At 37.3% G+C, this 72,089-nt stretch overlaps 4 protein-coding genes and 1 non-coding gene across 5 annotated transcripts; 2 read left to right on the top strand and 3 right to left on the bottom strand.

The window, feature by feature from the left end:
- The first annotated feature begins 33,493 nt into the window (after positions 1-33,493).
- On the top strand, positions 33,494-43,523 carry LOC113288730. Its single transcript, XM_026537853.1, has 18 exons — positions 33,494-33,544; positions 33,969-34,081; positions 34,188-34,299; positions 34,384-34,483; positions 35,403-35,556; positions 35,663-36,088; positions 36,200-36,867; positions 37,304-37,370; positions 37,450-37,570; positions 37,670-37,844; positions 38,899-38,966; positions 39,058-39,145; positions 39,225-39,281; positions 39,377-39,436; positions 39,803-40,632; positions 41,281-41,417; positions 41,935-42,055; positions 43,247-43,523. Exons 2-7 carry the CDS (start codon positions 33,974-33,976, stop codon positions 36,242-36,244), a joined length of 945 nt encoding a protein of 314 aa, XP_026393638.1. The 5' UTR covers positions 33,494-33,544; positions 33,969-33,973; the 3' UTR covers positions 36,245-36,867; positions 37,304-37,370; positions 37,450-37,570; positions 37,670-37,844; positions 38,899-38,966; positions 39,058-39,145; positions 39,225-39,281; positions 39,377-39,436; positions 39,803-40,632; positions 41,281-41,417; positions 41,935-42,055; positions 43,247-43,523.
- Positions 37,307-42,184, top strand: LOC113291251. Its single transcript, XM_026540806.1, has 14 exons — positions 37,307-37,370; positions 37,450-37,570; positions 37,670-37,831; positions 38,899-38,966; positions 39,058-39,145; positions 39,225-39,281; positions 39,402-39,471; positions 39,803-40,186; positions 40,418-40,632; positions 41,281-41,417; positions 41,548-41,645; positions 41,737-41,821; positions 41,935-41,977; positions 42,094-42,184. The coding sequence occupies exons 1-14, from the start codon at positions 37,307-37,309 to the stop codon at positions 42,182-42,184; spliced, it is 1,683 nt and encodes a 560-aa protein (XP_026396591.1).
- Positions 43,524-43,990: 467 nt separating the features above from the next.
- On the bottom strand, positions 43,991-47,760 carry LOC113288729 (probable GTP-binding protein OBGC2). The gene is made up of 10 exons (XM_026537852.1): positions 47,589-47,760; positions 46,639-47,111; positions 46,330-46,421; positions 46,040-46,123; positions 45,848-45,925; positions 45,222-45,422; positions 45,026-45,133; positions 44,840-44,914; positions 44,512-44,732; positions 43,991-44,417 (listed from the first exon to the last, which is right to left on the bottom strand). Exons 1-10 carry the CDS (start codon positions 47,693-47,695, stop codon positions 44,318-44,320), a joined length of 1,539 nt encoding a protein of 512 aa, XP_026393637.1. The 5' UTR covers positions 47,696-47,760; the 3' UTR covers positions 43,991-44,317.
- A 65-nt stretch (positions 47,761-47,825) lies between these two features.
- Positions 47,826-47,898, bottom strand: TRNAE-CUC. The gene has a single exon. It is a non-coding gene; the product is annotated as a tRNA-Glu (tRNA).
- A 271-nt stretch (positions 47,899-48,169) lies between these two features.
- On the bottom strand, positions 48,170-51,423 carry LOC113286003 (glucose-induced degradation protein 8-A homolog). The gene is made up of 7 exons (XM_026534729.1): positions 51,256-51,423; positions 50,604-50,745; positions 50,109-50,256; positions 49,947-50,022; positions 49,698-49,809; positions 49,498-49,589; positions 48,170-48,524 (listed from the first exon to the last, which is right to left on the bottom strand). The coding sequence occupies exons 1-7, from the start codon at positions 51,289-51,291 to the stop codon at positions 48,480-48,482; spliced, it is 651 nt and encodes a 216-aa protein (XP_026390514.1). The 5' UTR covers positions 51,292-51,423; the 3' UTR covers positions 48,170-48,479.
- Positions 51,424-72,089: the final 20,666 nt, after the last annotated feature.

Here is a 72,089-nt window from a genome sequence, read left to right as displayed (position 1 = left end):
GACAAGGGTGTCCAAAGACCTGCATTTGATCATAACCACAAGCGGATGTTCTTGTCAACTAAAAATCAGTATTGATACTAAAGTTGATTTTGGAGAAGGGGAAAGACAAGAGTTACCAGTTGTGCATGGAAAATAAAAATGAGTTCCCAGTTTGAAGAAGAATGCGGCATTCTTGCTTCATCGAATGTAGGCAGTGGCGCCTCATTTGCAAGGATTATGGCCTTGTTTGCAATTGTCCAAAGTGTTTATCCGCGAAAGTCATTGAGTGATATGAATTTGCTGAGCTCTACGGTGATGCTCAGAATCACCAAGTTAAGTCTGTTCCAGATGTGCAAAGGTGCACAAGTTTGTGTCAAGATTTGGGTGCTAATTGGCATAGCATGTATGCAACAGTAGTATGAGCCAAATAGGATTTGGGCATGACCAGGATGCATGATGCGGTTGAAGATGTAAGTTAGGACAAATTTTGGATGCGGGAAAGAAGTACAAAGTAGTGGTGATGCATAAGAATGGCATGAGGTCATTTTTGAATAAATCTTCATGAAAGCTAAAGAAAAATGATAGCATCAGTCTAAAAGGAGTATTCAACTAAGTGTCACTTATATTGTGCTTCTTTATGGGAGTTGCATTAGAACGTTGATAGTTGGAAGAGTGCATGTGGAAAAGTGAATTGCTACATTGGGGACAATATGTGTTGTCTCGCTTCCTTTGTTGCTTAGAAGCAAAGTTGAAGTCAGTATTGCAAGACTTGTTAGGTCTTACAAGTTGCAATCAGGTGGTGTGAGTATTTGCTCAAGTTTGAGTATACTTCATTTTGGGTCGAGTAGACCTTGGTGTTGGAATGAAGTTTCTCTATGTAAGGTAGTAGTGAATGAGTGTATTTGAAGTAAAAGATCTTGCCTCTTTTGTTCAAAGTAAAGCTAGTTCGCGTGGAAGATGCTACATAACATATTAAGCCAAAATATGCAATAGAATACGCTGAAAGTAAAAGAAGCAAATAAAAGTTGGTGGCATAGTCGAGTTTGTTGTTGGGAGTTATGTGGAAGTATGAAGGCATTTGGCAGTGAATGCATGGAGTAACGCATCAAGAATGAAGATGTAAGTCCATCAAGTATATGAGTTAAGAGTAACTCATTGTTTGGAAGAACGTGATGTTGTTTTTCTACCACATTAAAGCGTAGCAGTTTGAAAGAGCAGGTGATGCTTAAATTGTTTGTTTCAAAGGCGCGTGAAGAGGATGCTGGTCTAAAGAGACGGTGCGATGTCACGTGTATCCTAAGTCATGACTAGTACAAAAGCCATGCATTTCAATTATGATGTTGCGACAATGCATGCAAAGAACAGCAAGGTGCGGGTTCTTTGGCATACAAATGATGCAAGTCCAAAAAGATGAAGTTTGCAATATGATTTGGAGGCCAAATCTAGTGAAAGTCCTGAAGTTTGCAAAGTGCAGCAAAGGATATAGGTTGTGGCGCATACCAAGAGTGGTATGAAATCATATGGTGCATACCTTAAGACATGGTATGATTTGGTGTAGGCACATATGATTGAAGAATGAAGCCAAGTCTTCTATAAGTCCTATTATGTTTCTTGGTGCAACTAAAGTCGGAATATGAAGGCATAAGATAATGGCAATGATCGGTGTGATCAGTTGGGGAGAATTGTTACTTGCGTACACTTAGGCGCAAATGATTCATTCGAAGTTCAAGCACAATTCAGGGAATTGGCAAGAAGAATTTCCAAGTTGCATTTGGGTGTTGATGTGCGATTGTAGTGGGAGTTGGAACGTATGCGCAATGTGAAAACAACAGTACAAGTCAGTAGGATCAATGGCAAGGCAGTAAGCTAAGTGATGGCGTTTGGTAATAGGTAGAAAGAGTTGGCAAGAATGAAGGCCAAACAAGTTTGCTGAATTCTGAGAATGTGGCTCAGAAGTGTACAAGGCCGGTGAACAAGTATGTTGAGTCTACTTGGTTGCATTCAACGAGTACGTTGAAAATATTGGGTGTGGGAGGTCTATAACAGGGATGCAAGTGGCGCATAATGATTACGCGTTACAGAGTTGCAGGCCAAGTCAGTGTGCAACAGGGATGGTGCGACACTGCGTAGACTGTCAAGTGCTAAGAATGACATAACCCCGCAGGTCCAATGAAGTGCAAGAGTGGCACTACATTGTAAATGCATTTGGCTAAGTAATGAAGCTATTGGCCGACACAATGAAGCTTCCTTAAGTAGAAGGCAAGACTAGGCCAAAGTTGCAAGATGCAGTTGGAATGTTGGCATATCCGTGGAATTGAGTTGGCCCAAACTCAAGGATAATGCAAGAAGGTAGAGTAGGCCAAGAGTTTGTCTATGCATTATTTCAAGACTGGAAAAATCTTGAATAGCAAACAAGCTAGTAATGCGAGAGCGCGCATTATTATTGTCAAGCAGATTGGCTAAGTGAAGCATATGGCTCCACATAACAAGATTGAGCTAAGGAGTTTTCCTCAATGATTGAAGCATAAGGATTATACGTGCATTATCTTAGAGTGATATGCATTCAGGGCCAAGATGGCTGAGCTTTGGAGCGAGGCACAATTCAGTAAGGCGCAGGAAATGTGCAACTTGGCTAAAGTGACGGTTAGGAGTTGGTTACGAGCTTCACAAGCGTGCCAATGATGCAAGACAAGTGAGAAAGGTTATAAAGTGTGGTTATAACTATATTAGAGTATTCATAACCAACAAGAACAAGTGTGGCACCAGTTTGCGTGACAACACAAAAGGTGGCAGTTAAAGTTGGCGATTATGGAAACTACTTGGACACTTGGCTGTCTAAGGCTTGTGCAAGCGGTTGCACAGAAGTTTTGTCTAGTGATTTTGTTGTATAAATTGTCCTAAGGAGTGGGAAAATCATTAGGCTTACATAGGAGAGTTTTGTATACATGTAGTCTCATACTTGAGAGAATAAAGGCATCACCAAGAGGGTGATGGCCTGTTTGGTCCATGTGATGGACTATTTTGTATAATCTTCCTTAAAGCAATGAAATGGGTTTATTGTGTTAGTTCTTTGTGTTCATTATGTTGTTGATCTTGTGTGAGAAGTGTTGAAGTGCATGTCAAAACCTCTTATGGTTATGGGGGCATGAAGAGTTAGAGAGAAAGAAAAGTAAAGACTTCCGTTGTGCAAAGACTTTGGAGTGAAGTCAGATGCATACCTTGATGCAAGTATGTCAAGCTGGGTACTTGTGGGTGATGGTGAATCACTGAACCACAGAGTATTGCCGGTCATGTCCCATGAAAATTTTAGGCGATTAAATGGGCGTGTGACACTCAGTGAGAGCCATCTGAGTATACTGATAATACAGGTCCAATTCATATAAAATGTCGAGGATACATGCTCAATGTGATCAAACAAACTTCATTTAATCTAAAAGAAAAAGAAATCCTTCATGAGCTGTTGTGGGATCTTAACTCAGATAAGTCAAACACAGCAACAACAGAAGAAAAAAAAATATACATTATTTATCTTTGATTTGCTTAACTAGACAATGAAAAATAACTTGGGGTCCCTTTTAACAGATGACCAAAAAATTATAACAAAATCCTTTGCCAAACAGATGAATGAAGAGATAAGAAAGAAACATAATTTCATTGTACCAAAAAATGGCAATATCTAGCAACAATGTATTTAAGGTTGTGTGTTCACTGTAGTGTTCATGTATATATTAATCAAAGCACCATATATGGCTAAAGCTATAACTTGCAGTGAAGTTAATGTGGTTTTTCTTACTTGGAGGCCAAAGGAGTTACGGTTTCTGAAGTATGTTGTAATGGATTAAGAGATATAAGAAGTATAAATATAACTGCGATAGAATGACTGCTCATCATTGTTTCAAAACACAGTTTAATTAAGGAATCTAACCTTAATATAATACTTCTTGATGATCTCCCCGATAAATGCGGTATTAGCCTTCCTTATAATACCATATAATTCTTACACTTTGTTTACACCCTTCATTAGCTGTCACTATGAGCTGTAATTCTTGTGTGATGTCAGTTTCTCATTGGTCACTTGTTTCTCTTCTTCTTATTGGTCTTGTATAAATATCTGGTCTGTAAGTTCCTTTAATGTGTAACAATAGTTTCTCTTTTCAAGATTGTCTTTAATAACATTTTCACCATTAATGGATTTCTTCTGATTCTACTATGGTATCAGACTGAGAATCTGGTACATTCTCAGGGTTTGATCCTTATTTCCGCTGCTTCTTTTCAATCTTCCTTCTTCAATCTTTTTAAACTGCATCTTTAATTCATTTTATTTCATTTTTTCTTTCTCAGATCTACTTTCTTGATCTTCTTTCTCTGTTCATGATTCAAGAATTTCCAGAACTTTCATCAAATATGGAAAATCCAACCTCCAATTCTATTACCAAAATTCCTCTCAATCAATTACTAGGTTTTGTTCATCTGAAGTTGAAGGATGACAACTTCATCACATGGAAAAATCTGATGCTTCCTGTTATTCGCAAGTTCAAGATCATGACATTTCTAGATGGTTTTCATCCTTTTCCACCTCAATTCACCAATCCACGGAATCAGGTCAATGGAATTGAAAACTCACTCTACACAAATTGGATCGATGAAGATGCTACAATCATTATATAGATTCACTCAACAATCTCTGATTCTGTCATCGCTTACTTCTCCAATTCAACTACTTCTCATCACCTTTTGGACTAGCATCGATGAACGCTTCTCTAGAGCATCTTCTACTCACTCGATTCAACTCAGAACAAAGCTTCTATCGCTCAGACAAGGTACAAAATCAATTCCAACTCTAATTGGTGAAATCAAAACTTTAACTGATCAGCTTGTTGCTGCTGGAGAGTACATCTCAGATAATGAATTAGTTGTTGTGACTTTATCTGCACTTAACTCCGATTACATTCCTTTCGCAACTTCTATGCGTCATCGTTTTCCACCTATGACCTGCATTGAACTGCATAACAATCTTCTCAGTGAAGAGGTTGTTTTTAGTGAAAGGGATCAATCCTTACTTGTTGAGTTTAATAACAAAGCTTTTGCTGCTCAAATGAATGCCTTTAGAGCTTTTGGAAGAGGTAATTATCCTGGTTATACTGGAGGTTATCATGGTGGTAGATCTGGTTACTTTAATCTTTCAATTGGTAGAGCTGGTGGAAGATTTGGTTCTTTTGGTAGAGGAAGATCTCAATTTCCTGGTCGTGGTTCCACCTCTACAGCATCATCTTCTTATTCTCAACCTTCTGCTACTCCACCACCACCAAATTTGTTGACCCCTGAAGAAGAAGTAATATGTCAAATTTGTGGTTAAACTGGTCATACTGCTTTGGAATGCAGAAATAGATTGAATTTCATTTATCATAACATCCACACACCACATCATCTTAGTGTTATGCTTGCTTCAGCTAATATCATGGGTGAAAATCCTTGGTTTGCTGATACTGGTGCCAACAACCACATCACTCCTGATCTTCATGAGATGCAAGATTCATATGCTTACACTGGTTCTGAGTCAATTCAAGCTGCTAATGGTGAAGGTATGCAAATTTCTTATACTGGTTTCTCTTTGAAATCTACTCCCAATCATCAGTTCAATCTAAATAATGTTCTCTTAGTACCTCAAGCATCTCAGAACTTACTATCTGTCCATAAGTTTACCTCAGACAATCATGGCTCTATAACCTTTGATGCTTCTGGTTTTTCTGTGAAGGACTTATCCACTGGGAAGATACTTTTACAAGGCCCTCACAATAATGGTCTCTATCCACTTCACTTCATTCACAACTATTCAAATAAAGATTTCTTTGATGTAACAACCAATATTTCAGCTGAAGTATGGCATAAGAGACTGGCTCATCCATCATATCAAACTATGAAGCATGTTTGTAGTTCTCTTCATCTACCAACTGTACTCAAAGGTCCTTTGTTCTGTACTGAATGTCAATTAGGTAGAAGTCACAAACTAACTTTTACTTTGTCTTCTCATTGTAGTACTAAACCTTTAGAACTCCTCCATCTTGATCTTTGGGGTCCTAGTCCTGTCATTTCTATTTCAGAATTTAGATACTATGTCAACATTGTGGATGACTATTCTAAATTCTGCAGGATATTTCCTTTGTATGACAAGATAGATTTTAAAAAGATATTTTTTCAATTTAAGCTTCAAGTTGAAAATGAATTACAATCTGAAATTGTTGTTGTTAGAACTGATGGTGGAGGTGAATTTGTCAACAAAGAGCTATCTTCTTTTCTCATTGATTCACGTATTCTTCATGAAATTTCTTGTCCAGACACACCTGAACCGAATGGTGTGGTAGAATCAAAGCATATACATCTTGTTGATGTAGGTAGAACTTTCTTACTTCAGTATGGTATTTCTTCTTCCTTTTGGGTTGAGGCATTTACTACTGCTAACTACACTATAAATAGACTTCCTACAAGATCAATTCAGTTTCAGTCTCCATTTGAGTTGCTTTATCACAAAAAACCTGATTATACATATCTTAGATCATTTGGATACTTATGTTTTCCTTGTCTAAGACCTTACACCAAAAACAAACTTGAACCAAGAAGCTCTTCCTGCATCTTTATTGGTTACAATAATCATCATCAGGGTTACAGATGCATGGACATCTCCACTGGAAAAGTGTACATTTCAAGACATGTCATTTTTCAGGAACATGTTTTTACTTTGAAGAATTCTTTGTCTCCACACCCTGTTTTGGATATGAGTAATGCAGTATCATCTGTTGTTCCACCAACACCACAAGAAGTTTCTTCTGATTCTCTTATTTATTCTCCAACTGATACTACTGCAGTTATTACTACATCATATACTACTGTTGCTGACACAGTTTCTGAGAATGTTGCTCCATCATCTGAAGGTGTTATTGTTACTGGTACCTCTGACTCTCCTGAAACTTCCAACAGTCATCAAATGATTACTAGAGGTAAAGCTGGTATTTTTAGACCAAAGGTTTATTCAACTCACCATGCACTATCTGCAAATCTGCAAGCTCAACAACTACCTCATGTACCTACTTGTGTCACTCAAGCTCTAATATGTCCTAAGTGGAGCAAATATCTAGTGGAAGAACATACTGCCCTTCAAGTTGCAGGTGTTTATTCTCTGGTTCCTCCTCATCCTTCACAAAATGTTGTAGGTTGTAAATGGGTGTTTAGGATTAAACAAAATCCAGATGGTTTTATTGATAAATTTAAAGCTAGGCTAGTAGCCAAGGTTTTCATCAGCAAGAGGGCTTGGATTATATTGAAAAATTTATCCCTGTAGCTAAACCAACTACTATTAGAATCATTCTATCTCTAGCTGTCAACTTTAACTGGTCTTTATCTCAGCTTGATGTTAGTAATGTGTTTTTACATGGAGATCCCACAGAGGAAGTTTATATGGTTCGACCACCTGGATTTGTGGACAAAGAGTATCCTAATTATGTTTGCAAGCTTCACAAATCTTTGTATGGGTTAAAGCAAGCCCCCAGGTCCTGGTATGATAAGCTACTTCAAGTTCTGCTTTCTTATGGCTTTAAACCTTCAGCTGGAGATTCCAGTTTATTTGTTCAAAAACATCAACACATAATAATTATCATTCTTATTTATGTTGATGACATTATCATTACTGGAGCTCTAGTGTTTATTGTGTTGAACTCATCACTCAACCACAACAACATTTTTCTTTAAAGGATATGGGTCCAATTCACTATTTTCTAGGCCTTGAAGTCAAGAGAAATGAAAATAGTTTATTTCTCTCTCAGACCAAATATGCACTAGATTTATTAGATAAATTTGATATGGATGGTGCCAAACCTTGCTCTTCTCCAGTCCCTGTAAACTACAAGCTTTTGGCAACCTCAGGCATTGTTCTACAGGATCCTACTCCTTATAGATCACTTGTTGGAGCATTGCAATATCTCACTTGGACAAGACCTGAGATCAGCTTTGCAGTCAATCAGGTTTGTCAACACATGCAATCTCCAACCTCAGATCACTTGAAAGCTTCCAAGAGAAATTTAAGGTAAATAAAACATACGATTGATTATGGTATCCTGTTTACTAGAGGTCTCTCTGTTGTTCATGGGTTTAGTGATGCAGATTGGGCTATTGACCCTGATACAAGAAGAAGTACTGGAGGTTACTGCATATTTTTTGGCTCTAATCCTATATCTCGGTCCAGTAAGAAACAACCTATTGTGGCTAGATCTTCTACTGAAGCTGAATTTCGAAGTTTAGTTAATTCTGCTGCAGAAGTAATCTGGGTGTGTAAGTTTCTTACTGATCTTCATGTCTTTCTCCCTGTGGATCCATCTCTACTATGTGATAACAAGAGTACTATCTCCTTCTCCTCTAATCCTGTGTTTCACACTAGAATAAAATATCTAGCTATAAACTATAACTTTGTTCGTGAATTAGTTCAGTTACAGGATTTGAAGATTTCTTACATCTCCACTATTGATCAAGCTGCAGATATTTTCACCAAGGATTTAGCAGGACCTCGATTTGAACTTCTCAGAAACAAGCTGAAAGTGCTTCCTCAGTCTGCCCACTTCAGCTTGCGGGGGGCTAATAGCACATAATTCTGACACTTTGTTTACACCCTTCATTAGTTGTCACTATGAGCTGTAATTCTTGTGTGCTGTCAGTTTCTCATTGGTCACTTGTTTCTCTTCTTCTTATTGGTCCTGTATAAATATCTGGTCTGTAAGTTCCTTTAATGTGTAACAATAATTTCTCTTTTCAAGATTGTCTGTAATAATATTTTTCACCAGTAATGGATTTCTTCTGATTCTACTACCTTACACAATCATCCCTTCTAGTAACGACAGTTCTTAGTAAGTTCAGTGTTTTCTACTCAAATAATCCATAAGCACACTAAAGAGTCATCATAGTATAATTCATATAAAATGTCCAAGATACATGCTCAATGTGATCAAATCATCAAACAAAATTTATTTAATCTAAAAAAAAAAAAAAAAATCCTGATCATCCCTTCTAGTAACGACTGTTCTAAGTAAGTTCAGTTTTTCCTTTTCTCCTCAAATTTTGATCTTATATGTTTAGTCTTTGTTTATCGTAAATACAAAATTCAAGTTATGGAATTCAAAGGCGATATCACGAGAATAATACCTATTACGAGCAGAAACCCTTGATAGCATCGTTGCGCAAAATTAAGAATAGATTCGAAAGAAGTTGCAGGTATTTCACCTCTACCAATCTCCTCCTGCACCCACAAATTATAAGGAAAGAAAAACAATTTCGTCAATAAAATCAATTCCACGAAAAATAATTCTAAGATAAAACCAAATAAAAAATATAGAGAGAGATACTTACAATTTTAGAACAATCCCGATCCCTGATGCTTGATCCAGCTTCCGCGTCTGCCTTTCAAATTAATACTGTAATACTGATCTCAATAGACAAAACGGGTTGTACTTAAAAAGAAAATGAGGTCTATAAGGTGGGAAAAAGTAGTAAAAGGATAATATTTGACTTTTTATATATGGAAACCAGCCTACTTTTCCGATATACTACTCGAATAAGAAAACTCTCCTTATATATATGATACAAAGAGAGAAGGAAGTAAATATTTAGGTATGAATGTTTCACTTTTAGTTTGGACCCTTTGGTATAAGGGTGCTCTAACTAGAGATACGTTATTCAGAGATGGTGCAGTCATAAGTTCTCTACTTTGCTTTTTCACTGACACTAATCAAGAAACCTTCACATCTTTTTTTGCGTTTTTAAGAATACTTCCAAAATTTGGAACTATTTTCGTTGACCGTTTTGGTATAGAAGAAGGAGTTTTTCCTGAGTCATTGAAAGCTTCCATTTGGAGTCGGAAGTCTGCAAAATCTATATCTAGGAAGCACGAGATTTGGTCTATGTTGCCTTTTGTGATTTGGTGGATTATATGGCAAGAGTGCAACAACATATGCTTTTCTAACAAGTCTAGAGATAGCAAGCAACTAACTTTAGCAGTCAAATGCACCCTCTTCTATAGGTCTCTGCATACAAAGATTTTTTATGGTTTCTCTTTATCAACTTTGTTATGAAAAGGTTTTTAATTGTTTGAGATGTGAATTGAAACTTGTTGCGCATACTATTTCTGTTGGGGACACTTCTTTCGCAACTGAAATACGTCTTGGACTTTTAAACTTAAAATTGATCTGAGTTGTCGGTGGAAAAGGCCTGGGGAGGGTGCTTCTATGATTAACTCTGATGGTTCTTTGTGTGATGGTATGAGTGGTTTTATAGCTATCATTAGGAATGTTAGTGGTGTTTTTTTGGCTACTGTGGAAGGTTATAGTACAATTATTTTTGTATTAAGGCATGAGTTACAAGGGGTTGAGATTGGGCTTATGGTTGTTATCTCTAATGGTTTATAAGAGATCAATTGTGTTTAGATTTCATGCATGTACTGGTGTTACTTAATGGAGAGAATCCAGTCCCTCCTCGGAATTTTACTTATATTTGGAGACATATTGTTCATCTGAGGAAGCAGTCTAATTGGATTACGGTGGAACACATCTATCGTGAGACTGATAGGGCAGCTGATTGGCTAGAATGGATTGATATTCCTTCTTCCTATGAGGTGTTGGATTGGTATTGTTTTAAGGAAGAGTTTGAAGGCATCATAGAGGATGATAGAAGCCAGAAGGTTTATTATTGGTTATGAGCTGTCTTCCTAGCTAGTTATTTTTAGGCTTGTTTAGTTTTCTTTTTGTGGGTTTGAGCCTTAATCCTAGTTGAATATGTCAAAAAATTTAAAAAATAAATAAAATAATACTCCCTCTGTACCACATATATAGGCAGAGAGGGTCAATTCTCTTAGATTAAGAAAAGTACACTGGATTCACAATATTTTATGTTTTTTCATGTTTTACCCTTTGTCATATTGATAACACAATTATCTATGTACCATAAATAAGGGAGAAAAGAGGAGGGTACCCAAATACACCACAATCTTTTAAATATCCACCTACAAGTCCTCTCACCGAAAGTGATCGTTTATGGATAAAGTCGAGACAATGCAACAAATCGGTATTCACACTTTGTGTGATTGTCTATGGATACGAGATCGAGACAATATGACTACCAAAGTGTGATACTTGATAATAGGTTCGGACTTAACCAAACTCTATAGGATCACTATCAAGTATTTACGGAGTTAACGTTTGTGTATTTTACTTTTAATTATAATAAATAATTATAATTGCGGAAATAGAAAAGTAAAGGACACAGCAATATTTTGTTAACGAGGAAACTGCAAGTGCAGAAAAACCTCGGGACCAAGTCCAGAATTAAATACTCGCAGATTAAGCCGTTATACAAAATCTAAACCAACTTTGTATAGTTGAGACCAAGCAACTACCCCTAGTTCACTTAGTTTCCTCAGTATCCTTGCGCTTCCGACTTCGATGAGTGCACGCACTGGAACAATTCCTTTGGATCATATTGTAAACTGTAAAGGAACAACATATCTGTTTGGTAACAACTCTTTAGATTCTTTCAAGATAAATGTTAGACCACTGCTCGGTTGAACTCGCAAGAGTTGCTATCTCAAGCTTGTTTGTCAATATTATTGATCAAAACTATAAGTCTTGATTTCTAGTCTACTTATAGTGATGTTTCAGACTAGGATAGATTGTGTAGTTGAGCATTAGACTTCGCGGCGTTCATCAATTGAAGACAAAGAACTACTAAGGAGAGCTTGTGGAACTTCATCAACAAAAGGTATGTGGAGACTAAAACTCATCTATTACTTGGAAAGTATATTTCTACTCTGTATTCTATATTGAGACAAAATTCGTGTTACTATATAATATTCGATTATGCACATTTGAGATTTCGAGTTGATTTTAACTCGCTTACATAATTCTAGAAATATGTCTGTAAGCTTTCGCTTCAACCAAGTTCATCTTATATTCTTGACGAAAGTCAAAAGATGATCATGTGAAAATCTCCGAGTAACATCTTACATGGTTTATATGATACAATCATTTGATGTAGACTTGGAATGTTTCGTTATGATTATTTCAATAACTTGAAAATTGCTTTGATGCTAATTGTGTGTGAAAACGGCTATTGTCATCCTCTAAGAAAGTTTCAATGATTGAAATAGAGTTTAGAATACTTAACATCATTGGATTATGAACATGGTATGCATTCATGCATGTATGTGATCCATGACCGGAACTATAGTATGCATACTCGTATGCGTACTTGTAGTTGTGGAATTCTGGGTACCTAAGTACACATACCCGTACGCGTACTGGCGAAGGGTTTGGGTCCGAAAATTTCTGTTGTGTTTGGAAGTATGCGTACCCGTTTGCATACTAGCGAAACCCAAACTCAGACCGGGTACTTAAATATGCGTACCCGTTTGCATACTTGAGTGGTTAAAGTTCTAAGATCGGTTTGTTCATGAACTAATCCATTTATATAATAAGTAATTTATTCTTTGCAAATCGTGGCTATAATGTTCATGAATTGATTCGAGTGAATCAGACTGATTTTGCTTCAATTGTGTTCTTGTATACTTCTATGAGAATATAGCAATTGAACAAATCTATAACTAGTTTCATTTGAGTCATTTGAACTAGTTTTGGTTAAGATGAATAAGGTTGATATGAGAGTGTTCATATAGCTAACCTCGTTTAACTACTATTGAGACAACATAGTGTACATGTTTAGGTATGGTTACCCAAACCTAAATGAAGGTACATTCATTTGTGTATAACAAGCTAAGTTCGATCTAACGGTTGAAAGATATTAATGTAGCACGATGGTGAGAAGAACGCAATACGGAGATTGCTAGGGATGCAAAGGAAGAAATAGATGAGAAATAGACGAAATTGATAAAGAGATTAAGAAAAGATAAAAAGATAATTCGTATAAACGAATAATAAGATTGATAATAATATTGTTTGATAATAGATTGATAACCCTAAGACAAACGTATGCCTGTTTATATAGGCTACTCGTTAACTAAAATAATTAGAGTTCTAAATAAAGAGAAATACTAAAAAAGTAAATAATATATCTTGTAGGATAATGCATAGATGTCCTACATCGGTCCACCCTTCTTGAGAGAAACTCGGCCTCGAGTTTTCATCATAGAACATGAGATATTTTTCTCCGTCCAACAACTTACCACGATCAAACACAAAAGTCATTGCTCTAGGGATGAAAAACTGAAGTAGCCAAGAAATATTGTTCAAAGCATCATGAAATGCATATTTATACTTCCCACGATCGAACATAAAACTCACATCATTAGTATTTGAATCAACCCTGCGAGCAGCAGCTACGAGTACAGATAATGCTTCTCTGAAACTTTGAACTACACTTTTGAGTGCGCATTCAAATGATTCGTTCCTCCGTTGATCCAAGAAATAGAATAGTCCCTTGACTTTAATATCTACATTTATGTTTTGAAATAAACTCCACCATACAAGTCTTCTAATTTCCACGTAGCGTCTTGCTTCAACTGTGCAATCTAGAAGAGTTCCAACCAACAACGATGCAGCAGTAGGCGGTGAAAAGAATATTATATTTGTGTCAACCTCGTTCGTAATGACTAATAATTTCTCATCTCCTCTTTCCACTTGGTTTACCCAAAACACGTCTTTGTCAAAACAATCTATCCATCATACAATTCGTGTTGATTTTCCATGGACAAATCCAATTCTTTACAATAGGGAAATTTTGCATGAGTAAGGGCATCTTCAATCGGACTAGTCTCATTTGATGGTTTACCATATATGGATGGACAAATCCAATTCTTTACGGTAGGGAAATGGTTTTATTTACAGTAGGAAAATTGTTTCCCGAGACAAACAGATACGATTGTAGACAAACAGAAACGACCGTTGTATATTGGTGCGGTTGTATCAAATTGAGCCGACTGTATCAGGTTGATGTGGCATCAGTCATTTGGCAACAATAATATTACGACCATATTTTCCCAACCCTTATAAATTTAACATAAAACCAATCTTCACTTTTCACAACAACTTCATTCTTCTCTACATATTTTCAACACAAATTCAATCTTCTCTACATGTTTTCAACCCAATTTAACACTCATTTAACTACAATTTCTCAATCTCAAGATTTTTATCGTAAAAGAAACAAAAAACTACCTAGAAATAAACATAGTCAAGTTTTACCAAGGATCGACAAGAAGATTCGGATGAAGAGAACGATTCCACTCTACTTTTTGGTCGAGAATTAGCATCAAGTCAAGGTCATCTGTCTATAAAACTCATCAAAAATCAAGAGGTGGAGGTACATGCCCATGGATTGAAGATCAAAATGGAGGGACATCCTACTGGTGAAGGGTCTCAAGCTGCATTTCAAGTATACAGGGGGGCAAGTATGACAGAAGCTGGAGAGGGACTGAGTAGTTATAATTATGTCTTATTTAATATTTGTAACTGAAACTGAGGTTATAATTAGAACTAACTATTGCAAGGAAAGGAAACTATTATTAAATTTTTTTTGATATTCAATTAAAATCTATAGAAACATCTTTATCTAGTAGTGTGTCTACTTTCTAACATCCCATACGTGTTATCAAAAAAATCCTTTTGGACTGCGTAATGAACTTAATAAGGAAAAATTCTTCTTTTTCATCTTCGTCATTCCTCTCGAGCTTACAATACAACATCATCATTTGTTTCAATTGTAAGTCGATAATGATTAACAAGCTGAACCGAAACTATAAAATCTTCAATTTCTTTTTTTATATCTTGAAATTGACAAAATCACTCAGCCGCATTTCGGTTATTGGGGTTATTTGTATCATTACATAAGTTTTCATATATTTTATGGATATAAATGATACTCGTTAATCCATTTTGACATCGTTACACTCCCATAGTCGGATAACAAGCTACGTAGTTTCGAAAAAGCGACAAATATTCATCTATCATAAACTCTGCGGGATCAATATACGGTTGAGACATTGCTTAGAAAATTTGTGGATGTAGAAGGTGTAATTTGTGAGAAGGTGTGGTTTTACAGTTGAAATCAGTTCAATATATAAGGAGTGGGTTGAGAGTCGTTGGATGAAACTAGTCGTTGTCAGCTCAACCGAAGGCATCTCGTCTCAGTGTAAGAGGAGACTCGTCTCTGTTTGAGATGTGAATCGGCCCAGGTGAGGCCGGTAGGCCATGTTGATGTGCTCATCTGAGGCTTAGATGGGCGGCTCCATCTGAGACTCGATGAAAAAATACCTCATTTTTGAGGGTTTTTCCATCCATTTTACTTGTTTGGCAGTCCCACTGTGAGTACTAAAAATGCAAATATGCTTGTTTGTCAGTCCCATTGGACTTTCCCTAAAACCAATATTTGAAGAAGAGAGATATATCCTCAAATATGTAAAAGAGAGATGTGGTCCATAATGTGGGCAAAATAGTGAAGTTATAATATTTGACTTTTCATTTATGGAAACTGTTATAGCACTGCCCGGTCGAACTCGCAGGCGTTTCTATCTCAAGCTTGTTTGCCAAGTTTAGTTGATCAAAACTATATACTTGATTTCTAGTTTACTTTCAGGTGAATTTCACATGACCATATTTTCACTTTCGTCAAGAATAATGATGAACGTAGTTAAAGCGAAAAGCTTTCCAACACATATTTCAAGAAAGATATAAGCGAGTTAAACTCAACTCGAAATATCAAATGTGTATAATGTATTATAAAGTCTATATAGCTATACGACTTTGTCTCAATAGGAGATATAATAGGATAGACTTCTGAGTGACAGATGAGTTCACGTCTCCACATACCTTTTGTTGATGAAGTTCCACAAGCTCCCCTTAGTAGTTTTTCGTCTTCAACAGATGAATGCCTTGAAGTCTAAAGCTCAACTACACATTTTATCCTAATCCGAGACATAACTAAAAGTAGACTAGAAATCAAGACTTATAGTTTTTACAACTAAACTTGACAAACAATCTTGAGATAGCAACGCTTGCGAGTTTGACCGAGCAGTGCTCTAACACTCTCCCCCTTTGTCAATTTTTTTGACAAAACTATCAATACATATGGATTACAAAAGAAATAAACTTTGTAGCATCTCATCCAAATGCTTGGTTCTTCAACATTCTTTGAATTCTTCGTCACTCCAAGTACGCTGGTGATTCTGAACGTGTTCAACTCAGCATCATAGTTATTGAAGATTCGTAGCCATAACATTAAAAAAATAGATGTTCTCGATTATTGTTATACAGTGTCATAGTATTATTGCAAAGCATCAAAGTTCAATTGTATCACAACTTTGACAATAATATTACGGTGATATATATCATTCCCCCTTAATCAATACTTCATCTCACAATGAAAACCACTTCCCCTTACATGATGATCCGTAAACCATATGCATGTAGTGAGAACTACCAAATAATTCTCCCCCTTTTTGTCAATATAAATTGGCAAAGGTACGAAAACTAGCGGGATCATAATGAAATTCTCAAAGAGATTATTCATGACTAAAAGAGAATATATCAACTTTGTTTCGATGATTTCACATAGGCGAAACTTAGTGTATTCATCAAGGAGTTTATAAAGATACAAGATAACTCCTACAATATTACACAGTCGCACTCCCCACAAAGATTTGGCAATTAAGCACAAGTTCAATTAATAATGAACCCCCATGTATCTTACTCCATAGTCTATTTGAAACTTACCTCTTTTTAAGTTTCACGATATTAGCTTGAATCTAATCAGGTTTTCATCTAACGGTGAATATTGAATGCTTTGTTACTAAGCTAAAATTGATTGCAAACCCTGATTTGAAAGACTATATAAGGGAGAACTCTAGCAACTGGCAAACCTAATCCTCACACCTTATGTGACGGACCGTAAAATTACGCCTTTGGCGCGTTTCCCCGCAGGCCTTAACTCCCCCGGTGCGCCATGATGAAGCTAGGTCCGGGCCTTAGAGCTAGGCAAATACACGTCCATTCTCCCTAGCAAGCATGCTCGTGGAGCATGATAAAACTAACTTAGCTTCCACACCGTTCCAACTCACCCTTGATCCGTAAACGGTTTATTTAAGAAAACAAGAACTTTCCTAAAACGACAAAAACAGCCTTTTGAAGCTCTAAATGATGGAATTTGGCTATATTCTGGGGACCATGTGGATCTATAGATTGACATGTCTTGATCTTTGGGCCGTTTCCCATCAAAATGGACTCCTCTTGATCTAAATTACGACACTCGGGTTTTTAGCCTCCAAATAGTCTATAGTTTGCTCTTTGTAGCTTGATAGGAAGTATGAGCATCCACTTGCTGGCATGCAACTAAGCCTCATAAATATTGACCACAATCATCTCTTGCATCGAGTTATCGATCCTAGATGATATGAGGGGCCACTCTGCCGCAATCATCTCGCAATTAGATGATATGAGCGACAACATGCTGGACCGGCAATGTTGCAACTCATTACGGATGCCTACGTACCCTTCCCTACTCTAAAGGGATCAAGCACAAACCGTAGTTCATCCTCGAAGGGACAGAATCTTAACCAACTCGTTTGCAAGGCCGTAGCCTAGCAAAAATGGTAATAACCTGGTCTGTAGGTCATTCCGTCAAGATGCACAATGATTATGTATCATCGGGTCCGCGACATGGCATAGTGATGCCTAAGCATCAAATGCCCTCTTCGCAAGGCTACACAGCTATAAATGAGCCTTAAGCATCATTTATACTCTTCCGGCTAAGCTATGAAGCTTACTTGATACATAGTCCGCATATGCACCTTCAACCAAGTACCCCTCCCTATATATGTCTTAATGTAATTTCTACAAGTATGCTTAGGGGAGCAAATTAAGATGCTTGATTCACTGTTCATCGCAATAATTGCGTTACTTCGCAATGGTTGCGTTACTTCACAATGATTGTGTTCATTCGCAATGATTGCTTACAATGATTGCGCAACACTCATTAGGCCAGCCCTCTCTGGCCTGATGCACAATGATTGTGCGATATTGACTCTAAGACAATAACTTTCGTAATGCGCAATTATTACGTTGCAAACTTAATGCCACCTACCCAACTGGCCTGATGCATCATGATGATGCAACATTGACCGTTGGCCAAATGCCAAACATAAATGGCGCGACATTGGCGTTAAGACAATCTACCGCGTACCACGCGATAAAAGATTTAGATGAGGCTTCATCTCAGGATGCGCCATGCTAAAAACACAGGGTGTTACACTCTTCATCCCTTTAAAGAATTTCGTCCTCGAAATTCAAAACCAAAAACTATTGTGGAAAATATCTTCGGTTTGGATTTCCTGAGCAAAAGTCCCATACCAGATGCTCAGAAATCACGGGTTTCTTCAAGTTATCGTGAACAACAATTTAGACCTTCTGAGCAACCGTACCATACCGCCTGCCTAGGAATCCAAAAGTACCCACAACAATATCAAGAATCGCAATTGGTCAGTGCCAAGAGGATATCTCGACCAGGTATCCTAGATGGCATCCCATACTACCACCCAGAAATCCCTAAGGTTCACAAGTTTAAAGATGTCATCGAAATGACAATATTTTAGCACAGTACTGTGTGGAACAGTTTCCAGTTGCCCACCGTCCCTAATGGTCATCCAGGTTGCCACTCGTAAGTGGAATGCTAGCCCGGCCTGACAACGCACACCCTTGGCTAGTTCCCAACAAGTGGGGATGATCAGTCCCATTGTCTACACACCGTCCCAGGAGGTCTTCCGGATATCCACTCGTAAGTGGGTTTCCACTTAGGCCAGGCAAATTCACAGTACTTGAACAAGATCAACTCGATTCATATAGTAACTGGTTAAGCAATTACAAACTCTTTCTGCGCAAAAGTTGGACTACTCTCCAACTTTAAGTTTCCATTAAGGAAAATACTCTCCAATGAGTGCACTCCGCACAAGTCCCTAGAGTTTTCTCGGAACTTGCTCCTATACCAACTGTGACGGACCGGAAAATTACGCCTTTGGCGCGTTGCCTGATAGACACATTTTTGTGTCTAATTTGTCCTCAATGTCCGTATTATTGGAACTCTATTTTTGTACTAATATTGTGTTTTTATGTGTTTTTAGGAAATAAACATTTTTGGAAAATTCGGCTAGAAAAGTTGATTTTGGCACCCGCAGAGGACAAGTGTTATTCAGACTCTCGCTTTTGGATAAGGGCTAACCTAATCACTAAGGGGAACCCCCAGGTCACCCCCAAGGAAGCTGCTATTCGCACCCCAGTTCTGGTTAGGGGGAGGACATCTTCTTCCCAAATTCAAAAACCAAAAATTGGCGGGAAAAATTGTTCTTGAACTGTCGTGACTAGGGTTGAGGATTTGAAGGTGTTCCAGTGAGATTAAATGGCCCAAATTAAATGGGTTTGTTCCTAGGGCCTAGATAGAGCTGGTATGGGTGTTGGATTCGGTCAAAATTGGTTAGATAACCGGTGGTAATCAAATCAGGGAAGATATTCTAAAATAGGAAAAATATTCTATTCTTGGATGGAAGAGACGTGCATGGGTTGATTCTATTGGATGGAAACAATCCCTACAACTCAAGGATGACGCGTGAGAAGAGATAAATCAGGGAACAATCCGTAACAAATCAGAGAATTAAAGAAAAAAGATATCGGCAATATTTTCATTCACTGACGAGTAATGGGAAGAATTTTTGGATTAATGAGAAGTTATTCTTGGTCCAAAGGTGTATAAATATAACTCTTGGGTTAGCATAGAAGGTTGTCGAAAGTTTGGGGCTGAGGAGAGCTAGAGAAGAAGAAATTCGAGTTTTCCCAAACTCGGTTTCTGCTGCTGCTGCTGCTGATGAACATGAAGAATACGAAGAACGGACCTGCAACAACAGTCGTTTTTCTACAGTGATAATGACTCACACATGTGGGTCGTACATCAGGCAGTCTTATTTTCCACAGCGTTTGCGACACAGCCGTAGCAGTCTTATTTTGTCATTGAGGGTCGTAGGTCTCTGGTTTTATTGTATTTCTCATATTCTCATCATTTGTAAACCATTTTTGAGCCATAATAAATTATTTTGAGAGCATTTTTACTATGATGAGTTAAACCCCAACACTGGGACGACGGAGGAGGCCGAGCTTCATATATGGGTAATTTTATTAATTCTTTTCATGACTTTTGCATTAATTTAAATTGAAATTATGATTTAAATTAATTAGTTGTGATTTGATTTGATGGATCATGCTTAGCTTAGATGATTTGATGTCCCATGCTTAACATTTACACCTAATATTTTGAGAATCTATCTTGGCAATAAATTAGAGTCGATATATTTAATATATTTTTCGAGCTATTATTGATAAAAGAATTATTATTTGAACCTTAAGAAATGAATTTGGCGGAATCCTAGTCCCAGTATCTCTCTACCAATTTGTCAATATTTTTGTATATATTTTTATTAAATCTAAAAATTTCATTTCCTTCACAAGTCTTAGAGTTCGAACCTTCATTACTACAACCACGAAAAATATTTAATCATTTTGGCGCCCCCGACGCGGATTTGTGTTTAGGTAGAATTTTTAGGTTTTTACTATTATTTGTTCTTTTTTACGTTTCTTTTTGTGTCTTTGATTTACAGGTTCGAAGTGGAATACTAAGGACTTGGGAACAAAAAGCTTAAAGCTAAAAGCTAAAAGAGAAGAAAAAAAAAGACATAATATTTTTTTTAGGATTTAATTTTTATTATTATTATCCTTTTTTGTATATAGCTTTTATTTATTTTTTTTAGAATTTGTAAATAGGCTTTATTTGTCATAATTTTTGGACTTTTTTTTATTTGGACTTTATTCTGGACTTTGGACATTATTTTTATTTATTTTAAACCCTACGGAAGGGTTATATATATCAAAAAAAAAATTAAATATAAACTGTTTGCAGGGAAGGACGGCGATTACTATATCGTCTCGGCCCCTCGGGTTCGTACATGACATAAGAGTCGTGGCCCGAGTCGACTTCAACGGTTCATCCCCCGTCTGGTACGGGAGGTAAGTCCATTGAAACACTCGCGAATCTCCTGTAAGCGAGTTACTGTATTCCTTAAGGTGATTCATTGATTGAGGACGAATTTGGACTGTTTTTAAATTCCTAGTAAAGGGCAAGGCCTGGCCAATACAAGATAAGGGTTCGGATTTTATCACCGCTCCCTTCTTGCCCGCCTTAGGAAAACGAAACCTAACGCGAACCCAAGCTTTAAAATTTGGAATAGAACGGGACCCAAAGGGTAACGAGCTTAATAGGAAACTCGTTCGAAAAATATTGGTTGCTCTTTAAGCACACTTCAAAGTTCATGATGGTTTCTGTGAGTTGAATGCGTGACTGCGCCGCCTTCTAATGCGGTGAGGCCTAGGGTATCAAAGCTCCACTGAGCTTCCCTCGCCTCAATTCAACTTACTTTGACTCGGATTGATTCCAGAGGGGTTTGCTTAAATTGTAATTAATTCCCTTTCGAAAGATGGAAGCTGGTCTAGAAACAATCTAAGTGGAGCCATCATGCTTTTTGTTTGCTAGATTTTATAGGTTTGATTTGGTCGAGTCAGCCTTGTTTGTGATTGTGTAGAATTCCCTTGCAATTAAGAATGTCGAGTTGGTATGATAGAAGCCAATACAATGAATATCGACCTGAATTTGAATATGGACATCATCAGTTTTATTACCATGGTGGGAATAGTGGTTGGGAACGCCAAACTTTTCAAGGTTATGGTTCATACCATGGTGAGCCCAATCACTATCCTCACAACCATCAGTCATACGAGAAAAATTTTGGTAATTCCTCTTTACTTGAGTCGACACGTAAGTTAGCTGAGACAGCACGTAAGTTCGCTGAAATCAATAACTTAGTTATGGACGAAAATAATGCAATGAGTGAACTTTCTTTACCTGATTTCCTAGATTACGTCAGGAATTCATGTGAGTCGGCCTAAAAGCTTTTGTTAGAGACCCATAATAGAACTTCTCTAAAAGATCTAAATTTCCAAAATAGTGTTTCCAATTTTACCCTTGATGTAAATAGTGAATATTTGCCTAATCTAGAGGACGAGGTTAGAATAAAAGACACTACTTATTTAGATAAGTTTCAATCATCTTCGTACTATGATGATGAGGATAGCAGTAATGAAGAATCTGAAATATGTAGGCATAGTGATCAGGAGTCTAGTAATCCAATTGAGATTTATAGTGATTATATTATTTCTAGTTCAAATCCAAATAATTTTTATGATTATTCACCTATTCAAAAGGACGAGGATTTGATTAGGGATACCACCGTTTTAGACGATGTAGTCTTTCCTTTTGATTACGAAGCCGATAGTGGTTTAGAGGAACGGGTTCATTTCAAAAATACTGTTCTAGAGTCTAGGGACTTAGAAACAATAGTCTTGGAAGAAGAAGATAGACCCGTAGAGATGAGTAAAGATGCACTACCTGATAATAACTTAGAAGAATCTCTTGAATATTTTAAGGACTCTGAAGATACGGAAATTCAAGAAATAATTAGAGGTCTATCTAGAGACACTGAAAACTCTAAGTTTGGGGGTGATTATCACTTTCCTAGTGCCTTACCTTTAACTCTCAGAAAGTCCCCACACTTAGGACTTGATATCTCTGCCTCGACCATTTTGCAAGATTACCTTCATACTCGTTTTCCCGAACCTAATGATGTCCAGGAAGAAGTTCAGTCGTTAGAAACCCATCCTATGGTTGATGTGGTTTGCCCAGGCTATGATACCCAGATTGACTTTGTTTTCCCACCAAATAGTTTTCTTCCAAATATGGGAACGTTTATATTTCAAATGTATCGAATATTAAGTTCTGAGACTAAGCCTAAGTACTTTAGGTTAATAGAATCGACACATTTTCCTAATAATAACCACTACTCTCACTGTGGTCAACTATGTAAGTCATATCTGATTGACTTAGAGGATCCGCAATTATTTAGGTTATTACTTCGTGATTCTAAGTTCGTATTTGAGTTTTTACAGACTCTAAGACCTAGTGATTCAGATCCCATCTATGAAGAAACGCAGCCAATGAAAATATTCTATTTAGACCCTTTCATAGAACCTGAACCTGAACCACAATTAGCGATAGTTTTCAGGAAACTAGGTAAGGGCATGCTATTCTTGTCCACTTTCTTGGTTCATTGCAGTTTCCTTTGGTCAGCTCTATTTAGTTTTGAAGACCCACAGTTATTTCGACTGTTACTTTATGGTTCGAGTTGACTAATCCTTTCCTAAGTCTGGATGAAGATTTTAAACTTAGCACTTCTTGGTAGGTATCCCATGCTCATGCAACACGGTAATATCTTTCCTTAACTCTTTCGCTTCAAATGGTAACAGTTTCTCCTTATTCATGCTTTTAGTTTCATCTTTAGAACATTGAGGACAATGTTAGATTTAAGTTTGGGGGTATGGGAGAAATTTTTTAGTTGCAATTAGTAAACTCCAGAGCCTAGAAATTTATGCCTATTAAGGTTTGCACTAACCAATCTAAGTGGATGGGAACATCTTGGTTGTAGGAGTTGAGGAACCAATCTGATTAGATGGAAACATCTATAGAGTCTATTCATAAAAGCACAGAGCCCAGGTGTTAGAAATAACATGATAGTTGCACCATATCTCGTTGAGTCCTTTTCATTTCTTTTTTTTTCATTTTATTTTTCCATTTTAAACTATGTTTCTCTAAGTGATTAGGTGGGGCACACGATTCAAGTTGTTACCACTGCTAGGGTGAATTAGAGTGACTGAGTTACTAAAAAAAAAAAAGACCGGACCAGTTAGACCAATCGGAATAAGTATTAACACTTGGATAGCAATATGCGTGTGTTCTCCCTGTTTCCGTCGCCTAAGCAAGCGTGGAATGCAGGAACTATCGTGTAATCTGCTGACAAGAAGCATGTGCTTGGATCAAAAAGATCTATTCAAGCCGTTAAGTTAAAAAAAAAAAAGTTATTGTTCTGTGTAGTCAACTGCTGGTACCCTTGTATTTGCCAGTTTGTTGATCTAGATTTAAGTTATTAACCACTGGTTCCATTGTATATGCCAGTTGTGTTGATATTAGTCAGACCGATATCTCGGTCCATTGGGACAGGTTCATTCTGGTAGTGTCCTTCAGACAGATATGGGAAACGCCGTTCACTTAGTAAACATCAAAACCATCTATGTTTTTCTATATCCATCTCTTAATCTTTCCATGTGATTAGTTTGACTCCGAATATGATGTCCATAGTGCAACTATCTGAGTAGAGCTCTGTCACTTATATATGAATTTTAGTATGCTTGAGTGCAAACTCGTGTACATCAGTTGGAATTTCGCATCAGGGTACTTCCTCTTGTAGTCAATAAGTATGCCAACCAAGGAGATTCTTTAGTGCCTTCCAAGGTTTGTTATAGATAGCTAGGGTCTGGAGTATAAAGGTTTTGTGGGTACACCTCTGGTAAACCCTCCGGAGACAACACTCCGCCACTAGGGACACCTAGTGGTTTAACGGCTTGCTGCACGTCCTAAGTGTAGTCATTTTACTTTCTAGATTAGATTTGCTCGAGGACTAGCAAATAATAAGTTTGGGGGTAATTGATAGACACATTTTTGTGTCTAATTTGTCCTCAATGTCTGTATTGTTGGAACTCTATTTTTGTACTAATATTGTGTTTTTATGTATTTTTAGGAAATGAACATTTTTGGAAAATTCTGCTCGAAAAGTTGATTTTGGCACCCCCGGAGGACAAGTGTTATCCGGACTCTCGCTTTTGGATAAGGGGTAACCTAATTACTAAGGGGAACCCCCAGGTCACCCCCAAGGCAGCTGCTATTCGCACCCTAGTTCTGGTTAGGGGGAGGACATCTTCTTCCCAAATTCAAAAACCAAAAATTGGCGGGAAAAATTGTTCTTGAACTGCCGTAACTAGGGTTGAGGATTTGAAGGTGTTCCAGTGAGATTAAATGGCCCAAATTAAATGGGTTTGTTCCTAGGGCCTATATAGAGCTGGTATGGGTGTTGAATTCAGTCAAAATTGGTTAGATAACCGGTGGTAATCAAATCAGGGAAGATATTCTAAAATAGGAAAAATATTCTATTCTTGGAATTCTTGGATGGAAGAGACGTGCATGGGTTGATTTTATTGGATGGAAACAATCCCTACAGCTCAAGGATGACGCGTGAGAAGAGATAAAACAGGGAACAATCCGTAACAAATCAGAGAATTAAAGAAAAAAGATATAGGGAATATTTTCATTCATTGCCGAGTAATGGGAAGAATTTTTGGATTAATGAGAAGTTATTCTTGGTCCAAAGGTGTATAAATATAACTCTTGGGTTAGCATAGAAGGTTGTCGAGAGTTTGGGGCTGAGGAGAGACAGAGAAGAAGAAATTCGAGTTTTCCCAAACTCGGTTTCTGCTGCTGCTGCTGCTGATGAACATGAAGAATACGAAGAACGAACCTGCAACAGCAGTCGTTTTTCTACAGTGATAACGACTCACACATGTGGGTCGTACATCAGGCAGTCTTATTTTCCACAGCGTTTGCGACACAGCCGCAGCAGTCTTATTTTGTCACTGAGGGTCGTAGGTCTCTGGTTTTATTGTATTTCTCATATTCTCATCATTTGTAAACCATTTTTGAGCCATAATAAATTATTTTGAGATCATTTTTACTATGATGAGCTAAATTCCTCGTAACCAAGGCAATGGAGGAAGCTATTCACGCAACATAAATGGGTAACTATTTCATTTAATTATATAATTCACCTAATCGCTGCTTTTGCAGATTTTTAAATTATTTGAATGATTGTCTTAAGGTTTACAATTAATGTTTGAGAATCTGTATGATTGATAGTGAATTAAAGATAAAAGAGGACTTAAGAATTGAATAGAGTTTTGAAATATTTATCATTCAATTTTGCATAATAGTGGAATCTAGTGTCTTGGTTACCTCTCGCCCACTTTGTTAATATTTTTGTATATAATTTTATCAAATCTTTAAATTTAATCTTCACAAGTCCGAGAGCTTGAACTTCATTACTACAACCCCAAGAAAAATCATAAATCATTGCCCCGCAGGCGGTAACTCCCCCGGTGCGCCATGATGAAGCTACGGTCCGGGTCTTAGAGCTAGGAAAATACACGTCCATTCGCCCTTGCAAGCATGCTCGTGGAGCATGATACATCTAACTTAGCTTCCACACCGTTCCAACTCACCCTTGATCCGCAAAGGGTTTATTAAGAAAACAAGAACTTTCCTAAAACGACAAAAACGACATTTTGAAGCCCTAAACGATGGAATTTGGCTATATTCTGGGGACCATGTGGATCTATAGATCGACATGTCTTGATTTTTGGGTCGTTTCCTATCAAAATGGACTTCTCTTGAGCTAAATTACGACACTCGGGTTTTTAGCCTCCAAATAGTCTATAGTTTGCTCTTTGTAGCTTGATAGGAAGTATGAGCATCCACTTGATGGCATGCAACTAAGCCTCATAAAGCTTGACCACAATCATCTCTTGCATCGAGCTATCGATCCTAGATGATATGAGGGGCCACTCTGCCGCAATCATCTCGCAATTAGATGATATGAGCGACAACGTGCTGGACCGACAATGTTGCAACTCATTGCGGCTGCCTACGTACCCTTCCCTACTCTAAAGGGATCAAGAACATACGGTAGTTCATCCTCGAAGGGACAGAATCTTAACCAACTCGTTTGCAAGGTCATAGCCTGGTCCGTAGGCCATTCCGTCAAGATGCACAATGATTATGTATCATCGGGTCCGCGACATGGCATAGTGATGCCTAAGCATCAAATGCCCTCTTCGCAAGGCTACGCAGCTATAAATGATCCTTATGCATCATTTATACTCTTCCGGCTAAGCTATGAAGCTTACTTGGTACATAGTTCTCATATGCACCTTCAACCAAGTACCCCTCCCTATATATGTCTTAATGAAATTTCTACAAGTATGTTTAGGGGAGCAAATTGACAGGCTTGATTCACTGTTCATCGCAATGATTGCATTACTTCGCAATGATTGTGTTCGTTCGCAAAGATTGCTTTATTTCACAATGATTGCGTACAATGATTGCACAACACTCGTTCGGCCAGCCCTCTCTGGCCTGATGCACAATGATTGTACGATATTGGCTATAGGCCAATAACTTTCATAATGCGCAATTATTATGCTGCAAGCTCAAGAATACCTACCCAACTGGCCTAATGCATCATAATGATGCAACATTGACCCTTATCCAAATGCCAAACATAAATGGGGTGACATTGGCCTTAAGCCAATCTACCGCGTACCACGCAACAGAAGCTTTAGATGAAGCTTCATCTCAGATCATGCCGCATATTTTAGCATACGCCATGATAAAAACACAAGGTGTTACACTATTCACCCATTTAAAAAATTTCGTCCCCGAAATTAAAAACCAAAAACTATTGTGGACAATCTCTTCGGTTTGGATTTCCTGAGCAAAAGTCCCATACCAAATCCTCAGAAATCACGGGTTTCTTCAAGTTATCGTGAACAACAATTTAGACCTTCTGAGAAACCGTCCATACCTCCTTCCCAGGAATCTAAAAGTGCCCATACCAATACCAAGAATCGCAATTGGCTAGTACCAAGAGGATATCTCGAGAAGGTATCCTAGATGGCATCCCATACACCACCCAGGAATCCCTAAGGTTCACAAGTTTAAAGATGTCATCGAAATGACAATATTTTAGCATAGTACTGTGTGGAACATTTTCCAGTTTTCCACCGTCCCTGACGGTCATCCAGGTTGCCACTCGTAAGTGGGATGCTAGCCGGGCCTGACAAAGCACACCATTGGTCAGTTGCCAACGTGTGGGGATGATCAGTCCCATTGTCTACCCACCGTCCCAGACCGTCTTCCGGATATCCACTCGTAAGTGGGGTGCCACTTAGTCCAGGAAAACTCACAGTATTTGAACAAGCTCAACTCCATTCCCATAGTAACTGTCTAAGCAGTTACAAACTCTTTTTGCGCAAAAGTTAGCCTACTCTCCAACTTTAAGTTTTCATTAAGGAAAATACTCGCCAATGAGTCCACTCCGCACAAGTCCCTAGAGTTTTCTCGGAACTTGCTCTGATACCAACTGTGACGAAAATTACTCCTTTGGCGCGTTGCCCCGTCGGCCGTAACTCCCCCGGTGCGCCATGATGAAGCTACGGTCCGGGCCTTAGAATTAGGCAAATACACGTCCATTCGCCCTTGCAAGCATGCTCGTGGAGAATGATACAACTAAGTTAGCTTCCACACCTTCCAACTCACCCTTGATCCGCAAAGGGTTTATTAAGAAAACAAGAACTTTCCTAAAACGACAAAAACGGCCTTTTAAAACCCTAAACGATGGAATTTGGCTATACTCAGGGGACCATGTGGATTTATAAATTGACATGTCTTGATCTTTGGGTCGTTTCCCATCAAAATGGACTCCTCTTGAGTTAAGTTACGACACTTGGGTTTTTAGCCTCCAAATAGTCTATAGTTTGCTCTGTGTAGCTTGATAGGAAGTATGAGCATCCACTTGCTGGCATGCAACTAAGCCTCATCAAGCTTTACCATAATCATCTCTTGCATAGAGCTATTGAGCCTAGATGATATGAGGGGCCACTCTGCTGCAATCATCTCGCAATTAGATGATATGAGCGACAACGTGCTGGACCGGCAATGCTGCAACTCATTGCAGCTGCCTATGTGCCCTTCCCTAATCTAAAGGGATCAAGCACAGACCGTAGTTCATCCTCGAAGGGACATAAGCTTAACCAACTCGTTTGCAAGACCGTAGCCTAGAAAAAATGGTAATAGCCTGGTCCGTAGGCCATTCCGTCAAGATGCACAATGATTATGCATCATCGGGTCCGCGACATGGCATAGTGATGCCTAAGCATCAAATGCCCTCTTCGCAAGGCTACACAGCTATAAATGAGCCTTATGCATCATTGATACTTTTCCGGCTAAGCTATGAAGCTTACTTGATACATAGTCCGCATATGCACCTTCAACCAAATACCCCTCCTCCCTATATATGTCTTAATGGAATTTATACAAGTATGTTTAGGGGAGCAAATTGACATGCTTGATTCACTGTTCATCGCAATGATTGCGTTACTTCTCAATGATTGTGTTACTTCGCAATGATTGCGTTACTTCGTAGTGATTGCTTTACTTCGCAATGATTGCGTACAATGATTGCGCAACACTCGTTCGGCCAGCCCTCTCTGGCCTGATGCACAATGATTGTGCAATATTGGCTCTAGGACAATAAATTTCGCAATGCGCAATTATTACGCTGCAAGCTCAAGGACACCTACCCAACTGGCCTAATGCATCATGATGATGCAACATTGACCCTTGGCCAAGTGAAAAACATAATGCGCCTTTTGGCGCGACATTGTCCTTAAGCCAATCTACCGCGTACCACGCAACGGAAGCTTTAGATGAAGCTTCATCTCAGGTCATGGTGCATCTTTTAGCATGCGCCTTGCTAAAAACACAAGGTTTTACACCTTACATGTGATACTAGTTGTGTAAGCTAGAGTCGATTCTCCTTTAACCTTTGGTTTTCTTTTCTCAAACCGGGTCAACGACTTAAAAACTTCATTGGGATTGTGAAGACAGACCGATACTACTGTCTCGTAGTTGTGTGATCTGATCTTGTTGTTTCCATCGTATGAGTACAATCGCAAAGATTGGCTTGAGATTGATATCTCCGATAGACAAGATATAAAAGTAGTCAAAAACATCTTCGTCTCATCGTTTGTGATTCCACAATATCTTCTTTCACCGCGTCGATTAAGATTATTGTGAAGTGATTGATAATACTAGGCTGTTCTTCGGGAATATAATTTCGGGTTATCAATTGGTTCCTGTTCACCTTGATTTATCAAAATACGGAACAAAAACTCTTGGGGATTTCTGTGGGAGACAAATTTATTCAATTATATAGACTTTTCCATGTGATACAGATTTGTTTATTAAGTCTTCGACTTTGGGTCGTAGGAACTCTTAGTTGTGGGTGAGATCAGCTAAGGGAATCAAGTGCGTAGTATCCTGTTGGGATCAGAGACGTAGGAGCATATATGTACCTTGGATCAGTGTGAGATTGATTGGGGTTCAACTACAGTCCAGACCGAAGTTAGTTTGTAGTAAGCTAGTGTCTGTAGTGGCTTAATACAATGTGTGTTCAATCTGGACTAGGTCCTGGGGTTTTCTGCATTTGTGGTTTCCTCGTTAACAAAATTCTGGTGTCTGTGTTATTTCTATTCCGCATTAGATTTTGTTATATAATTGAAATATCACAGGTTGTGTGTTGTTCAATCAATTAGAATATGCGACCTTTTGGTTGTTGATATAAATTGATTGACACTTGGGTATTGGTCTTTGGTACCATCCAAGTTATCTCTCTAGTATTTGATAAAGACTCGCAGATTTCTATTTGCTTGAGTATAGATCAAATCGAGAGATTGAGATATAAACTCTTTGATATACTTTTTATCTAGATTGAGTCTGACTGTCTAGTTGATTCTCTAAAAAGTATATTGGAGTTTGTCCATATAGATTGCGAAGCGAAATATTGGGTGTGGTTGTTGTACCCCCGCTTTTTCAATCTGCATCTGATTTCAGCTTTCTTCTTAGCCTTTCATTGGGCTGGTGAAGCCCTGTTAAACCGTTGTTTTTCTCCAATCTTATTTTTGAACAGACGATTTCTGACGGAGGGGGAAAATTTTTCAGCTAACCTTAACCGCTTAGATCTTCTTAGATCTGAGCAGTACCAGATTCAATCTTTTAATATCAGTAGAGTATTCATCAAATCACCGACCTTCAATTTATTCTTCACCTTCGTCTTCATCAAAAAAAATAAAAAAATCAACCGACATGGATTTAGCATTCTTTATCGGCTAAATCCTCGATTCATCGGCCCTTCAACGTCGATTAGGCCACTTGATTGCTCCTACTATGATACCTTTTCTTATTATTGTAGATCTATTCCGATTTTCATCATGCGCTGCCTGATGGGACTGAGTTTTCATCTGAGTTTTTTCTCAGATCTGGTTTTCATCTTCATCCTCTCCGGACTGGTTTCCAGCCACAATAACCTTTTCTCTCTTACAAACACGAGGTAACCCTTATACAAGCTGGTTCTTCCTAAATCTCTTCATCGGAATACTAAGAGGGAATTTTAGGTTTTTTTTTCTTTATCATGTTACCAGCTTTTCATATAGTGATGTTGGGTGTGTGTGTGTTATGATCATATCTTATGATTTATGATAGAAGTTTGAATTTATCTTGAGACTTCTTTAAACCCATGAACCTAGTTGATTGTCGTTCCTTTACAGAATGATCAAAATTTTCCTTTAAAATCTTTAACCTTGATCTTCAAATCCGTTTTTCAATCCACTTCCCATGCTCAATTCCCTCTTGTGTTTTGTAGTTTGTAATCTTTTTGCATCTGCATCTGATTTCAGCTTTCTTCTTAGCCTTTCATTGGGCTGGTGAAGCCCTGTTAAACCATTGTTTTTCTCTAATCTTATTTTTGTATGTGAAAGGCAATTTTTCAAAGCACCAGTTTAATATATGCTCTAGGTGTTAGTTTGGTATTGTTGGTGGCGTCCTTCTCGTGTTGTTATAATCACCTTGCCTTGTGTATTTTGGTCTGTGTTGCTTAGTTCATAGGGGTTTCTCTTTCGTTAATCTTTTTGGAATTCAGTTCTATTTTCAAAGGTCTGAATGTTTTAAATTTGGTAATTAGATTTTCACTTTGAGGATCCAGAGTTGTTTCTCTGATCAGGATTTGAGTCTTTTCCGAAGTTTCTCATGATATGGGTTTATTATCTTTTGCATTTGCAATTTCACTTATCTTCAACATAATATCACTTCCCCATCTAAACACAATACCCAACCAGAAAAAATTCAGTTCACATCTCAACAAGCAACATATATAAGCAACTGCTCCTCATGATGGATTCAATGATTACTAAATTCCTAAGAATGTATTTCAGACACAACCTTATTAGGTACCACAGTAGCAAGCACCTAATTGGTATATGAATGGGCCGATGAATTCGACAGCTTTACTCTACATCTTTTGTCACTTTCATTTTTATTTTACTTAAGTAAAGTTGCCTTTTTACAGTTTCGTAGTAGTATTTTTGTTTAGTTTAGGTCAAGTCTCTGTATTTCCTTATGTGTGTTTTTCAGTTTAGCAACTTACTAGCAATCGTATCTTTACTAGATATAATTCTAGTTGTACCTAGGTTCATTTCCAGTAACCTCTGTAATAGCATTACTAGCTTTTTAGTACAAAATCCATCAAGGGCGGTGATCGGATACTACTTCAAGCCACATTCACAGATAAACACTCAGTTTGAAGTTATGGAAAGAACAGGAAAACAAAGAGGAAGGCAGATATCGGCTGGGCACAAAAGTCGACCAACATCTCAGATCAATTGCATCGAAAACCATCTCCATCAACCAAGTTACTATGGACTCAACCATGTCCATCAAAAGTACAGATTTTCTTATGGAAAACATTCATCGAAGGCATACAGACCGTCGAAAATTTCATCCAGATATATCCCATCAATTCCAACATCTACACTCGCTGCAATTCAAGCGCGGAGATCGATAGTCGCACTAGAGTGCACCGCTATGTTTCGTTTATTTCTCGATGCACCAATCCATTTGTATTTGAATCTTTGGGTATCACATTACCCTCTTGTAATAGCCCTATAGTTGATCAATAAATTGTATGCTTAAAAAAAAGTTGATAGAAGACAGAAAGAAAAACCCAAAACATCCAAAAAGATATTATATTTCATTAAAAAAAGAAAAAATTTAAAATCGATGAAATTGAAACAGAGAAGATATGGATGAAAAAAATTAGGGCTTTGAAGGATAACAAAAAGAGAAAATTTCAGAGGAAAACAAACAGACAAAAAGACCATGATTTATAAAGGAGATGTCACTATTAGTGGAGGTGATACCAATTGAGTGATCCGAAGGTAAAAATCTGTTAACAATTTGAATCGGTATCACTTCGAGTAATACTGGTATCCCCGTAAATCGTGAAAAAGACGAGGAAGAAAACCAGAAATTGAAAGGGAATTAAAGGTTAACTAAGTTGATTAGAGTTGACTTTTTCGCTTGACTTTCCTAAGCTAAGATTGAAAAAAGAAGTCCTTTTGATGTGGATATATATTCTACAGCCCTCTTCAATCTTCTTCCCTCTTCTCTATCACGAGGCCGCAAGCATGCACCATCACATCAGTAATTCAAGTCTAGTCACCACATTCATGTGAACTAAATCACCACCACGACCACCTTTTACTCATAAATTGAGGAGAAGCTTCTACGACCACCTTTAATCTCCTCCTCCAAAATAGTAAGCTCTATCCCCTGATTATTATTATTTTCGTTTTTGATTTTTTTCTCTTAAATCCTCTAGGTAATTTGTTTATCTATGGATGCCATATCATTTTATTTTCTTCCTGTTCTTCAATATTAAATTAATTTGTATGAATTTTACAAATATGAAATCTAGGGCTTCATATAATTGGGAAACCCGGGGTTGTTTGTGTTTGGTGTCAATTAAGTTATTTGAGATATATCTACGCTCTGAGTTATGTTTGATTTTGTATTCTCTTTACTAAAATTACATTAAAATTTCAAGTTTAGATTTTTCAAGTGTATTGTGTATTTACAAAGTTACGTATTTGCAGGATCTGCTTTATGCTGTGGTTGAATGTTGATAGTTCATTGATTGTTCCCTGACTAGTATATGTAAATATCAAATGTGTGCTGTTGTCTTTGCTTTGCATATTTTCTGTTGTTTCCATTCATTTCTATTTCTGATATCTATGGTTTTTTAGGAACTATGGATAATGATCATGTAATTATTGAAAAAGTCAAGTACTATGTTTGCACTCTTGGAATTTGGGAAAACAAAGGGATGAGGTATTTAGAACTGAACGATGGTTCTCAGGTATTTTTTATTAATTATTATCCTTTTCTCACATGTAATTAACTAAAGGGTTTTCAATTCTTTCTTATAAAAAGTTAACCTGTTTTCTGTTTAAAAAAATTCATAGGTGAAGCCGGATAATGGTCCCTTTTTTCGAGTTTATGCCTCTAATGGCTCAGAAGCAGAAACTACTTTCTCTCTTGATGGTCCCATCATTTGGGGAAGAGTCAAAGAAACTGGTATTTGTTTGGTTAAGTGTAGTGTAATTGTTATTCATGTTATCTAAATTCATGTTTTATTGTTGGTTGTTTTCTGTTTTTCAGGCTTGAGATTTCTTGGATGGGAAGAAAAGGGGAAATGGGGAGAACAGGGGGTCAAAAGGTTTTTCAAGATTGGCAAAGAGATGGCTTTCATGAGATACCGGTAATGCTAGTTTCTATGTTTGTAGCTATCTGAATTAAGATACTACAGCAGTTTTTATGATTGTTTAGCATACTCTTCTACATTATAATTTCAGTACATGCTATCTTTATGATATGGACATGAATTTTTCCTTCCATATCCATGTTAAGCTGTTTATGTTGATTCTTAGTGAAATTTTAATCCTTGACTGACCGTATGGGTTATACCATTGATTATATGAAATATCTCGTTCTTTCCAAATCATGGGCCAACTCTCTTGATGGTACTTTTTCCAGTGAGCAAACCGTAGCTATAAAGCTAATTACTGGAGTTAGCAGTTGTAAATGCACTTACATAGCCATAACGAGGTAGTACTGCACCCTCCAAGACAAGAGGTGCTACTGCACCATCCAAGACAGGAAGCGTCGCTGCACCTCCATAGTTCCATGTGCTAAGACACTTACTCGAAAAGGAGAAGTTGCTATACTATTACAAAAAGAGTAGGAGGTGGTAAAGCACTTACAAGACGTAGAGGGCTACTGCACACTCTAGAGAAGCTGATCCTGTATTGATTAGAACTTCATTACATATCATATGATATTATGGAGAGATCAGGATCTGTAGATGTGATCATGGTCGTGGATGCTTTAGATATTCTGGCTAAAGCATCAGCAACCTTGCTACCATCTCTTGGTGCTGTTTTTCTATGAGCATTTTGTACTAAAAATCTTAGTCTACCTTACTGTTTTATATGGTGTCTCCATTATAGGTATTTTAGAATGGAATTGACAGGCTTAACTGCCTTTTGCTTGTTGGATTTATTTGCTTGTTATCTTAGATTTTAAACCAACTTTAGCAAAAACGAAGCGATGGGTACTTGATTGATTTATACCAATTTGAATGTGTTTGCCTTATAATTTCACTTGAGTGTTTATTGCAGCTCTCTCCTTGGTGATATAATCAAAGAGAATAGAGATGTCTTCACCAGAACAATTCCAAGCTCCATATATGAGTATGCATCTGATATAGATATGGGTCCCCACGAGGACTTTAACTCACCAATAGTGGCCGAGTGTCGTTGGCTTAAACATGAGGTGAATACGAATATACACACACGCGCACATGTATATTAACTTTGAGAATATGCTTCTTCTTGTCTACCTACTAATATTTTTGCTTTTTACTTTAATTTGCATGCAGCTTGAGAAGGTCATGCAAATATTGGAGGGCGAATCTTCTGGTTTTCTGAAGGCGTGGGAAGTCAGATTGTTACTCATTGATGCGGCTGCTTGTATTAAAGATTGGGAGCTTCCAAACACTGAACTATTAAACACTCTTCAGACAAGAAGATATGAGATTGATAAGCTTATTTTTGGCGAAGACGGTACAAGCAAAGCTTGGGAGCTTCCGAAGACTGAAATGTTCAACACTCTTCCGACAAGAAGATATGAGATTGATGAGCTTATTCTTGGCGAAGATGGCACAAGCAAAGCTTGGGAGCTTCCGGAGACTGAAATGTTCAACACTCTTCAGACAAGAAGACATGAGATTGATAAGCTTCTTAGTGACAAAGAAGGTACAAGCAACGAAGTTAAACATGCTCTTGAGGCGAGTACCCTGATCCAGGTATGCGTCATGCAAGCTTCAAAACAATTACCTCTGTCTTTCAGTGACAAATACATTTTTATACCAGGGATTGTATGATAAATTAATAATTAAAGTTTTGTATTGTCGCAGGCTGTAAAACCAGTGATTGAGGCCCTGAGTTGGATAATAGTTTAGAAGACACGGAGTTGATAACAAGAAAGAAGAAACAAGATAAGAACTTCACCTGATCTGTGCTCTTCTTGGTTCTTCGACTAAGTCGTAGCATAATAATGATCACAAGCTATAAGTGCGATTTCTACTTTGATTACCAAAAATACGATATCTTTATCTTTCTTCAAACCAATCACCCAATTTCATTATTATGCTACTACTTAGTCGGTATCAGATGTAACGGCGGCGACTCAAACAGTCAAATGTGAGTTTTCATTATTTTTACCATTGTCTTGAAGGTGTAAAGATAAGCCGATTTTTAAGGCTTTACCATCCCCAATCACGTCGGTGCATATTAGAAACCACGCAATCCAGCTCGACCACAACCCAACGCAAGTTAGCTATCATTTCCATTTTCAGTCATTCTGAATAAAATTTGCTTTTGAACTTCTGCACTTTATTTGCTATTTTTGATATAATGTTTCTCGTGATTCTTCCCTCAAAACCCTAACAATTTCTTCCCCCAAAACTCTAACAAACACAGCTCTTGCTTTGACCCTCATAACATCTCTTCGGGAATTGTCTACTTCTTCTCTACGCACTTCCGAAGGTGAACTTCCGAAGGTGAAACTCCATTAACCTCTCTAGTAAGTAAACTCTTTCTTTATCTCTTTATCTAAATCTTTCTTCAGTACTGATTTCTTCTCTTTTACTGTTTTTTAAAGGGTTTTGGTAGGGTTTTGTAGCAGAACCGAGTTTATGGTTTTTCTCTGTTTTCACTAATTTTTGGATGGGCGTTTTGCTTACTACTGTTTCATTTAAAGGATTTGAACTTAAGAGAGGATAATCATCATGAATGTTAGTTAAAATTGAGTATTTACAGATTGCGGTTTGTTTGATTTTGTGGTTCTTTATCGATTTTGGTGTACTTGGTTTATGATTTTACTTGTTATTACTTGATTTATGCTGTTTCATATAATAGATTTGAACTCAAGAGATGGATAATGGCTAGTTTACATTTGATTTTGTGGGTTTTTAATGGGTTTTGAGTGTAATTAGTTTATGGATCTTGTGTATTTACAGAAAATGGCAAATGCACCCGAATTACTTGGTTTAGCTAAGAGAGCAATTGAAGGCCAAATTTTAGATGGTAGGTTCAATCACTAAATATGTAGTTGATTATACTAATAAAACTAATTAATTGTTATTAATCATCCAATTTCGTTCAGGAGATTGGTTCATTGGGGTTCGCTTATCACAGAGTAAAATGCCAGAACTGGTTCCCGAAATTTTTGGCGGTCTACTCAGAAATACTGCTGCCTTCCCTTTAGATGAATTACAATGCAAATTGTAAGAGTACTTCCATATAAAACTCTAGTTGATCTTGAATCAGTTTTTTTTAGTGTAAGAATTTCTTTTGTTGAAGATTTTTTCTTATTTTCTATACAGATGTGTTGCACACGATGCAGATAATCCAGGGGAAGCTGTAACTGAAATCTTTAATGAGAAGGTATTAAGTGAGTTCAACAAACGCTGGAAGGCTCTGTGTAAAGCAAGATGGCCTAATGTTAGTCGCTGTGATGATAACTGGCGTCGGAGCTATTGGGAAAAGCATCTAGGGGGGGTATTCTCTTAGATCCCTTAATATTTTGTTTATTGACTTTATTCCTGTTGTTTTTATTATTTTTATCAAAAATTCGAGTATCAGTAAATGAATGTGCAATGCTGCCGGTTCATCTTGTTGAATATGTAATCGTGGAACCAAATCCTTCTTGGGTTTTGAAGATCGAACGGGCCTTAACGGCTTGATTACGTAATATCTAATTCGGCTGATAAGATGGTGAAGCCATATTACTACTTCAAGAATTCATAATTCTGTCTTCTCCTTATCAACATGGTAGGGTGTTTGAAGTCGGGTTCTGTTATTTTGGACATGCGTCCTTCTGTTAAAACTATTGCTTTTATTCCATAGAAGGGAAAAAAAAAAAGACAGTTAGCAAACTCCACTGAATGAAATTTAGGAAACGAAAAATAATGGTGAGTTTTTGGATTTGAAAGCTGAAATGGCAAGGTCAACTAACCAAGTATTAACCCATTCTCCAACTATCCAAAGCCTTGACACAACACCAGAACACATTAAGATAAGAGAACTAATGCTAGGATATAGAGCAATCCATACACTAATCCACCAAGAGTACGAGAAATTTATTCAACTTACTTGCTTGTGTTTGAAGCCAAAGAAACAAGCCAACTTAGGTCATTTTCATCTCAGCTGTAATCTGTAGTTTTGTGAACTGCATTATGCACATCACGAGTATAAGTATAGTTAAAAGCAAGGACCAACAGTAAAATAGCGTGGTCGCTGGTTTATGTTAATGAGTTCTGCATTGCTTTCAGAATAGTGTTATAGGATAGCATGAATGTTAAGAAATTATTCATCTTCGTAGAAAGGAAACAACATTTACTTGCATATGATCAATCAACTGTAGGTGAGAACGAAGACCTGCTTTAACATTGTTCCGGTAAATTGGAACTGTATTCCAAGTAATACAGAGAATTAGTTTTCACAAAAATTTACCTCTTCCAAATGTTTCGCCCAAAGAGATTTCTTTCTCAGACTCCGTACAAGTTCTTTTTTGGTGGTTAAGTTTAATTTTTTCATTTGTTTAAATAAACAGATGCTTGTATCGTCCTGATGCAATATTACTTACACACAATGGCGATCTTAATGAAATAATGGTTACAGGTAAGCTAATAAAACTTTTTGATATGCCCTTGCATCTTTTTGAACTTGAACTTTTGGCTCCCTTACACTTTCTTTTCCCTTTTATGTGTAGATGATGTTATGAATGACATTGGCTTATCAATAACAGAAACACACTCAAAAATATCTTATCATTTTCAGCGTTTTGGTCGCCATGCAAGGTAATTGGGCTGTAATATTAATAAATTTAGTTGATTTTTTCTTTTGTAATAATTTGTTGATACATTTTCTTCCTTCCAGCTGCCTGGCACTTAATGCTTCAAAGTTGCGCCACTGTGCCCCTTTGAAAGAATGCAGGTATGTTGCTCAACAAAATTTGAATGAACTTTATCTTTTATGGTAGTATTATTTACTTTGAAATAAATGTGTATTGATGCCTTTGTTATCAACAGGCCTTATTTGCTAATTGCTGCTTAGTGGAATTGGTAATAAACGATGTACCGAGCCTACAAGTAAGTATCTACTTCTATCTGCTTTTGAATGTACAGTATTAATTTATGTTGGCTTTTGTTGTTCCGCAACAAATCAAGTTGGAAATGGTATTGAAAGTCAAAGTATTGCTTGGAGGTTGTTTGATGAAATGCCACAGTGGGGTACTAATTACTGGATGAAAGGAAAATGAGGTTGCAAAGAGGTTGTTTGACGCAATATTTGATAGTAAAATGTGGAATTTCGGTTAAGTGTAGATTCTTTACTCTTGCAATTGATGAAAAGTTCTGTAGGGGGTCACTAAGGGTTTGTGGAAAATATTCTTCACCCTTGAAGTTTTGGTCTAATAGTATATATCGTCTTACTCTTTCTTTTGATTCTTTGTGCAGTCTGCTGTTCATAACTTTGAACCTGTTGTCGAAAGGACATGCAGGCTTCTAAAAATGAACAAGACAACGTTATCATCAATTAAAATCGAGTATAGTCATCCTACTGAAGCTTTTATTGAAAGAGTATTCGGGTCTTTAAATTTGGTTGTTTATGGAAGACCTGGCGTCAGTAATTTCTCGGTGACGGAGTCCTGGTTTGATGATGGATTTCTGAATCTTCCTGCTTTCAAATTTATCGATTCATTGGTTTTAAAGTGGAGCCATATTGCTTGGGATGTACCTGCTCCCATTATTATGGATACTTCTTGTCGTTTTACTCATCTTGATCTATCCTATACTACTAGGTTTAGTAGTATGCATCTAGAAGGTGAAGCAAATTTTTTCGTACTTGAGGGTCCTTATACTTGGGGGAAACAACCTAAGACCTGAAAATTTTTATGGCTGGGAAAATGGTCTCACGAAAATGACTAATCTAACGGAATTAGATATGAGAATCCTATTGGTGATGGTGGTCTCTCAAGGCTAATCTTATGTCTTCAAGGAGCTCAGAAACTGTGTGACCTAAAGATCGAACAGTGTAATTTCTCTCATGAAGGACTTGCTGAACTTCTTCAGTTTGTCCTCAATTCCAACCGTTTGAAGTCCTTATGGATCGCCAGGAATGATCTTTGGAAATGGTCTCCAGAAGTAGCAACTTCTCTAGCTACTTTCTTAGCTCAATCAACAATCAAAACTCTCAACATCGAAGGAATCGGGCTTGAGGATGATGGGTTAGCAATCTTTCGGGAGGAACTTCCATTGGTGGTCAATCTCTCTTACATCGACATAAGGTAAAATTTAAACCAGCCTACCAATTTTATTCAGTATAGTCCAGTCAAACTAATTACCTTCAAGTGTAACAGTGTACTGTAGTATTATTGGTTAGGATAGCAGCTTCCACATTGGATTCCTTGTTATGGCCGAATAAACTAAGTTCAGAACATAAGGATGTAGCTTAGGATATTACTTTGTTGAATAAATACGTCATGGAATAGCCTTTTCAGTACGAATAGTCTGGCCTGTCGTCAAACCGCAATGACCGACAGTAGGGGAAGTATGATATGAACTCTGATAGGTACAGATTTGCAAAACACCTGTTAATATGAAAATGTCATCTACTGGCACTTTTGACATCCAAAGACAATGAGCTAAAGGAGCATCAAACTTTCTAGAATATAGATATAACAGCTAATTGTACAAAGTCTGAAGTCCAAAAAGTAGGGAGTTACATCTTTCTTTTTACTGCTTTTATCATACTTGCAGTTTTTTCTGTCCCAGCTTTCAACCCTTGCCAAGGAAGGCTGATTGTCAGCAATAAAAGAAAATGCATTTAAACTAGATTATATAGATCACTTATTATTTATTTTGTGCATGCACTATAACTAGTTGTAAAATGATTTATGCTACTGAGAGTAACTAATCAATAACCAATTTTATAGCAATAACCACGGTGCAGCCGAGACAACGCTTTTCATCGAGGAATTCATTTCTAGAGCTCCAGGAATTGTTGACATCAAGGCATCAAATCACTTGATACCGGAAGAATCACTTCAGGATTTGAAGGCGACTCTTGCAGGTATGTCTGCCAAAATTACTAAAATTTGTTCTGCAGGTCGATACGAGTTTAACCCTCGCATAGAGACCCAGCTTTATGATCTTTACAAGCACTCTGACCTCTTTAAGGTTCTCAGTGGCTTCTTAATAAGGCATCAGTTCTTCACTGTCTCCATTTTTTAGGATAATTTGCTATATTAGAGATAATGGGGTAAAAACAGTTAATGGCCTGTTAAAGGTGTACACTGCTGTATGTAAAATGGTTTTTTAGTAGAAGAAACAGGTTGGAGATTATAGTCTTGAGGTTATAACCTGAAGTGCTATGTTTGATAGCATTTCAGCTCCATGTAACTGTGTGGATTTTGTGGGAACAAGATGAGTACTGTTGTCTGATTGCAAGGTTGAGTTTCACGGGAATGACTGCGCGTTAACTTAAAAGCCTGAATATTCATTTTTTCAACAAAATGTTTCTTTGCAACCTCAGAATATATCGTTCTACTGAATTGATGGAACTAAACATGTCATGCTGTTTTGTGCAGGTTTGGGTCGTGAATACGAGCTACTAGAGAATGATGTTCAACAGTTAGAAATACATTTTCCCTGAAGACTGCTTTTTCTTTGATATGAGAATCGCTTCAAGCTTTCAAGCGACTTATGCAGGTATGTCTTTGCCAAAATTACTAAAATTTGTTCTCCAGGTTGATACGAGTCCAACCCATGCATAGAGACCCAGCTTTAGGGTCTATAGAAGCACTGATGACCTTTGTAAGGTTCTCAGTGGCTTCTTAATAAGGCATCAGTTCTTCACTGTCTCCAGTTTTTTGGGGTAATTTGCTTAGTAGAGATGATGGGTAGACACCTGTTAAGGGTGTACACTGCTATAGAAGAAACAGGTTGGAGATTAGGGCAGGGGCGGAAGCACAGGTTGACTAACTGTACCCCACCCCCTCTTTCCTACAAAATCTCACCTTGTTAGTAGTTTTAACCTTAACTAAGTGAAATTTATCAGTTTAGTCAACCTACGGAAAACAAATGCTTAACTGTGTATGCATGTATACAGTCTAAAGTCTAAACTAGCTGATTTTGATACATCAAATGTTTCTTTTTGTCCACTAAAATAATGTATGCAAACACTAGACTCGTGCATACGACGACGAATTATCTCCAATATTATTATCATCATGCTTAAATTTTTAGCCGGGAAATATCTCTCTCACTCACTTTGTGTCGCTCTCAACCAATCAGTTAATCAATTTCTTTCAATTCATATGCATTCAAAATCCAACCAATTAACCATGCAAATGTATCTTTATATGCATGAGATCTCACACTTAAATTCTACTGGCTTTAAAAACATTAGCTTCATTTAGTTTTGACAGAAAAAGCTATCTAATTCTTAGTGGACAAATCTAGGCGTAAGTATATCAAGTGACTATCTTGCAGTAAAACAGAACATTTGGGTTTCTTTTGTGCATCTGCGGCAACGGTTTTTGTCAGGCTGGCCCTCCTTTACGAGGTAAAAGAAAGCCGCCTCATTTTTGTTGTTGTTTTTGTTACAACTAGACATTGACTGAGACGCGATAAAAAAAGTTTCAGCCCCCCTGAAATCTTGGTTCCACCACTGGATTATATGGTCTTGAGGTTATAACATAAAGTGCTGTGTTTGATAGCATTTCTTTTTTGTGCAACTGTATCGATTTTGTGGGAACAAGAAAAATACTGTTGTCTGATTGCAAGGTTCAGTCTCATGGGAATGACTGCGCCTGAATATAAGTCTTTTTTTCAACAAAATGTCTTGTCCACCTAAAAGGATGAATTGGTAAAATTAAACATGTCTTGCTATTTGTGCAGGTTTGGGTCGTCCGGACAAGCTCCTAGAGAATGTCGACGTTCAAAAATTAGAGATTTCTTATTTCTTTTTCCTGAAGACTGCATTTTCTTCACAACTGGCAAGGATTTCTGTAGTTGTGTTTTCATTGTGGTATTTTGTTTTGGTTCCTTTGTTTGTACGAAGGTTTATGTTAAGACACAGTACACTCAGTCACTCATGCTAATCCACTACTCGTGCTGTACTTGCGATGCGACCAAAAATTCATTAATACTAGATTTTGACGAATTGAGAAGGTAACTCCAAGTTTGTAAAGTAATATCTTTAATTTGGTGATAGTAATTGTTGTCCATCAGTCCTTTATATTTTTTTCAGGAAAGTTGGTAGCAGATGAGTGGCCAAGTTGTCCGACCTTTTTTTCCTTCTTCTGGAAAGGATCATTTCATTCAAACACAAGAAACAACTAATTACAACCAAAAGAAAGTGCATCCAGCGCTTGCTTATAGCATGTTTAGCAGCCATACATAGCAAACTTACAAGCTACTTTTAAGAAACTAGAGAGAAGCAAAATACACTGATTGTCTAATTGATAAGGTTGATATCTTCTCATCTGCAACCTTCTGAACGGCCATGCATAGCATTTAGAAGGTGTAAGTTATCTGACACCAAAAGAACCTTGGTTAGATCTAGTTGCTTGCACCATCTGCTGTTCTAAGCTGTAATGTACCTGTCCCAGAGTTTTCAACTCACTTGCAATACTTCATCAGTTAAAGGAATAAAAGATCTCCGATTCAAGTGAAAACGTTACGTGAAAAAAATGCACACCCGTTTCTCAAACCTATTAGACAAAAAGCCAAGTGACTCAAACCTTTTCACTGCACTAACTAGAGGCAACGACATTTTGGAATGGTAGTCCAAGGTGGAGTATTGTGTAAACATGGCTTTGGATGGCCCACCTTTCTGACATAAGAATAAATTGGATAATCCTTGACTTAAAGGATTTAAATCCCCACGATCACACATGGCATACTTGTGTAAATTCTCCATGGCAGTATGACATGGATAAGCAGAGTATTTATGGCTGTCCATCACGTTTATGAAGTTCTTAGTGCGAGCTCTTCTTTCTCAAAACCTTGACTCTTCCTTAAACCTCCCCTTATCTCCTTGAGCATTTCATCAATTCTGATACCTTTTCTGTAGAAGGAAGTAGATGAAAGTTTAAGTTAAGGGATTAACAAAGTATAATCATTAGCGATTCTGGGGAAGAAATGTAAAGGGGATGACTTACAGGACACTAACACCCACAACGGCAAGAGGGCGAGGATACTCTTCAATTTGTTTCTCCCTCCTATCTCTTTTAGGAGACCCAGAAGAAGGCACATTAACAGTTTCATTTTGAATTGGTAGCAGTTTATCCGCTTTATCAACATTCATTTCTAGCTCTGCAGGTAACTCATCGCATCCAACCATCGATATTTCTTCAATCAAAGATGGCATCCTGTCTTGTGCCTGAAAGCAAAGACCATTTTTCAGTGTGTTATATAAGTAGCAACATACCCGTAAAAGAGATCAGTCAATAACATATATCCTCCAATTAGCCATTAAGAAATTATTACCTCAGGAAGATCAATCTTATTTAACACAACAAGAAATGGACGCTCAAGGTATTCAGGGTTGTACATCCGCAATTCCTGCAGGTAAATTTTTTTTTTTTTAACTCCTACTTAATGATAGGGAAAAATACTGGAAGGTTTTTGTTATGCAACTTGATAAATGTACTTTCTGGTTGATGAAAACCGTACTTCTTTGACAGTTCTGTAGTCCTTTACAGGGTCATAAGTAGATGCATCGACAATATGAACCAGCAGTCGGGTCCTTCTCAGGTGCCTCAGGAAATTGCGACCAAGACCCTGTATTCACACTCAAGCCAACTCAGTGAAGCAATGAAATATAGCATAAATCTCAATAGAAGAACTCAATGATAACATGTTGAAGTACCTTCCCCAAATGAGCACCTTCGATGAGACCAGGCAAATCTGCTAAGGTTGCCTCTGACGAAAATTTTCCTGCACCTAAACTAGGATCTCCGCCCAGCCTTCCTAGGTTTGGAATTAATGTAGTGAAAGGGTAATTGGCAATCTCAGGTTTTGCAAGAGTAATCGCTGCCAAGAGAGTTGATTTTCCAGCATTTGGCAGTCCCTAGAAAAACAAGTAAAACTTGTATTAAAAACAAATCTCAATCCACCATTGACCGAAGAAAATAACATACATAAAGGCAACACATTGATTTTGAATGCAATCCTGGATGCACAGTACCCTTTTGATCTACCAGGCTCCAGGGTTCACTACACTTAACGAACCTAGATGTTGGAATCAGGATTTTCAAAAGAGAATCCTAACCCCATAATTAAAGGTGATGAATGATCATCACTAGAAAAAAATGGATCACTGGCAACTTATAATGAGAAAAGAAGTTTCTGAAAAAGCACAATTTCCATGTTTTAGTATGATTTTCTTGAAACTTTATCATTGCGATCAGTTAGAGTAGTCGTTTATTGGCTAATAAAGAAAACTTTTAATCTACACAGAACCTTGATAAATCAAGCAACATAGGAAGTGCTTACCACTAGACCAACATCAGCAACTACTCTCAAAATAAGCTCTAGATTAACTTCCTCCCCAGGTTGACCAAGAGTTAACACCTGCAATAAATTGATTAGCATGGACTTTAGCTTCGCAAATATTAATATAGTCAACTCAGCATTTGCTTGAAAAAGAAGAAGTTAGCTAATCACAAATATGCCCAGGTAATATACCTTGTCACTGTCATCCCTCATGACATTACTACTCATCGTCATTGCTTTTTTCTTTCTATGTTCAGGCATCTCCAACAAGCTGATCTGCCAGAACCAAAACATGAAACTAATGACGGACTATGTTTAGTAATAAACATATCAAGCAGTACGAAATGGTTGAATAAGTCGTGCTGGAAGGAGCAACATTAAAAAAACTCAAATCTGGAGTACTGGCACACTAATATTAGACAATGAATGTTAGGCTAGATCCCTGGAGTATCACTTATCATTTAAGATATGAATTAACTCACCCCACCTTGCCCACCTCTAGCAACCAGAATTTCATCACCTGGCTGTGCTAGATCCGCCAGAAAGGTCCCTCTCTTACGTTTCACAACTGTACCTGTAACAGGTACATGGACATATAAATATATATGAAAATGAGGTGTTGTTAAGTGTGTAAATGTGGAGTATTATCTATCGTATTCCGGAATATTTTCAGTGTCTGTTAGGACACTTTTAAACCATGAACTTGGATGGCTTATGCTACACAACCATGCAGTGGACAATGGCAGGTTGCACAAGGAAACACAAGTCGTTCTTTAAAGCAACTCACTAACCTACGGGGACAGGTATACGCACTGTCGGAGCAGCTAGTCCGTCACGCAGTTGTTTGGTTAGGACACCCATAGCATCAACATTTCCCCCACGCTTGGCGTTATGCCTACTCTTCTTATGATATTCTAGCAACGTATCCAATCCCTCATCTGCATAAATGATAACATCACCCCCATGACCACCCGTGGGAAGGATAAGTGATCCATCTGAATCTCTTCTGAACGAACTTTTCCACTTATTTTCTTTGCCATATTTTCCTTGCGATTTCGGAGGAGCTTTCTGATCAGGCATACCAAGAATTGCACCATGACCACCATCACCAGATCTCACAGTGATAATTACTTGATCAAAGTACTTGTGAGGTTCCTTTATCAATGTCGAAGGGGTTGACGGTGGATACTCCTTTATCTTGGTAAGTTTGCACTTAAGAACACGGCAGCCATTGCGCCGTGAATGGAGACTGTCCCAATTCAATCTACAAAAATTAGAAATCAAATTGAGAAAACATACATGTTGATCATTGAAAGTACAATGCAATCCCAAGTACAGCTTCTTCTTTTTTATATACTGCAGTATCAATTAAATGGCTACAAAAAGTAAAATTTGGAAAACTTACTAGATAAGTGAAAATTTCTCCACCAAAATTCATTCAAAATGAGAGAAAGGAAAAGGGTTTCTAAGGTTATATTCTTTATGCTGTTTGAGCTAATGGAATTAGAGAAAGGAAAACCTAGCACCACCCATTTCTTAAATGAAAAATAAGAACAGTTCAAAGACATGAAATATCTTATCATTGGATTTTCTCCAACAAAAAATATTATCCTTGGATTCACGAAAATGGGAAGTTTCACATTTTAAAGATATAATCCCAGTTTTGAAACCTAATAGTATGTTGTCGAACTGAAATTGCTCTAGGAATAAAATTCGCGAGAGAGAGACAGTGAGAAGATACCTGTTAGGTAAAGGAAGGCAAGTAGTGGTTAAGCGAGTGAAGCTGTACGAATCAGTAGGAGGATTTAGCTTCAGAGAAGTTGTAGACGGACTAAGTAGATAAGCCATTAGAAGAGAGTGCTTGAACTTAGTTTGAACTAGACGGCATTTTCTAGAAGTGAGAAAGCAAAAAGACCGAGAGAGTTTTTTATTTTTTAAAAACAAAAAAAGGTAAGGAAAATAAAAATTAAAAAAGTAATTCCGTTGCCGGGACTTGAACCCGGGTCTCTCGGGTGAGAGCCGAGTATCCTAACCACCTAGACTACAACGGATTGTTGGCATTCTGGCATCTATTAATAACAACTACACCACTTTAGGGGAGAAGAAGGGGAAAAGCCATAAGAATCTGGCATGTTTGTTGAACCCAATTTAGGTCTTCAAATTCCTAGTCTATTTTGTCATCGCAGAGTCCTTTGTTGGATAGTGAGGTAATGCAACCAGGTTGAGTACATTTTTAAATCAAATGCCAATCAATAGAGATACGTAATTTACTTCTACACCTTTTAGTCCTAATATTAACTAAGGTAGCTACACACCCATGCTGAACGTCAACACTAGCAAATGCTTGAGTGAAAGCCTAGTGTGTGGAGAATTGGTGAACAAGACCTCATTTTGTTATACCACTCGAATCAAAAGTTATATACGACAAACTGAAAAATAAGAACCCTATTACAGAAAATGCTCATCTAGTTTTTTTACAAGTGCATTCTTCAGACTATTTTCCACCCAGGTTTTTCAGTTTTAGAGCAATCCGAGCTAACTGTTATAACCATGAATAAATAATCAGATGCAGGGATCAAACAAAGACATCAACCATTCGGCAGCAAAGCCTGAATCTTGCGTGTGCTCGGATTTAACTCTTAAGGAAAGCCTTCAAAGAAAACGGTGCATGCTCGTCCTGCCAATGTACAAACAAACAGAATCAGAAATGCGCTCCACAGAGAAAAAGACGCAACAAACAATAATATCTTCACAAACTTCGTATATGCCTCTTGTAACACTTATTGATGGCAATAACGAAAACCAGAAGGGTCTCAAAGACAGTGTGGCCATCATCTCCTGTTGTTACAACAGGGGAGCTTCAGGTTCCGCAATCTTTAAAAGGTGAACAACATCGACTTCTGAACTATCAATGCGCAAAGGCATGAAGCCTATGACAGCCACAGATAATAATGACGGGTCTAGAAGGATAATTACTAAGAAATCTCTTCACATGGCTCTCAGGCAAGTGGCATGTTGGTATCAGGGTATTTCAGATTATAAACATGAGATACAGAAATGTTATACCATGACAGATTTGAACAATAACCAGAATGAGATTAGAAAAGATAAGACACGAGACAAGAAATTAGTCAACAAGTATAAGTACAATAACCAGCAAGTGCACTTCAAAAGCGATGAGTAAGTAGCATTAGTCTAATTATTTAGCCTAAAATGTCAAAAAGTCCATCTAAATTGATGTTGTATCTGATGGGATCAAAGTGAACTTGGTGTCATGTGGGGGCAAGCTACTTAAGGCATTTGAAAGTTCGAGATTCGACATTGGGCCTCAGGATCAAGTACAAAAACACAAGACAGATACTATTGTGCAATGACTATATGAAGACACCGAAGTGCTCTCTGTTAAAGCCTGGGCCTTATAATAGCTGAACACAGAGGACGAAAAAACAATAGCAACCCAAGCTTTAGTGAGCCGTGTCCCACAATCGGTGTATTATTGAGAAAGTATACATAATTCAGCAAAATATAGATTAATAATTGTCATTACTAATTATATACGGTTATTTGAGTAAGCCATAGATCTCTTATTTACTAAGATCAAGAAGATATATTAAAACAAATTTGAACCAGGAATTAACAAATCAGGTTACCTTATTAGATTCTTGATGTAAACTTTGTCTAACTACTGTGGTTTGCTGTAGCAGCCTTTGCAGTGCTGAATAGCTGGGCATGTTGGAATGCGCTGATATTAAAATGAGTCGGACAGTCAGGAGAGTGCTGGTGATTTTGATAATAGAAGAACGAGAGTATGAAAGAAATATATGGTACTGAGAGAGGTAAAGAAAACAACCAAGAATTGCTCCATTCAGAGATTCTGCAACATGCTGTCTGTATTCCGAGCTTAGCAAGTGAAACATAGGAGAATTCTCTGGCTCTTCATAAGCTAATAAAGCCATAAAGTCCTGCATTGTCAACAACCATATCTCTTTTAAACCACATAAGGCATTTTTAGAAACAAGCACAAGACCATGTGTCTATGGAAATATCTAAATCACAGTTCTTTGACAACTGAAGAGGGGACATGGAATGAGAGACTTACTTCAAGCTTTTCAACATATTTGTTGACCCTCCCAAACGGGGTCAACTTGCTCTGAGCAAATTCCAAAGCTTCTGAGCTGCCAATGAAATTTTTTAAATTAGCTTTAGCTTTTACAAAAAATTATAAACGAAAGATTGTTTTTTTTTGTTTATTCTTATTTACCACTTCCTAGTGCAGACAAGCTCAACGAAATGAAGGCTCAAGAGATCGAAATGCAAGTCCATATTTTCTTCTAGTAAGTTAGGTGACAGCTGTTCTGTAAGCTCTATGGCCTTTAGAGCATTACCCTCCAGTGCAAAATGATATATAGCTGAAACACAAACAAGGGATTCAATATTAATGAGCACAGCTTAAAGATATGAGTGCAAAATGGAATTGACAGTCTGTTCTCTGATTTGTTTGTGTTCACAAGTTTTTTGAAGCCATAAGCAATCCACTAGCTGGAAAAAGAAACCAACGACAGGATTGTTTTAGGGAAATTACATATGTTTTTGCAGTTAACAGTTTGATACCAAACACGTTTTCAGATAGTACGTAAAAATAGTTATATAAGTAGCGAGCCAGATGCGCCACAAAAGACTTCAATTCGATCAGTCAAAATATTAAGCAAAGTCTAAGGAAAAAAGAAAAGAAAAAGAAAACAACAAAGCCACCTACGTTTTCTTTTATCCATGCCCACAGGATAATTGTCAGGGACCTTTACACCAGTAGTAGCAACAAATGAATCTGCAGTCTCTTTAAAGCAATTATGTACAAGGTATGATAGAACAACGCTACGAACATCACCATCATCGATAGCCTGTCATAATATGTGCACACATTAGCTTCAAAAAAGGATACAGATATCAGTAAAAAGCAACGAATGCATCCGTAATTGTAGTCTTACGCTTCATCTGAGAGGACTAGCATAATTACGAGAATGAACTATAAAAAAAAAACTTAATCCACTAATAACATCTTGAACTTCTTATATTTAATGTTTCTAGAGTCCCATTACTCGTTCACAGAATAAGTTCATACCTAAATACGTCCCCCACGCAGTAACCCTAGAAACCACAAATATGACATTGGACTTCAATTGCAAAACATTCAGGCCAAATAATTTATACTACAACGCTTTATACTCAGATTTTTCCTTAACTATAAGACCAAGAACTGTTGAAAAACATAACCTAGACTAAAGAAACCAACAATACAAGTCAAATTGATGGAATTTGAACAAGATAATCAAGCAATCAATCAATTAGTCAGTGAATCATAAGATTTTTGCAAAACCTAGAATCTTAAACGGATTTAAGAAGAAACTTACTACGTTATCATATTGTCGAGGATCTAAGTCCATCATTGGCTTTTAAAATCTTCTTTAAATTCTCAACTGAAATTTTGTCTCCAGATGAGCACTGAAAAAAAAAGAAAATAAATAGTTCTTCTCTCTCCGGTTCAAGAGAAGGACTGAGTGTGCCGAGGGAGGGTAGAGAGACCTTGATATTACGATTAGCTCCAATAATTCGTTCTGGGTGTCTCTGACACACTCTACAACTTACACGTTTTTACCTTAGTGTCATTCCGAAAGGCGTGAAAACCTCCGGGGATAAAAATAAAATTTACTGGTCAGGTCAGACCTACGTCTATGTACGACAGAAGCCTATGGCCTATGAGGTTTAGGTCGGGAAAACGCTAAATACGGGGACAACTTTCATGCCCCAAATCTGGACAATCAACCCAGACCTTTGATCATTCATATCTCTACCCTGCTATCAATCTCGATGTAAGAATCATTCACCTTTTCACGTTTCAGATTGTGTCACGTCGTGTCCCAAATTTGGACCAGCCTCTGATGTCCCGACTGTAGTAAGGTCCAGGTCGGATGTATCCTCGTTCAAGTAAAACATGTCATTCACACTTAGAAACTCTAACTGTGTTTTTGTAGATGTTGTTCTCAATTGGAGTAAAACCCACCTAGGATAGATTCTCCTTCCAAATGGAACAGAGAAGAGTCAAATCATGTTTGTTTTTGTTTTTTTGATCTGACTCGTGGATTTGACTGAAATCACATGATTTATCTGGATCTGACGTAATATGTTTATTTTTTGAGTTGGTGGTTTGATTCCGTAAGTCATAAAAAAATTTTTTCTTTACTAGGAAAGAAAATACGTATTGAATAACGCGTAGGCTATATTATCACTTTCAGTTGATGCCTTTAACCATCAGGCACATTACTCATTCCAAATATATTAACATCTTCATTATAAGCCTCTTCAGCTAATATGTGCGCTTCGTTATTGGATTTCTTGGAGTAAAGTTAAAACTCCAGTTTTCAAAACCATTAATCAAATCTAAGTTGTTTAGGATGACTGAATTTGTTGTCCATCTCAAAGCATCACTTTTTCCTTTTAAAGCCTCTATCACATTGTTATTATCTCCCTCCGGATGCAGCTTATGTATGTCCATCTCTTTTGCACATGATATTGCATGCAGTGCTCGCAACGCTTTCTCCGCTTGTTCCTTATCGAAGACCCTCAATGGAATGGTAGTTGTCCCTATGTAGTTCCATGTAAAATTGCCACAAATTAGTCCAATTGCACATCTATTTGAATCTTTATGAAAACTGGCATCAAATTGATTTTTTCCATCGGAGAACTTGGGTTTTTCCATCCCGCGGTTCTGATAATTCTAGATTGTATGTATCCCCGTTCAAGTAAACATTAAAATGCTTGATACATTGCATTTGTACCCTAGATTTTCCTTTGCTCTCACATAAACAATAAAGTGTCATGTTCCTTTTTTTTCCTCTAAGAAGGGGAGGCAAGCAAAATATGTGGCGGTGGCTGACGCCACATATTGGGGGTATAAAGCAATTCCAAATAAAACATGTCATTCACTCTTAGGAATTCTGACACTATTTTTTTTGTGATAAGCAGGGAAGTGTTAGGATATAATTAAACATGAATCAACCCATTGGCATATATCATGTCAGAGTTTAGAGTATCAAATGGAAAACAATGGGGATAATAGCTAATGCAATAATCGTGTGTGCATTAGTTTTGTGAGCTAATGCAAAAGCTGCCTGGTTGACTTACTTGGTTATACAACATAACATAAAGGTTTTAAATAGCACATTGTTCAAACTATTGTTCAAAAAATTATTTGTCTGGTAATCTTCGCAGTGAGACTTGGCCTTCCATCCCAACTGGTTCTCTTCATCATAAAATTAATTGTCTAGTAATCTTCGCAGTGAGACTTGGCATGCCCATCCCAACTGATTATTTTCATCATTTAGCTCATTGATGATGTTACTGCAGCTGGATTCCACGGTGGTGCATTGTTTGCATAAACAGAGAGGCTTTATTCAACAATCTTCATCATTCGCAGTAATTATGTCTCCTCGTTGGTTTGAGTTGTCGCTGTTTTGGTCCTTACCTACCTGCAAAAACCTCATAATCTCTTAGAATGTAGCAATAACACACATCTGACTATTCGGGCTCCATTTGACTGCTACATTAAGTTTTAGCATGTTTGAAAAAGGGGGTTGCCATTTATTTAACCCTCAATACTTCCAAGCAATGTTATACTCCCTATGTCCCACTATTAGACGACCTAGTTCAAGTTTGCACAATTCTTAAGGTAGGGAAGACAAAAGAGTATTTTTTAAGTATTTTTTACAATTATACCCTTATGGATAATAACTAGTGAAATTTTGAAATGATTATCTCTCAAACTACACCATGGATGTTCGTAAAATTCATACCATTGAAAAGCATTTTAAAACACCTATGTGACTAATATAAACATGCCTATCAAATTATGCATGCTTCTTATACTAATAATAATCAATTAAAAGGATAATTTTAAGAATATTTGCTTGTGTAGTGATATAGGTCATCTATTATGGGACAAAATCTAAAAGTAAATAGGTCAACTAATAGTGGGACGGAGGGAGTATGTATTTCTAAGATCAAGTTTTATTTCCATAAAAGTCTTGTCACATCTGGCTTTCCAGATGGGCCAAAAAATCGATGCACATAGCGCATCAAGTTGCGTATATCATTAATCCATCCTACCAGATGATTCTGCCAGTCAAGGAACCATATTTTCACATAGTCGATGAAAGGAATAAGATTAAAAAAAAAGGGTTAGAAATACTTGCGAACCACACATTTCTAATAACGAGGCAATGGAGGAAAAGGTACTCCATTGTCTCTCCGGTGTGGCTACAAAAAGTACAATCAGTGCTGATATTAATGAACCTGAAAAGATAAGAAGTGAGAGGTGGCATATTGTTAATGCACTCATATATGAACCGTTAAACTCTGTGGAAATTCACATATTCCACACTTTGTTCCAAGAGATGTTGTTGTTGTTAGAAGACGGTTTGATAAGAGAGTACAAAGACTTGGTGCTAAACTCACCGGTCTTACTTGGGTACCATTTAGGCGAATCTTTTGACATGTTTTGATTCTAATTTTAGAGATGGAAGAAGCAATGTAAGGATTAAAAAAGGTGTTTAATAAAGTTAGGTTCCAAGAGTTAGAAGAGTTATTTATAATCTCATTCACAAGAGTCAAGGAAAAAGAGAAAGAATTTGGAAGAGAGGGTATCCGGGAATCCACCAATCTTACCAAATATTAATAGTCTGACCTGAGCATACTTCCCAAAAGCAATAAGGACGAATAGCGACCAGACCTTTCTGGATGCAAGTCCATATCCATGTTACAGATTTAGTTATCTTGGGATATAGAGGGTGTCCATACTTCCTAAAATACTTATTTTGAAGGGTGACATCCCAAGGTGAGTCGGGACTTGTCAAAAGATTTCAAGCCAGTTTTCCAAGTTGATCTAAGTTATTTGCCTCGATATTCCTAAACCCAATCCCCTGAACTAATTGGTATACTAAAAGTTTTCCAAGCCTTCATTAAGAAGCCTTTCTTGTCGTCAATTTTACCCAGCCAGAAATTACGTTGGAGAGAACTAAGTTGACAAGTAATAGTTTTAGGGTTCCTAAATAGTTATCTTCAATATGAATTTTCTTAACTTTTAGAATATATATTATCATTTTACCAAATCTATTTGGAAGTTTCGGGTTCAATAAAATACCTGATTTTTGAAATTTAATCATCTATCATGAACCTTATTAAAAGTTTTAATGATGTCAAGAAGATTTCTAGCATCCACAACAGTTGTATTAGAGAAGATGAGGGAATCCCCGCTAAACAAAATATTAGAGATAGGAATACTATTTTGCACTACTCGGATGCCATGAATCCACCAATCTTCCAAATATTAATAGTCTGACCTGAGCCTACTTCCCAAAAGAAATAAGGTCGAATAGCGTCCATACCTTTCAGGATGCAAGTCCATATCCATGTTCTATATTTAGTTATCTTAGGATCTAAAGGGTGCATACACTTCCTAAAATACTTATATGGAAGGGTGACAGCCCAAGGTGAGTCAGGACTTGTCATAAGATTTCAATCCAGTCTCCCAAGTTAGGATAAGTTGTTTGCCTCGATATCCCTAGAACCTGAAAAAGTGGGGGTCTAACAACTACACCCACTATTTTGTTCGGGAATCTGAATAGACAAACTCCAATATACTTTCAAGAGAATCAACTAGACAGTCATACTCAATCTATAGAAAAGTATATTAAATAGTTATATCTCGATTTCCCAATTCAATCTGCAATCAAACAAATAGGAATTTTGAAAAAGCGGGGGTTTAACAACCACACCCAATATTTCGATTAGCGATCTGTATGGACTAACTCCAATATGCTTTTAAGAAAATTAACTAGACAGTCAGACTCAATCTTAATAAAAAGTATACGAAAGAGTTATATCTCTCTTTCTCGATTCAATACTTACTCAAGCAAATAGAAATCTGCGAGTCTAATTGAATACAAGACAAATCACTTGAACGGTACCAAAGACCAATGTTCAAGTATCAATTAATTTCAATCAACAACCAAAGGTTGGATTTCCCAATTGATTGATTCAATGCACAACCTGTGATATTTCAATTATATAACAAAATATAATGCGGAAAAGAAATAACACAGACACCAGAAGTTTTTTTAACGAGGAGACCGCAAATGCAGAAAAACCCCGGGACCTAGTCCAGATTGAACACACACTGTATTAAGCCACTACAGACACTAGCCTACTACAAACTAACTTCGGTATGGACTGCAGTTGAACCCCAATCAATCTCACACTGATCCAAGGTACAGTTGCGCTCCTACGTCTCTGATCCCAACAGGATACTACACACTTGATTCCCTTAGCTGATCTCACCCACAACTAAGAGTTTTTACGACCAAAGTCAAAGACTTTAATAAACAAATTTGTGTCACACAGAAAAATCTACGGTAATAGATAAATCCGTCTCCCACAGAAATAGTTACGAGTTTTTGTTCCGTATTTTGATAAATCAAGATGAACAGGAACCAATTGATAAACCAGACTTATATTCCCGAAGAACAACTCATTATTATCAATCACCTCACAATAATCTTAATCGACTAGCAAAAGAAGATATTGTGGAATCACAAACGATGAGACGAAGGTGTTTGTGTCTTCTTTTATATCTTGGCTATCGGAGAAATCAATCTCAAGCCAATCTTACGATTGTAATTAGTACGATAGAAACAACAAGATCAGATCACACAACTACAAGAAAAGTAGTATCGATCTGGCTTCACAATTCTAATGAAGTCTTCAAGTTGTTAATCTACAGGGTCTCGGTGGAAACCTAAGGTTAAAGGAGAATCGACTCTATCTAATACAACTAGTATCACACAGGAGGTGTGGTGGGTAGGTTTACCAGTTGCTAGAGTTCTCCCTTATATAGTCTTTCAAATTAGGGTTTGCAATCAATGTTAGCTTAGTAACAAAGCATTCAATATTCACCGTTAGATGAAAACCCGATTAGATTCAAGATAATATCTTTCAACCGTTATATCGAAACTTAGATTATTACACACAAATGAAATGCACGTTTATTTAGGTTTGTGTAACCGTACCCAAACATGTACATCTAGTTGGTTTAACAGTAGTTAACCAAATGGTTAGCCATATGAGAACTTTCATATGAACCATATTCTTCTTTACCATACCTAGTTCAAATGACTCAAATGAACTAATTAGAGAGTTGTTCAATTGCTTATATCTCATAGAAGTATACAAGACGCAATAGAAGCAAAAACCATTTGATTCACTCGAATCGATTCATGAACTTTATAGCCACGGTTCGCAAACTTGCATTCCTTAGTTTATATAAGTTTAAGTTCACTGATAATCGTTTTTAGAAAATAACCGACTTAAGTACACGGACTTAAGTACCCGGAACAAGTTTGTAAACAGTTCACAAACTTCAGCATATTTTCTCGGGAAGAGAACCTCCGACAGTATGCGGACTGGGTACACGAACTGGGTTCGCGGACTCTGTTTCGGTTTTCCTGAGCAACAAAGCATGCATACTTTGGTTCAAGGAATAAGGACTTATACATGTATGAGTTACCACACAATGCTTATATCCAACAATGGTTATAATCTAAACTCTCATTTCAATCATTGAAACATTCTTAAAGGACGTTATATAGTTGTTGTTCACACACTATTTTTCGTTAAAGAAATTTTCAAGTAATTGAAACTTAATATGACTTTTGTAACTAGTAAAGATGAACTTGGCAAAGGCGAAAGCTTACCAACACATATTTCGATAAATAGATAAGCGAGATAAACTCGGCTCGAAATAGCAAATGTGTATAATCAAAGTCTATATAGAAAAACGACTTTTGTCTCAAGATAGGAGATAGAGTAGATAGACTTTTGAGTGATAGATAAGTTCAAGTCTCCACATGCCTTTTGGTAAATGAAGTTCCACCAGTTCCTTGAGTAGTTTTTCGTCTTTGTATGATGATCGCCATGGAGTCTTGAGCTCAACTACACTTTCTATCCTAGTCCGAGTCTTAGCTATAAGTAGATTAGAAATCAAGACTTATAGTTTTGATCACTAACATTGACAAACATGCTTGAAATAGCAACGCATGCGAGTTCGACCGAGCAGTGCTCTAACAAATTTGCGAGCCCGATTGAATAAGACAAATAACTTGGACGGTCTCATAAACCAATATCCAAGTGTCAATCAATTCAGTCAACAACCCAAAGGTCGGATTCAAGAACTGATTGAACTTAACGCACAACCTGTGATATTTCTATTATATAACAAAATATAATGCGGAAAAGAAATAACATAGACACCAGAAATTTTGTTAACGAGGAAACCGCATGCAGAAAAAACCTCGGGACCTAGTCCAGATTTGAACACCACACTGTATTAAGCCGCTTCAGACACTATCCTACTACCAATGAACTTCAGACTGGAATGTGGTTGAGCCCTAATCAATTTCACACTAATCAAGGTACAGTTGCGCTCCTTACGTATCTGAACCCCAGCAGGATTCTACACACTTGATTCCCTTAGCTGATCTCACCCACAATTAAGAGTTGCTACGACTCAAAGGCGGAGACTTGATAAACAAATCTGTCTCACACAAAAAAGTCTATTGGAATAGATAAATCCGTCTCCCACAGAAATACCTAAGAGTTTTGCTCCTTCTTATGATGAATCAAGGTGCACATGAACCAATTGATAAACCGGACTTATGTTCCCGAAGAACATCCTAGTATTATCAATCACCCCACAATAATCTTAATTGTATGGAAGCGAAACAAGATATTGTGGAATAAAAAACGATGAGACGAAGATGTTTGTGACTACTTTTAATCTTACCTATCGAAGATAAATCTCAAGCAAATCTTAGCAAAGATAATACTCAATCACGATAGTAGAAATAAGATCAGAACACGTAACTACAAAGAAAATAGTTGGGTCTGGATTTACAATCCCAATGAATTCTTCAAGTCGTTAACCTACAGGGTTTCGTGAAAAACCTAAGGTTAAAGGATAATCGAATCTAGTCGTAACTATTATCACACAGAAGGTGTGAGGATTAGGTTTCCCAGTTGCTAGAACTCTCCCTTATATAGTTTTCAAATCAGGGTTTGCAATCTAAGTTACCTTGGTAACAAAGCATTCAATATTCACCATTAGATGAAAACATGATTAGACTCAAGCTAATATCTTTTAACCGTTAGATCGAACTTAGCTTGTTACACACAAATGAAATGTACCTTCATTTAGGTTTGAGTAACCGTACCTAAACGTGTACACTAGATTGGCTTAACAGTAGTTAACCGAAGTTAGCTATATGAACACTCTCATATCAACCTTATTTATCTTAACCACAACTAGTTCAAATGACTCAAACAAAACTATTATAGAGTTGTTCAATTACTATTTTCTCATAGAAGTATACAAGAATACAGTTGAAGCAAAAAAAGTTTGATTCACTCGAATCAATTCATGAACATTATAGCCACGGTTTGCATATAATGCATTCCTTATTATATAAATGTATTAGTTCATGAACAAACCGATTTTATAACTTTAACCACTCAAGTATGCAAACGGGTACACATACTTAAGTAGATGGAATGAGTTTGGGTTTGCTAGTATGCGAACGGGTACGCATACCTCCAGACTCAGCAGAAATTCTCGGACCCAAACCTTACGCCAGTACGCGTACCGCTATGTGTACTTAGGCTCCCGGAATTTCACAAACCAACAGGTACGCATACGAGAATCCATACTATGGTTTCCGGACATGAATCACATATATGCAAGAACACATACTATGTTCATAATCCAATAATGGTTAAGTGTTCTATACTCTATTTCAATCATTGAAACATTCTTAGAGGATGACAATAGTTGTTTTCACGAACTATTAGCATCAAAGCAATTTTCAAGTTATTGAAATAATCATTACGAAACATTCCAAGTCTACACCAAATGATTATATCATGCAAACCATGTAAGATGTTACTCGATGATTTTCACATGATCATATTTTGACTTTCGTCAAGAATATAAGATGAACTCGGATGAAGCGAAAGCTTACCAACACATAATTCGAGAAATATGTAAGCGAGTTAAACTCAGCTCGAAATCTCAAATGTGCATAATCGAATACTATATAGCAATACGACTTTTGTCTCAATATAGGAGAAAGAGTATAAATAGGCTTTCCAAGTGATGGATGAGTTTCAGTCTCCACATACCTTTTTTTTGATGAAGTTCTACAAGATCTCCTTAGTAGTTCTTCGTCTTCAAATGATGAACACCGTGAAGTATAATGCTCAACTACACAATCTATCCTAGTCCGAGACATTGATATAAGTAGACTATAAATCAAGACTTATAGTTTTGATCACTAACATTGACAAACAAGCTCGAGATAGCAACGCTTGCGAGTTCGACCGAGCAGTGCTCTAACAAAACCAATCCCCCTGAACTAATTGGTATACTAAGAGTTGTCCGAGCCTTCATGAAGAAGACTTACTTATCATCATCTTACCCAACCAAAAATTCTGTTGGAGAGAATTAAGTTGAAAAGTAATAGTTTTAGGATTCCTAAGTAGTTATCTTCCATATGAATTTTCTTAACTTTTAGGATATATATTAGCATTTTACCAAATCTGTCTGACAGTTTTGAGTTAAAGAAAATACTTGATTTTTGAAAGTTAATCATCTATCCTGAACCCTTACTACAAGTTTTAATGATGTCAAGAAGATTTATAACATCCGCAAGAGTTGCATTAGAGAAGATGAAGGAATTATCGGTATACAAAATATGGGAGATAGGGATACTCTTTTGCACTACTCGAATGCCATGATTTCTTTTTTCCTCTTCTCATTTTCTAAGAAGTCTAGTTATTCCCTCCATACATAGGAGAAATAAGTAGGGAGATAAATAATCGCTTTTCCTTAATTCTTTCTTAGGTTTAAACATCTTTCCCAGCGAGCCATTACATAACACAGAAGAAGATGGGTACCGATGCATTCTTTTATGAGTTAACACCAATCATCAGAAAATCCCAACTTGGCCATGATTTCCATTAATTACTACCAACTTACCCTATCAAAGTCCTTGATCATATCCAATTCCAGGCCCATACGGCCTGTTTTTTGCTCTATTCTAGTTTATAGTGTGAATTACGTCTTAAGACATCACTATATCATCAGAAATCCTATGATTAGGCAAGAAGGCAGACTAAAAAGGAAAGATGGTTCTAACAAGAAGAGGATGAAGTCTATTTGCTAAAATTTCCGAGATAATCTTATAAGTAGAGTTGCAAATACTTATTGGTTTGAAATCACTAGGAGTGTAGGGATTGTTGTGTTTGTATATGTTTCCTTCTATAACTTCTCTTCTTGGATAGTGTGTTTGCAGATGTTGTTCTCGGCTGGAGATTTTGAGTAAATCCTAAAGAGAAAAGATTCTCCTCCAAAATGGAATAGAGATGAGCTAGTTGGTCAAATTTGTTGTTATTATGGGAGCGGTCTACTCCTCAAAAATTTCAATTTCATTCGGATGAACTGATGGGGAAAATCCTCTTATATATGGGAGATAGAGTGTCAATTGGGTGTGGATGAAACTTAGTCTGTCGTTTTACCTAAAAGAATAGTATGGGTGGCACTTAAACTATCGCTCAAGAGAATTTTTTAGGTTGTGTACCGCCAAACCACACATTTTTAAGGTAGTTTAAAAAAGACCTTTATAACCTTTTATACTTCCAACAATGCTCAATTCTTCACAAACCGTTGTGAATTGAATTTTGAAAGTTGGTATTATAGGCTAGCAGTTAACAAACCATGGTCAGCTGAGTTTGGTTGTCTTATAGGGTTGGCGAACCCGGTTCACGAACTGTTGCACCCTGACTCGTGAACAAGCCTAACGGTTCACGAACCATTGTACCAATAGTCCTATTAGATTTTAGCATATTCTAAAAGAATTATTTTTTAAATATGTTTAGCATTACTAAATCTCTATAAAACACTTCTAAGACTTCATTGATCACTCAAACACTTATGTGTGTGCATCATGATTAAATTCTTAGGTGCTTAAATGAACATCAAATTGCTTTAGTTCTTTGGAATACTTGCCAAACCAAACAATAATTACACACGGTTGCAGAACCGGTTCCTAATGTATATTCTTTTATTGTATTTTCAAGATCTAAAAGTGTTTGCTTGATTTTCGAGTTGTCTTAGCTTGAATTCTAAGAAACCCCTGGTCTTTGAAATCTATAAATGAAGATGCCTTTTCAGCTGGGAAATTTAATACCCGACACCTTGTGTCCTTGTTGATTCTCGAGTTGTCCTCTATAAACCTAGCTAGAGGTTTCCTATGAGAAATATAATTAGGTCTACGACTAAAAGACTCCGCTTTAGGAATTCGTGAAGCCGGGTCCAACTCTCTTTACCTTGATTGTTTGTGTATCCCAATCTTGCTTTTCTGTTATCGAGGTTTTTGTAATCTCTTTCATGCAAGATAATAGTAATCACAAAGTTTTTTTCGTCTCAGACTTTGTGATTCCTCAAGATAGATATCTGAAAAATGATCTTAATTGATCTTTTGAAGATTGTTCTTGAGAGGTGGTTAAGAATCTAGGTTGCTCTTTAGGAATCGTAAGTTTCAGAATTGTGAGGCTTGCTAGATTTGTCTATTACTAACAGATTCCATACCTTTATCTTTGATCTAAAAGGAAATCAAATAGGCTTATATGTTAGAGGAAAATTGGTATCAAAAGTTTTCACTTCGGCTGAAGCAACTCTTAAGATGTAAAGGACGTCATCTAAGGGAATCAACTGCGCGGAGCCTTGCGAGGTTCAAGGACATAAGGAGCGCGATTATAACTGAATTGCTTGGAGGGTGGATTCGGTCTCAACTAAAATAATGTCCGAAGTCTGATAATAGGCTAATGTCTATAGCGGCTTAATAAAATTTGGTGTTCAAATTAATCTGGACGAGGTCCCGTGGTTTTTCTGCTATTGCGGTTTTCTCGTTAACAAAACTTTTTGTGTCTTGTGTTTTTCCTTTTCCGTATTTTACTGTTTATCTTTATTATTAGATTTACGCAAGTTATACATATTTAATCTTGGTAGAAACTTCCATCTAATTGTGATCGATTACGAGACTCGTTCTTGTATAATTCGTATCTTGAAAGATAGATAACGAGTTTAATTACTTGGCAGAATTCCGATTGGAGTATTTGGATATGACTAGATTGATCTTGGATATTGATTTTTGAGATCGTCCAAGTACTCTTTGTTAGATCATAACTCGGTTAAACTCACCAAACGTTGGTATGTCAAGTTTGGTTGTCATATTTTAGTGTGTCAAAACTCATCTAAAGTCGCTTGATTATATACAACAGTCAACTTCGTTTAGGTTAGACTAGAAAGTCTAGAAATTTTGAGACATACAAGTATTACTCCGAAGACCCGAAGAATGTGAAGAAGAAGCGAACTACAACGGAAACATCATCCTTCCTCTTGAGGTTAGTAATATTGACTTGAATTGTTTCATTCTTAACGTATCTTTCAAGTCGTGTTATATTGAAAACATAACTGCGAAGATGTATATACTGTACATATTGTATAATACTCTAGTGATGTGACATAGTCATATTTGTATGATCATAGTATTAGGGAATTATACTACGAAGTATAACGCTTATCTTTTGAACTTCGTAGATATGACATCGACATAATCTTATATATACTGTTATGATTGTGTAATGGGTTATGATGAAGATTTCATCGTAGGAAACAATGTTTTACATTTTTTTTAAAGGAAGTACATTCATGAACTTGTTTTATGAATCGAAAGGGAAATCGTTCTGCTTATTGGTACGGCTATTCATTACAAATCTTTGGATTACCAATATGTGTAAGATGGTAGAACCAATCGTAACTTTGTTATGTATCTTGGTATAACTAATCACAATGCCCGACTTATGATTTGGTATGACGAGTTTTTATTAATTGATGTAACCGATCCTAAGTAATCACCATGAGATGGTATGATCGATATTTGTAATTGGTGTGACCGATCCTAGTAATTGGTGTGACCAATCACAGAGTGTTGTGTAATTGATCCTTGTAATTGGTAACCAGTCCTGGTAATTGGTGTAACTGATCTTGGTAACTGGTGTGACCGATCACAAGCAATACCATGAGAATGTGGTAACTGGTCCTGGTAATTGATGTAACCGATCCTGGTAACTGATGTAACCAGTTCGGGTAACTTGTGTGACCGATCACAAGTATTTCCATATTGAGGTATAACCGGTCCTAGTGATTGGTAGAACTGATTGAACCCATGTATGTGATTTGATATTTTATCAATCACATAATAGTCTTGGAATACAGGTATTGATGGTGGTTTCTAGCTTAGGGTTAAAATCGTAAAACCTTGCATCTGACGTCACTCTGCAAGGAGACGGTGCCGTGAGTGCTAACCTCTCCACCAGCATATTTATTGATCCATTCAATATATTTACATGAAATTTATCCAGACTGGTGAATGTAGCAACCATCCCAAACGCTCTGTAAATTTCGGCACCTCGCCAATACAAGACTCACTGAGTACTTCCCTGTGCTATGTTCCCAGGCAAAACCCTTAATATCGGTATGGAATGACGAATTTGTGTTAACTCGCAGCAGAGTAGCATGAACCTCCAAGTACCAAAGTTAAGGCCATCGCACGAAATGCTCAGACGGAAAGCACACTGCATTCTGTAGATAAGAATTTTTGTGGCAGCATACAAAATCCAGCCAATTATTGTAATAACTCATAAAAAACTCATAAACCCGACAAATTTGCAAAATTAGGGTTTCGCTCCCCGCGCAGTACACTAGACCCCGTTGGTCGAAAAACAATGCTTAGCCAAACTAGGCGATTAAATCCGCCACATCGTACTGGAAGTGTGGCCACGCCCTAGCTTGTCGGCCCCACTTCCCATCGACCAATCAGGTCGCTTTAAATCTTCCACACTCACAAAGAAATGTAGCCACGCCCATGCCTGGCCAGCCCTCTTACATTAACCAATCAGGTTACTTTAAACTCGCCACAGTGTTGAAAACAAGGAAATCGCGCCAGATGGCCGCAAAGCCAATTGGCTTCCCAAGAACGCACCAACATGCCAAGCAGCATGCCAAAAATTCCAAACGCACATACCAGGCACACATGCCAGATGCACATGCCAAACGCGCCAAACATGTCCATTCACCCCATGCGACGTGCCATATAGGCTAATTAGGGTTTCGGCAAACCAAACCCTAATTTAGGCAAGACTTCCAAACCAACGTGCCAAAATTTCAGTGTCTATGGATACGCGCGCAACCGTGTTAAAGGAATGTGAAAAAGCGTGTGTCTAACAACCACACCCAATCTTTCGCTTAGCAATCTGTATGGACAAACTCCAATATACTTTCTAGAGAATCAACTAGACAGTCAGACTCAATCTAGTAAAAGTACATCAAAGAGTTTTATATCTGAATCTCTTGATTTGATCTATAGTCAAGCAAATAGAAATCTGCGAGTCTTTACCAAAGAGAGATAACTTGGATGGTACCAAAGACCAATATCCAAGTCTCAATCAATTTAAATAAACAACCAAAAGTTTGGATATTCTAATTGATTGAACAACACACAAGCTGTATTATTTCAATTATATAAACAAATATAATGCGGAAAAGAAATAATACGGACACCAGAATTTTGTTAACGAGGAAACTGCAAATGCAGAAAAACCCCGGGACCTAGTCCAGATTGAACACACACTGTATTAAGCCGCTACAGACACTAGCATACTCCAAAATAACTTCGGTCTGGATTGTAGTTGAACCCCAACCAATCTCACACTGATCCAAGGTACAATTATGCTTCTACGTCTCTGATCCCAGAAATATATTACGTACTTGATTCCCTTAGCTGTTCTCACCCACAACTAAGAGTTGCTACGACCAAAAGTCGAAGGATTTAATAAGCAAATCTGTATCACACAGAAAAGTCTACGATAATAGATAAATCCGTCTCCCACGAATATACCTACGAGTTATGTTCTGTCTTTTGATAAATCAAAGTGAACATGAACCAATTGATAAACCATAACCTAGTATTATCAATCACCTCACAATAGCCTTAATCGACGTAGCGAAAAAGATATTGTGGAATCACAAACGATGAGACGAAGATGTTTGTGATTACTTTTTATCTTGCCTATCGGAGATAGAAATCCCAAGACAATTATTACAATTGTACTCGTACGATAGAAACAGCAAGATCAGATCACACAACTACAAGAAAAGTAGTATCGGTCTGGCTTCACAATCCCAATGAAGTCTTTAAGTCGTTAACCTGGTTTAGAAGAAAAAACCAAAGGTTAAAGGAGAATCGACTCTAGCTTAGCACAACTAGTATCACACAAATTGTGTGGGGATTAGTTTTCCCAGTTGTTAGAGTTCTCCCTTATATAGTCTTTCAAATCAGGGTTTGCAATCAATGTTAGCTTAGTAAAAAAGCATTCAATATTCACCTTTAGATGAAAACCTGATTATATTCAAGCTAATATTTATCAACCGTTAGATCGAAAACATAGCTTGTTATACACAAATGAAATGCACGTTCCTGGGCTTGTGTAACCGTACCCAAACTTGTACATTAGTTGGTTCAACAATAGTTAACCAAATGGTTAGCGATATGATCACTGCCATATCAACCATATTCTTCTTCACCATAACTAGTTCAAATGACTCAAATGAACTAGTTAGATAGTTGTTCAATTGCAACGAAATATCATGTACTACACAAGACACAATTGAAGCAAAAAGGATTTGATTCACTTGAATCGGTTCATGAACTCTATAGCCACGGTTTTCAATTGTATTCCTTCGTTTATAAAGATATCGTTTTTAGACATAACCTACTCAAGTTCGCGGACTTAAGTTCCCGGATGGAGTTTACAAACTCCAGCAGAAATTCTCGGGTTTGAGAACTTCGCCAGTTCGCGGACTTAGCTCACGCACTTCTCCGGTTCACTTGATCAAAGTTCGCAAACTTCGGTTCAAGCAATAAGGACTTATACATATATGTGTTTCCACAACAATGCCTATATCCTCCAAATGGTTATATAGTCTAAACTCTCATTTCAATCATTGAAACATTCTCAAAGGACGTTATATAGTTGTTATTCACAAACTATTTTTCGTCAGAGCAATTTTCAAAGTGATTGAAACATAGCATGACTTTCGTCACTAGGTAAAGATGAACTTGGCTAAAGCGAAAGCTTTACCAACACATATTTCGAGAAATAGATAGGAGAGGTAAACTCGGCTCGAAATACCAAATGTCTATAATCTAAGTCTATATAGCAAAACGACTTTTGTCTCAAGATAGGAGATAAATAGACTTTTGAGTGATAGATAGGTTCAAGTCTCCACATACCTTTTAGTCGATGAAGATCCACCAGTTCCTTGAGTAGTCCTTCGTCTTGTATGATGATTTCCATGGAGTTCTCGAGCTCAACTACACTTTCTATCCTACTCCGAGACCTTAGCTATAGTAGACTAGAAATCAAGACTTATAGTTTTGATCACTAATATTGACAAACATGCTTGAGATAGCAACGCATGCGAGTTCGACCGAGAAATTCTATAACAACATGCACGATCCATGCCGCAATACCGCTAGCACAAGTTAAAGGCGTCACTGCCAATTAAAGGTAGCCATGATCGACAACTACCTTTCCTCTTGAGATGCAATCTTAGCCATCCAAGTTCGCCACTAAACTAACAGGCTTGTGGAAACTTTTGAGCGACCATGCCGCCAAACCCTTTGGCCAAGGCATCAAGTCCCAGTTTGGCCACGACGCCTAATTTCGGCCACAGTGCCAAACCCTAGACTTGGCCACGGCGCCAATCCCTAACCTTGTTCATGCCGCCAAGCCTTAACTTTAGTCACGGAGCCAAATCTTAACCTTCGCCATGCTACAACACTACAGACGTGGCCATGCCACTGACATGATGCTATACCACAGCCACTGGCATGCCACCATTCCACAACTACTAGCATGTCGCTATGCCACGACCACTGGCATTCTACCATGACACAGCTATTAGCATGCCTCCATGCCACGGTTACTAGCATGTCGCTATGACACGGCCACTGGCATGCCACCATGCCACGGATACTACGTTATGCCATGGCCACTGGCATGCCACCATGCCATGGCTACTGGCATGTCGCTATGCCACGAGAACTGGCATGCCACTATGCCACAACTACTAGCATGCCGCTATGCCACGGCCACTGGCATGCCTCCATGCCACAAACACTAGCATTACGTTATTCCATGGCTCCACCAGGCACTACTATGCCAACGGCGCCACTTCGCCGTAATCAATGGCCACTCTTCCTCGTGAGATGTAATCTCATCCATCAAAATTCTCCACCGAGCCGTTCATCTCGTGACAAGTTTTAGGCGACTAGCCAAAACGAGACTAACATCACGTATGCTATTTACCTACGACAAGCCTCTCATTTTTAACTTGCTGCACGTAGCAAAGTGCTACATGTTTTCCACGAAAACACTCGAGACATCAAAACATGTCACAAACTGGGGATACACATCAGGGTATTGGTCTGGCGGTTTACAGCGTGCGGCGTGCAATACGCCCGTTACAGAAAGTGTCATAAAGCGGGGCGGTTAATAATGGAAATAAGTAATGGTGTAAACGTATCTTTCATTATGGAAACATAAATTCCAGGCGTTACCCGTTACTCCCTTCTTCTACCACTCAATCGTTTCCACTTCCCATGAGACGAGGGTATGTTTTGTTGCGACTTGTATAAATAGGTCTCACCTATTTTCCACCAAACAACAAGTTCTGGTCAGGAGAATAATACAACATCCAGAAATCATCTGATAAATTTTCACTCAGCTAGCCAGTTAAACTTTCTGATACAAGTCACAAAACACCCACACTTCCGGAATCAACTATTCTGGTCTCAACACTTTCTTCGCTTCCCTCCCTAAGACCAACCCTTCTCCTTCACTTTGTGACCGAAGCAAGCCTGGAACGACCATTTCTTGGTTTATGCCAGGATTGTACAGATTGATCTCTCGAACCAAAATTACTCCCGTGCAGTACATTGTTTTGGGGTTTAGATTTGTTTCTCATCTACACACCCAAAATTACCAAAATCAGCAGAAACAGTTTTCACCCACAAACAACAGGTGAACCAATTCTAAACTAGTTTGAAAGTGTGGTATAACCGATTCCAAGAATGTCAATCCATGTAAATATGAATAAGATTTACGGTGAAAAGATGTCGACATACTTTGAACACGTACAATAACTCTTATCATTTATTGTTCAAAGATATTCCTTAGTACTCAAGGAGATACTGTGCCAAAATAAATTGAGAATCTTTTAATTAAGATTTTTGGCTTTATATGCTTTAATTACCAGCAACTAAATGCATATCTCTAGAGAATAAAATTAGTAATGTGCATTTACTAAATGGAGATTTTCTATTGAGAGATTTCGGAAATTTTGGGAAAGCATTTATTGGAATTAGGAAAACCGAATTTTGCTATTCATTGCATATCTTGAGAATATTTCCGATTTTGAAATTCCTTGGTGTCCAAACATCCTTGGTCTATAAATACCTAAGTTTGCATTTCTAGTAAACTATCCTAAGATCCAGGCAAACTTCATTCTTTTTGTTTCTGGTGGAGCCGTATATTCGGAGAGGAAAGTATCCTAATTAGGTGAAATCTCCTACAACCGCTCGTTTAAAGACTTCCTTGGTATCAAGAAGTTGTACGAGTACCGTTGTTGGGAAACTAGATAATTGCAGTGTTATTAGTTTTCGATTGATTTGATTGACTAACGGTTTTTGAAACTTTGATTGCACCTAGTTTGTTTATTCTTGAGAATCTTCTGCTCTGATATAAGATTCATTCAAACTAGATCGAAGTATCAACGGGATATTTAGAACTGTTTGTATATCTAAAGACATCTTGTGATAATCCATTGTTAACGGACTCTATTCTGTGTGTAATTGATCACACGAGATTCAAGTGGTGTTGTGCATGTGTTTGTTGAATATTAAAGAAGATTTCTTATTTAGTTCTCATATCTTTGGGTGTGCATAAACCTTGATCGTCTGGGATCCAACTAGAATCAGATTTATTCGATTGATTAGCTGCGTGAGATCGACATTCTCAATATATATCTTTGATATTTATTTTGATTGAGTGCGAATCTAAACTTGACTACTTTGGTTGTTATTGGATAGTTTGATCTAACCATACAAAGGAGTTTATTAGATTAAACAGAAGAGCCTTTGCGTATGACTTGAGATATCTTTATCTTTAAAAAATCGAAAGAGTTGTTACCAAACATATTTGTTGTTCCTTTACTGTTTGGAATACGATCCAAAGGAATTGTTCCAGTGCGTGTACTCATCGAAGTCGGAAGCGCATGGATACTGAGGAAACTAAGTGAACTAGGAGTAGTCGCTTGGTCTCAACTATACGAAGTTGGTTTAGATTTTGTATAACGGCTTAATTTTGAGAGTGTTTAATTCGGGACTAGGTCCCTGGGTTTTTCTGCATTTGCAGTTTTTCTCGTTAACAAAATCTTGTTGTGTGATTTACTTTTATTTTCCGCAATTATATTTGTTATATAACTCAAAGTAAATTACACAAACGTTAACTCCACATATACTAGATAGTGATCCTATAGAGTTTGGTTAAGTCTGAACCTATTATCAAGTATCATACTTCGTTGTTTTATTGTCTCGATCTTGTATCCATAGTAAATCACACAAGTTATCTTGTTGTCGTATTGTATGGATCTCGTATCCATAGACGATCACACGACGTGTGAACCGATTTGTTGTATTGTCTCGATACAGTCTATAGAAAATCATTTTCGGTAGAGGACTTATAGGTGGATAAATAAAAGATTGTGGCTATTTGGGTACCCTCGTCTTTTCACTCTTCTTAACAATCAGTTTCACAGATTCTTATCTATATACATACTGACTGAGAAGTGGTTAGAGATATAAAATCTATATACATATTTTCAAGGATCATTCAGTTGGTGTACTTGCAATTGCATTAGGTTTTGTCCATACAGGTTGCCGATCGAAAAATTTGGTGGTCTACTTGGTATCCCTGCGTTTTCAATTGGTATCATAGCAGGCAAACAATGTTATAATAAGTCTGTGTTTGGTATCAGAGCAGGCAAACATTGTTAAAACATTGTCTCTATTAACGTACCGCCAGCCTTCGATGACACAAATTACTTGTGGTGGATAAATGTTATGCGTTCTTTCTTACAAGCTCATGATTTTCAGAAAATGGGTTCTTATTGTAAGAGGAAATAATACTTCAGTGGTCGTAGAAGGAGCTAATGCGGTTCGTAAATTCATAGAAACATATAGCGATATTAAAATCAGTGCTACTAAACACAACTTTGATGGGATTGAATGCTATTATCCATACCATAAGCCAAGATCTTCAACATCATGTGTCTACGTGCACTAAATCAAAACATGCTTAGGATATCTTAAAAACTGTATTTGAAGGGAATTCCGCAGAAAAGGAAGCACAACTTCAAAACCTAACTTCTGACCGGGAAAACCTTCGTATGATGATGAGGATTCGTTTGAGGAATTTAATCACAAATTATCGGAAATAATGAATGCTTGTCATTCATTAAGAAAGACTATTCCTGAACGGGATACTATGATGAAAATTCCGAGATCTTTACCAGGTCGATATGAGTTTACGAAACATATCATTACTGAAGGAAACGATCTACTATTCTTTGCAAAAGCACCCACGTTGAAAAGTTAAATATCTTTGACCATGAACATCAAGCTAAATCTGATAAAAATATTGCATTCGAGGCACTTAAAAACACTAATGTACTTGAGAAAAGTGATAGTGTTGGCAGCTCTGAGAAAGTTCTTGTTCACGAATTATCAGATGAAGATGTTGTAAATTCGGTTTCTCTTATTACAAGACAGTTTAAAGATCTTCTCAAGAAGAGAAATAAACAGTTCTCAAGAAAAATTCCATCATCATTAGCCAAACCACATGATCGTGTTCCCTCTAAAAGGATGGATGACGAAAGTGATGATGAGGGTATTCCACAGTG

Source organism: Papaver somniferum, chromosome 6, assembly GCF_003573695.1.
Source record: "Papaver somniferum cultivar HN1 chromosome 6, ASM357369v1, whole genome shotgun sequence".
NCBI classification, from domain to species: Eukaryota; Viridiplantae; Streptophyta; class Magnoliopsida; order Ranunculales; family Papaveraceae; genus Papaver; species Papaver somniferum.
Note: the sequence above shows the minus strand (reverse complement) of the source record. Positions and strands in the feature narration are given on the sequence as shown.

Excerpts from the sequence above, each read along its gene's own strand:
- LOC113288730 (XM_026537853.1), top strand. The coding sequence starts at position 33,974 with ATGGATAATGATCATGTAATTATTGAAAAAGTCAAGTACTATGTTTGC. Across the intron at positions 35,557-35,662 it reads GTCGTTGGCTTAAACATGAG|CTTGAGAAGGTCATGCAAAT; the intron begins GTGAATACGAAT and ends ATTTGCATGCAG. Across the intron at positions 36,089-36,199 it reads AGGCGAGTACCCTGATCCAG|GCTGTAAAACCAGTGATTGA; the intron begins GTATGCGTCATG and ends GTATTGTCGCAG.
- LOC113291251 (XM_026540806.1), top strand. The coding sequence starts at position 37,307 with ATGGCAAATGCACCCGAATTACTTGGTTTAGCTAAGAGAGCAATTGAA. Across the intron at positions 37,832-38,898 it reads CGTCGGAGCTATTGGGAAAA|ATGCTTGTATCGTCCTGATG; the intron begins GCATCTAGGGGG and ends TTAAATAAACAG. Across the intron at positions 39,146-39,224 it reads CGTTTTGGTCGCCATGCAAG|CTGCCTGGCACTTAATGCTT; the intron begins GTAATTGGGCTG and ends TCTTCCTTCCAG.
- LOC113288729 (XM_026537852.1), bottom strand. The coding sequence starts at position 47,695 with ATGGCTTATCTACTTAGTCCGTCTACAACTTCTCTGAAGCTAAATCCT. Across the intron at positions 45,134-45,221 it reads AAGGTGCTCATTTGGGGAAG|GGTCTTGGTCGCAATTTCCT; the intron begins GTACTTCAACAT and ends GTGTGAATACAG. Across the intron at positions 44,733-44,839 it reads ATAAGATTGATCTTCCTGAG|GCACAAGACAGGATGCCATC; the intron begins GTAATAATTTCT and ends CTTTGCTTTCAG.
- LOC113286003 (XM_026534729.1), bottom strand. The coding sequence starts at position 51,291 with ATGATGGACTTAGATCCTCGACAATATGATAACGTA. Across the intron at positions 50,023-50,108 it reads CTTGTCTGCACTAGGAAGTG|CTCAGAAGCTTTGGAATTTG; the intron begins GTAAATAAGAAT and ends TTTCATTGGCAG. Across the intron at positions 48,525-49,497 it reads TACATCAAGAATCTAATAAG|GACGAGCATGCACCGTTTTC; the intron begins GTAACCTGATTT and ends GTACATTGGCAG.